This window comes from Arachis ipaensis, chromosome B9 (assembly GCF_059453495.1).
Source record: "Arachis ipaensis isolate K30076 ecotype BB chromosome B9, ASM5945349v1, whole genome shotgun sequence".
NCBI lineage: Eukaryota > Viridiplantae > Streptophyta > Magnoliopsida > Fabales > Fabaceae > Arachis > Arachis ipaensis.
Window position 1 is genome coordinate 11,727,300 of NC_142444.1, and position 60,948 is coordinate 11,788,247.

Below are 60,948 nucleotides of genomic sequence, written 5' to 3' on the forward strand. Positions count from 1 at the left end.
GTAATACTTAATAATATTTATAATTTAAATTAAATTTAATCTTTAGAAAATAAACTAGTTAATATATAATAAAAAAATAGTAATAGATTAGTTGAATGACAAGTGGAGCATTCCATAAATAGCACGTGATGTTTTGTAAGATTGACAAGTGTTAGTCCTTAAAGTTAGATACATGACCGTGCTCCTCCTTTATAAGTATCATAAAATAAATAAAAAATATTTAATTTGTTACCTAAAATATAACAATTTGTCTATTAATATATAATAAAAGAATAATAATAGACTAATAGGTTAGTTGAATGACAAGTGGAGCATTTCATAAGCAGCATGTGACATTCTGTAAGATTGACAAGTGTTAGTGCTCAAAGTTAGACACATAGTAGTGTTTCTCCTTTGTAAGTATCATAAAATAAATGAAAAATGTTTAATTTGTTACCTACTGTACAACAATTGAAATAAAAAAAGAGAGCCTGTATGCAAAAAGTTATTAGGAAACGCAAATGGATTCAAATATATAATAAGAGAGTAGTAATAAGTTAGTTGAATGACAAGTGGAGCATTCCATAAGCAACTCGTGACTTTCTGTAAGATTGACAAGTGTTAGTGCTCAAAGTTAGATACATGGCAGTACTCCTTCTTTATAAGTATCATAAAATAAATGAAAAAATGTTTAATTTGTTACTTGAAGTATAACATTCTATCTATTCATATATAATAAGAGAGCGAGTAAAGTATCATTTTTGTCCCCGACGTTTGGGGTAATTTCTATTTGTATCCCTAACGTTTAAATCGTCCTATTTGTATCTTTAATGTTTATAAAAGTGATTCAATGTTATCCTACTATCAATTATACTAATAAATCAGATTATATTTTTTAATTATTCTCATTTGGATGTATTCATTCTCAATTAGGTCTCACTTGGATGTGTTCGATTTTAATATTATACCCACTATTTGTGTTTAGATTCAATTATGTCCCTAGAAAAGTGAATTATGTAAATGTTGTAGGAATTAGTTTCAACATTTGACGAGCTATTGTTCGGAATAGATCATCGATTCTATCCCAGACATTTGTATTCTAACTTCAAGAAGGGATTTTTAAAACTCAAACTAAAGCGCTCATGATGTGTAATTGATAGCAGATAACATTGAATCACTTTTACAAACGTTAAGGATACAAATAGAACGATTTAAACGTTAGGGATACAAATAGAATTTACCCCAAACGTTGGGGACAAAAAAGATACTTTACTCTAAGAGAGAAGTAATAAGTTAGTTGAATGACAAGTAGAGCATTCTATAAGCAGCACGTGGCGTTCTGTAAGATTGACAAGTGTTAGTGCTCAAAGTTAGACACATGGTAGTGCTCCTCCTTTATAGTATCATAAAATAAATGAAAAATGTTTAATTTGCTACCTGAAGTATAACAATTAAAACAAAAAAGGGAGCTTGTACGCGAAAAATTGTTAGGAAACACAAATGGATTTAGTTATATCTAGCAGATACACACCAGATGGTAATTAATTTAATATTATTTCAAGGACACATTTTTTTGAAATGTATTATGGTGTTCTTCCATTTGCTTTTCATTCTGTGTTTAAATCATCCCGTGAGAAACCAAAAATCTTTCTTGAAAAGAATAGTTGAAACCAAACACATTATGGTTGAAATATATGATTTTGTTGAAGATGTTAATGCAAGAAAACTTGCATGGAGTTTTAAAGTTCATGTCATTAGGATTTGGGAGCTTCCAAACAGATTCAACCTAAAAGAGATAAATTCCATCGAAATAATTCTTCAGGATAGTAAGACAAGTAATTCCAACAAGTGAAGACAACCGATTATAAATATATTTTGGTTATGAATATTATCCTTACGTTGTGTATTCTTAACAATGTGAAGGGTGGTAGGATTCAAGCTTCGATTCCAAAAGCCATGGCAAAAAAGTGGAGGGGGGTCATTGTCGAGTTCCAGATGTACACCATGAGCAACTTTATTGTAATTAAGGAAACCAATCCTATGAAGAGAGTGACACTGAGGATACGGATCCTTACTTTCTCACATAGGACCTGGGTTGATTATGTTGCAAATTCAAATTTCCCACTTGAGCCTTTCCGCTTTAGGACGATACCACAACTCATCAATGCTAAATGGTTTCACGACAATGAGTTATTTGGTAAGTTAAAATAATATAGTTAATGACATTCATGCTAGATGCAAGCCATTTTGGGATCCGAATGCACTAATGTTTTAAAATGACTTTTTGGTTTAGACCTTATTGGTGAGGTTGTTGCAAAGGAGGATATAAAAGATTTAATCACAACTAAAGGAAAAGGAGACAAGATGTTCGGTGGTAGTATTGCAAGATCTCAAGTATGTTCGTTAATCAATATTCATTTTTGAATGCTGGTCCTAATTGACAGATATGAACAATTAAAAAAAATCTTTTATAATATATTTCAGGAACAATAGGATTAACTGTGTGCTGTTTCATGGCATGGTTGACCAAATACTTCCACATTTTGAGAAAGGAAGGGTGGAATCTCTTATTGTTGTACTGTAGTATTTTAGAGTAACCAGGTAGAATGGTATGTGTCTATTAATGGTCAAGATTCTATTGTTTGTTAAAAAAAAATTAGCATATAGAAGTTAATGAGCTAACTTGAGAACATCCTCATGATTTAACACAGAGAAGACATCTGTTCAGAGCCACTTTGATGTTTCCAAACTACACATAGATGACAACATATCAGATGTTAAAACACTGATACTGATACTGATACTAATACTAATCTGTGTATGGTAAGAGTTTATTAGTTATGAGTTATCATGTTTCCACTAACAGATTATGTTGAAACACGAGTATCTTTTACATTTATGCTAATACAGGATTTGGTGGAAGAGTGTGTTGATAGTATCAAATCCAAAACTTCGGCTACAAGAACTTCCAGTTGTCTAAAAGCTACCACCTGAAACTAAACGAAATTGACGAGGAAGGATAGTTTTCTACCAATAAATTTAGCAAAAAGGGGGACAAGAGGCAGAAATTTAGAGAGAATAAGGAAGAGAGGACAAAGAAGTGTTAGTTACCTTGCCTCTTTTGAGTTCTGAGTTCTTTTGTTGCAATGATATTGATAGTGTGGTTGTGAATTTGGGGAGAGAGAGAAAGAGAAATTTGAAGGAACGGGTTAAAGAAGGAATGGCAAAAATTTTCCAAGCTTGATTGAGCGAAGACTTGGACTGCAAGAACGTGAAGACCTGTGTGTGTGTGTTTTGTGTTGCTGACTCGCTTTTGCTGAAAATAAATAAAAAGTAATAACTGGTCTTTAATTGCTAAATTATTATATAACATTTTATTCTATTAAATAAATTAATTTAAAAATTACTATTTATACATCAAAAACTCTTTGGCCCATTTGAATAGGTTTATAAGTTATTTTTTGTTTAACTTTTAACTTATAAAAAGGTATAATATCAATGTCTGGTACAATTTTCAAAATCAATCTGCAGCTTTCTAAAATGTTATTAAGTTATGCTACACATACAAGCTTTTTTGGCTTACAAGTCTTACAAGTTGGGCCAAGCTCAACAAAAACTACTCTCACCCAACTCAAGCGTGTTAAACACGCGCGTTACCCAACCGTTTCCAAAGCGCGCTACTCACCATTATGAACGACTCTACTTCTTCTTCCTCGATCAAATCCACAACTGCCGAGATTCAAGGTACATTCAAAATCTCTTAAGAAACTTTCAAAATCCTCGCCAACAGTCGACAAAATTAACAAGCAAACATCAAAATCTCCATAAAAAAACACCGAAAAGAAAGAAGAAACATTATGGAAGTTACTGTTTTACTAATCTTCTAGAATTTTTAGATTTTTCTTTCTGATTTCGAAGGCGAACCATTATATCATCGTATTTCTCTTTTAATAAGTAGATTCATGATATATTCTTGGTTTAAGTTGATATTACTGTTCTGGTGAAACTGTTCAAGTCGTTTATACTGTTTTACGTACTTTTAGTGAATGGTTTAACGTATTTTTTCATTTGTTTTTTTGCATGTTTGCATATTTTGAAGTGAGTTTGAATACATATAAACTTTGTACTGTATTTCAAGTGAACTCATATTTGGGTGTATATGGCCGATTTTTTGGTGTATATCAATTGAATTCGAATGTGACTGGTGCTTCTAGTGATATTTTAAACTTAAATATCATTTGAACTCATATAATGTCATAATCCAAAAAAAATATAGGTGTATGTGATTGGTATATATATCAAGAATATTCAAGTGTAACTGGTGCTGTTGTACTTGTACTTGAACTTGTAGTGTCATTGTATGCATGTTTAGTTGACTTGAATATTATTTGAACTCATATAATGTCGTGTAATCGAAAAAATAATAAATATGTATGTGATTGGATTTGGGTGTATGTAGCTGGTATTTCGGGTGTATCTAGCAGTTATTTTGGTGTATGTTGCTGGTATTTGGGTGTATGTGGCTAGTATTTTGCTGTATATGACAGTTTATTTTTTTCTTGGAATGTATAACCTTTTTTTCTCTTTTGTATTTTAGATTAGTAATGCAATTCTTAATAAAAGTGTACTTAAAACAAAAAAGAAAAAAAAATTAAAATATCACTATTTAAAGAAAAAAGTAAATGTACGTGAAAGAAAATAAAACGAAAAATTAAAATTGCTCTATTAAAAAAATTATACACAGTTTGCATATGAATGGGGTTGGGATTGGAGGCTATATATGGATATCAAACATAATTGCACGCATTGTGAAATAAATATATATATATATATATATATAAAAGAAAATAATTATAATAAAAAATATTTAATATATGTGATTTAAATATTTTTATGTATAATTGATATATATGTATGTATAAATAAGGAAATATTTAAAATTATTTAACTAAATTAATATATACGTATACATAAATAAAGAAACTACATTAATTTATGAAGATTATACATGATTTTTTTCTTTTAAATGAATTTATTCTAATTATATTATAATTAGCTCATGAATAATGTATAATTATATTATTTTAAGAAAACATCTTTATTATAAGTATATCAAATCAATATTCAATGCATTATTAAACTAATTTTCAATCATCGATATTTTTATTCATTCTAATTATATTAATTAATATAGTTCTAATTATTATTCATGTGCAATAATTTTATTGGTAGATAGTTGTATCTACAATAATTAGTTGTATCCACAATTTTATTAGTAGATAGTTGTATCCACAATAATTCATGCTATAATTCTCACCCATCCTAATAATGGTTCGTTAATTATATGGTTCTGTATCTTTTGCTTTAATTAGTGAAGAAGAAGAAGAAGAAGAAGAAGAAGAAGAAGAACAACAACAACAACAACAACAACAATAATAATCTATGGACACAAGATTAATTAGTTAACAAATTAAATTTTAATTATTATGTTTTATTTTCTATTCCTATTATTATTCATTAGTTATTTTATTTTTTATATTTACAGTAAATATTGAATGTAAAAAAAATATTGATTGTTATCTATTTTATTTATTTAGATTTATAATTAGATTTGATATAATTGTAGCAAGTATCTATAATTAATAGTAACATGATACTATAACTTTAAGTTGTATAATATAATGAAAAAGAACGTAGCAATTTATATCTACTTCCTATAGAGCAATAATATTATATATATTTATATATATATTTTTTAGTTCTTTGTTAAAAATATTGGCACATAATTAATGTAGATAACATATATACTGAGCAAGTATTTCCATTGAATTAATAATAAAGGTTAATAAAAAAATAATGGCATAATTTTTACCTAATTGTAGTAAGTATTTCCATTAAAAAATATTGTAATGAAAAAGAACGTAGCAATTTATATCTACTTCCTATAGAGCAATAATATTATATATATTTATATATCTTTTTTTTAGTTCTTTGTTAAAAATATTGGCACATAATTAATGTAGATAACATATATATTGAGCAAGTATTTCCATTGAATTAATAATAAAGGTTAATAAAAAAATAATGGCATAATTTTTACCTAATTGTAGCAAGTATTTCCATTAAAAAATATTGGCTAATTATTACCGTGTACAATGAGTGTGTGTGTGTGTGTGTGAAGGAGTAATAATGAATTGTAACAAATATTTATTATCTAGAAAATTCGTACCTCAGACATAGTTCTTTTTCTGTTTATTATTTTTCATACTTAATGGCTACTAGCTACAATTCTATCAATAGTATTACCTATGGTAGATTATGTAATGAAAAAATTTGGAAAATAAAGGTAAGAGTTATACGGTTGTGGAAAGTCCCATCCAAATTTGACAAGAACAAGACGGTTTAATGGTTTATATAGAAATAGTTCTCATGGATGATAAGATAAGTTGATTATTTTCCATGATTTTTTCAAGTGATGCTATATCCAGTTTATAAATATTTTTTGTTCATATTTGAAGTTTATTTGATAAGTAAACCCTTGCACAAATCAAAGACAGTGCGATTTAATAGAGTTATAAGTGCTAATAGCCTTTGTATTTAATTTGTTTTACAGTTTGATAAATTCATTGTTCAATCAAGAATTATTTGACAAAGATGTTTGAGAATGATCTAATCGAGGGGAAGGTTTATGTCTTCTCAAATTTTTTGATTGAGGAATCAAGCGAAATTTATCTTCCAACTACACACGTGTAGCAAATACGGTCGATGATCATAAAATTTTTGACAATTATTTCAATTTTCTTGCTCGTGCTGATATATTGAGACAAACAAATGAAAATCTAAATTATTTGGTACGTAGTTAATTTGTATTATTATTATTATGTTAGTCATCTATTTGTCCTTATTTTAATTTATTTTTTTTCAATTAGATGTTATTGGACTATTGACCGAAAAAGGGGGGCTTATATCATGGTCAAAAGCAGAAAAAAATAGCCATTATATTGTGGTTGATCTTCATGATCTGCAGTATGCGAAGTTTTAAAATTTCGCAATAAAAAATTATTTTGTAACAATTATCTATTCATATGCAAAATCTTTTATTTTTTTTATTCTATATTACTACTTATTTCTCTAAACTTTTGCTTTTATTTAGAAATGAGGAAAAAATAAGATGCACACTGTGGGATCAGTTTGTAAAAATAATTTAACAAAGGCATTGATAAGCATGTTGATTTAACCTTTTATAATTAACATATTTATTTATGTTATATTTATAATCATATTATATTTATTTCACGAATATATCTTTTTAAAAAATACTCTTAATATTAATATAAATATATGATATATTAAATAAATATTTTAAAAATAACTGTAAACTATGAAAAGGAATAAAAATTAACCTAAATAGTTATTACAAAAAATAATACATCTATAGAGCTTCTTTTCTCTTTTTTTTGAGATGGGACACGGTCCAAGGAAACTCCATTTAACCAAAAAACTTCATAATCCACCGAAACCCAAACACAAATAGAGCAAAAACTCCATGACTTACCCAAATTAATCATATGGGATGAAACTCTAATGACAAGTAAGTATTGTTATGAAGTTTTAGACAAATGCCTCAGAGACATCTTGAGGTGCTCAGATTCCTATAATGCTCATTTGCTATTTGGAGGTAAAGTTATTGTCCTCGGAAGAGATTTTAGACAAATTTTACCTGTGATTTCCAGAGGCTCAAAGCAAGATATAATTCAGTCTTCTATTAATTCTTTATAATTGTGGCATAACTGTAAGGTTCTGAAGCTTACAAAAAATATAAGATTGTCACTAGGTGAAAACAACAACATACAAGAACTTAGAAATTTTGCAGAATGGCTACTCAAAATTGGTGATGGTTTGGCTGGTGATACAACAAATGGTGAATCGATTGTACATATACCATCTGACATTTTGGTTAAGAACTCTAAGACAACTTTGGATGACCTCATTGATTTTGTGTATCCAGATATGTTATCCAATTTATCCGTTGAAAATTATTTCAAGGATAGAGTAATTCTTGCATCAACTCTGGATTGTGTCACTGATATCAACAACAAGATGACTGCAGGGTTACCCGTACAAGAAAGAGTCTACTTAAGTTCTGACTCTGTGTGTGTTAAGGAAGGAAATATGGAATTTGAGTTAGATACTTTCTCACCAAAGATTCTAAATAGAATAAATTGTTCAGGTCTACCACCACACAAGTTGGTTGTGAAGATTGGCGCTCTTGTTATGTTGCTGCGGAATATAGACCAAACTAATGGTTTGTGCAATGGAACAAGAATGCAAGTTAGAAGAATGAGAAACCATGTGATAGAATGCAAGACTTTAACCGGTAACAAAGCTGGAAGTATTGTTCTTATCCGAAAACTGAATCTAATTCCAAATAACGAAACATTACCGGTCATGTTTCAAAGAAGACAATTCTCAATTATTATGTCATTTGCAATGACAATAAATAAGTCTCAGGAACAAACTCTATCAAAAGTTAGAATATACCTTCCATGGCCAGTTTTCACCCGTGGTCAATTGTATGTTGCGTTATCAAGAGTAACGAGTAAAGATGGTCTGCGAGTGCTGTTACAAGATCACGGACACTTAGAAGATAACTGCACGATGAATGTTGTAAGACCCAAAACTTTTGAAAAGCCTTATTCTAAATTGATTTCAATTTATTTATTCATTAAAGACTTTAGTTTTAGAAATTATTTAATTAAAGCTAATTAAATTAAGTTTTAATAATTAAATTAGAATCTTTGTATAATTTTATAATTGTTGGATAATTTTTTATATTTGAACTATAAAATTTAGTAATTGCAAAATAATAAGAATTTTGTATAAATTAATTTAAAGAATTGAGATTTTGGAATTTAATATTTTAATTTTTATGAATAAAGAAAATTAATTACATTACCTCTAATTATTGAGTTAGAGTATTTATTTGAAAATAATTTATAAATTGATAATTAAATAGTATTTTCACAAATATTATTAGTGGATTAAAAATTGGTTTTTGGTTTTTAATTACTCCTAATTTTAGTGAAATGATTGAATTACCCCTAATCCTAATTCCCAAATTAGGAACCTAATTCCAAATCCCTAACCTAATTTCCCTTACTCAGCTGCCATTACCCCCCTTTCTCCTTTCTAAAACCTCAACACACACACACATGCACAGAGATGGAGAAGAGAGAAAGAGAGGGCGCCGGCGGAGAAGAAGAGGGGAGGGAGCCGCGCCACCACCATCCAGCTCGTCGCACCGCTGTCACGGTGCCGTCGTGGTCGCCGAGAAGAGAAGAGAGGGAGAAGAGGAACGCAGCCAGTGGCCAGGGGTAGTCGCCGTCGCCGCCTTGGAGTCATCACCGTCGCCGAGCCGCACGTCATCACCGCTGCGAATCGCAAGTGGAGAAAGGGAAAGCGCGCTCGCGAGGGATGTCGCAGCTGCGCTCCGCCGCTGTGCTGCGCGAGGTCGCCGCCGTCGCCTCAAGCCTCGGCATCGTCATCCTCGGTGGGTGCCCTTGCTGCTGCTGGTGGAGTCGAATCCGCCGCTGGTCTGAGCTAAGAAGAAACGCATGGAGAGGTGGTGAACGGAGCCATCGCAGGAACCGCCGTCTAGAAAGGGTTCAGGTCGCCATTGATGGGGCTAGCCGGAACTGTTCCGAGGTTTTTGCTGTTGATTCTGATTTTGTTCTGTTTCGGTTGAAGCCGTTGCTGCCTCTAGTCACCGGAAAACCACCACTACTCCTTCTGCCCTGCCCCTGTTTCGTTAGGGTTTGCTGCTTTTCATGGTGAGACTGAACTTGTTTTGCCTCCTTCACCATGTCAGTTGGTTTTAGTTTCACCTAATATCCATTTCATGTTAATTTTAATTTGTCAGAATAAACTGTTGTTGTTCGGTGTTGATGTTGCTGCAGTTGCAGTTCCAAACCCCATTTGGTTCTAGTTTTGGTTCTGTTTCGAGCTGCGTTGCCATCTGGGTAGTCACCAACCACAGCTGCCATTGCTGGAGCTCACCGGAGCTGCTGCTATGCCGTTCCTTCTTTTATTCTTAACTTCAGTAAGTTGTTCTCGCCTCGAAACCCCTTTAGTTGCTATTCCGTCATCTTACACTGAGGTTTTGTCACGATAATTGCTATAAGTTTTGAGTTTCGGTTATTATATGCTATGATTAGAGTTGCTGGAGTTAAAGCTGCAATCGATTTTCGGGCTGAGGGAAAGGGTTTCTGGTGACGGATTTAACTTATGGATTCGACTTTTTGAGGTAGGGGCGTTTTCATTAAACTTATTTTTATTCTTAAGAGTTGTTATAAATTGATATTTAAGCAAATAATTATTTTTAGTGATTATGGAGTCTTACGAATTGAACTGAATTGCCTTGAATGAATGTGATTGCTTACTTGACTGTGGCTATTTCTGAATATTGAGTTGGAATTGAGATAGTGAGTGGAAGATTAATTTGAAAATTTGGTTTGAATGTTTATCAAGTATAATTTGCGAATTGGAAAATGATTTGATGTTAGAGTTAATTTGGGTTTGGAAAACGGCTTGAGATTTGTGAATGACTCGGATTTGAAACCTTTGGAAAGGGTTTGAGTAAATGTTGGTTGGCTTTGTTGGAAATGATTGAGATCTGGAAAGGATTATAATATTGGAAATAAGCTTGATTTGTTGAAAAATGAGTTTAAATTGAAAATGGTCTGAGATATTGAAATTGGTCTGATTTTTTTGAAATTGAATTGAAAGGAGTTTGAGAAATGGTTTTGTTGGGACCCGAAAAGGGTGGCAGAGTCCGAGTTTTAGAGGAAATGCTGCCGAAATTTTATAAAACTAGAAGTATCATTTGAAGTAATTATTTTAAAAAGATTTATGGTTTAAGATTACTTTATTTATCAAAGAAAGAATTATGTTTTGAATTGAGATTGTTAATGAACGGAATGGAAAGGAGGATGATGAGGATTTTCTTTGAAATATGATTTTTGAATGAATTTGAAAATGAGATATGGATTGATGAATGATGATGATGTTGAGAATGTTGAACTTATGAATTTGGAAATGAGATGTGGCTTATGAATTATCTGAGATACGAGGTTCCCTGGATTAAGTGCCGTGGCTTGCCACCACGTGTACCAGGTTGAAAACTCGATACTCTATTGACCCTACGACGTAAGTGTGACCGGGCACTATATAAATTCCCGGGAATGTTACCCCCATTGAGCAATATTGATTATTTGAGAAAAAACTATGCATAGACTCTTGGGGATGCACGTCGGGGGACAGTCTAAGGACAATTCAGACTTGTCGGGTTGGCTGGATAACCGACAGATGAGCCTCATCAGCCATAGGACAGGCATGCATCATATGCATTTGTATGTTTTGCTTGGGTTTGAACTTGTTTTGGTTTGCCTAATTGCTAAACTGTTCTTAACTGCTACTTGAACTATTTGCTGTAACTGTTTTCTACTTGTGCTTTCCTTGTCTGTCTTGCCTGTGTTTGTCCTGGTGTGTTACATTTGAGAATGGACTTTGGTGCTGAATTAATGATTGTGTTGTTTGATTGCGTGGTTGGTTTTTGATTGAGATTTGCTTATGAGGAAAGAAAGATTTTGGATTTCTGAAAATATTAAACATCGTTTCTTTGAAAATATTTTAAACGATTAGTTGTTGGATTTTAAAGAGGATTCATAAGGCGATGATAATCACTGAATTTGAAAACAGTTTTCTTATTGGATATCTTCTTATGACAACTTTGAAATTCCGTGGTGAGACCGTGTGGTTAGGTTCTCACCCCCCTACAGCTTTACCTTTTCAGGAACCAGATGAAGAAGCATTAACAAGAGTTATACTACGTTTGGTTTATATGTTACTGTATTAATTAGATTATTTTCTCCCCTCGTCTTTGTTGTTACAAGTTTGTAAGAGGGATAGGAATTGTATGTTTTATACGTATATTATATTGAGTTGTTATGTAAGGAGTCTTGTATATGAATCTATGTCTGCTTTTATTTTTTTTAAAAATAAAGTATTTATTTCCGATTTTTAAAGAAGTCAACGATACAGTATCAAGTCACAGGCTCTTATTCTAGTATTTAGTATGTAAAGTAGTCGTAATATTTCTTGCTATCAGAGTAGCGCAGCCGGAAGCGTGTCTTCTGATAGTGAGGGTGTTACAAATGTGGTATATAGAGAAGTTTTTGAGGGCTTATAATAAAAAGGTAATAACAAAATCTCTTAATTAAATATTAATTTATTAAAATTTATTATTATCAATTTAAAAAATTGACAAATTCTAGGTGCTAATAGATAATGCATTTTTATTGTACATTTATAGCTTGAGAATATTAGAATTATCATAAAAATCCGTATTATTTTATTCTCCTGATAAACAATTTTATAATTCCGTTAATCATATAATTTTGTTTACTAACATTGATATAGTATTGTTTTAGGTATATATTTTACAGGCATCAAAAGAAAGTGTTGAGTTGTTATTTAGTGGGTTTAAATTATTTATTGTTTATTGGAGAACTTTCTGCATTAGAATTCTCTAATAATTGTTCATTTTCAGCTGATTTTGATATGTTCTTACACATATAACAATTTGTTGGTGGATTTAGGTATTATTAGATTATTTATGGTCACATTCAGTATATATGTCTGATTTATTGAAGAAAGTAGATTACTAAAATCGGTTAACAACTATTTAGAATTAATACAATTAACACTAGATTAAGAAAAAATAAACAATATATAAATCATTACTTTTTTATTAGTCAAATTATTATAATTCAAATTAATTTTAACAAAACAACTTAAAATTATAATTTCAATTTTATAACTTGCATTGTACGGATAATTACACTTATTAATATATAATAAGAGAGTAGTAATAAATTAGTTGAATGACAAGTAGAGCATTCCATAAGTAGCACGCGGCGTTTTATAAAATTGACAAGTGTTAGTTCTCAAAGTTAGACACATGGCAGTGCTCCTCCTTTAAAGTATAATAAAATAAATAAAAAAATGTTTAATTTGTTACCTTAAGTATAACAATTGAAACAAAAAAAGGGAGCCTATACGCAGAAAGTTGTCAGGAAACACAAATGGATTCAGTCATATCTAGTGGGTAATGCACACCAGATGATAATTACTTTAATATTATTTCAAGGACACATTTATTTGAAAAGTATTATGGTGCTCCTCCATTTGCTTTTTATTTTGTGTTTAAATTGTCCCATGAGAAACAAAAAACCTTTCTTGAAAAAAATAGTTAAAACCAAACATATTATGGTTGAAACATATGATTTTGTTGAAGATGTTAATGCAAGAAACTTGCATGGAGTTTTAAAGTTCATGTCGTTAGGATTTGGGAGCTTCCAAACTAATTCAACCTGAAAGAGATAAATTCTATCGAAATAATTCTTCAGGATAGTAAGGCAAGTAATTCCAACAAATGGAGACAACCGCTTAAAAATATATTTTGGTTATGAATGTTAGCCTTACGTTGTGTATTCTGAACAATGTGAAGGGTGGTAGGATTCAAGCTTAAATTCCAAAAGCCGTGGCAAAAAGGTGGAGGGGAGTCATTGTCGAGTTCCAAATGTACACCATGAACAACTTTATTATAATTAAGGAAACCAATACTATGAAGAGAGTCACACCGGGGATATGGATCTTTACTTTCTCACATAAGACCCGAGTTGATCATGTTGCAAATCTAAGTTTCCCACTTGAGTCTTTCCGTTTTAGGACGATACCACAGCTCATAATGCTAAAAGGTTTCACGACAATGAGTTATTTGGTAAGTTAAAATAATATAGTTAATGATATTAATGCTAGATGCAAACCATTTTGGGATCCGAATGCACTAATGTTTTAAAATGACTTTTTAGTTTAGACCTTATGGTGAGGTTGTTGAAAACAAGGATCCAAGAGATTTAATCACAACTAAAGAAAAAGAGACAAGATGTTTGGCGATAGTGTTACAAGATCTCGAGTATGTTCACTAATCAATATTCATTTTTGAATGCTGGTCTTAGTTGATAGATATGAACAATTAAAAACATATTTTATAATATAGTTCAGGAACAATAGGATTAACTGTGTGCTGTTTGGTGGCATGGTTAAGTAAACACTTCCACATTTTGAGGAAGGAAGGGTGGAACCTCTTATTGTTGTATTGAAATATTTCAGAGCAACAAGGTGGAATGGTATGTGTCTATTAATGATCAAGGTTCCATTGTTAAAAAAAAGTTAGCATGTGGAAGTTAATTAGCTAACTTGAGAACATCGTCATGATTTAACACAGAGAAGACATCTGTTCAAAGTCACTTTGATGTTTCCAAACTACACATAGATGATAAGATATCAGATGTTGTAGGGTTCCAAAATAGGTTAGTAACAATATAATTTAATGTAATCAACCTTAACACTGATACTGATCCTAATCTGTGTATGGTAAGAGTTTATTAGTTATGAGTTATCATGTTTCCACTAAGAGGTTCTTTTACATTTATATATGTTAACACAGGATTTGGTGGAAGAGTGTGTTGATAGTATCAAATTCAAAACTCTGGTTACAAGAACTTTCGAGTGTCTAAAAACTACCCCCTGAAACTAAACAAAATTAATGAGGAAGGGCAATTCTCTACCAATAAATTTAGTAGAAAGGGGGACAAGAGGCAAAAATTCCAAATTAATGGTGCTGACAATTGTTATGATTCAAGAAGGCAGGTGGGCGGGATCAATCCTGATTAGTTATAGCTTGAAATTTGATATGTTATAATTAAATTATACAATTATGTAATGACGGTACTTGGCTAAGACTATTTATCGGATAGCTTATATGTATGACCTAGGAAACAGACATTATTATTATTATTGTCATTAAGGCTTAGGGTTGCATGTAGCACAATTGATAGACCTATCGGATAAATTCTTTACTACTTATACATTATATGGTTTAAGCATGCATGACAAATATTAAAAATTAGTGCATAATGTTTACCCGAGTATCGCTATATAGTTGCATGATGAAATGGAGTATGAATGAATTGGAGTATAGTTTTGTTTGAATAGCCAATGCAGAAGTTGGAATAGAAATCATACCTGCAAAAATAATAGGTTAAATAGGTTTTAATTACTGTAGTTGTGTGAAATTAATTAGAGGATAATACTTATCTTATAGCAGCTATGTATGAACATGAAATCTGATAGGGTAACATTTTACTAATATCACATGTCAATAGACCTATGGGATAAATTTTTACTCTAAAAAAATTTTAATGAGTAAGCATGTCAAATATGCAGGAGGTAGGGAGTGTACATGGACTAACCCGACTCGGATTTAAATATTTTAGGGACTAATTTAGTGTGATTTCATCGAGTGTATGGTCGGATACGGGTCTCAAAAATAGACCCAGTCACTATTTAGGGTCGAATTCGGGTCAAGCCAAACCCGGCTTCACTCGATCTATGTGCACCCTAAGAGAACTAAAAAAGATATATATGTTTTAAATTAATTTCAATATTATGTTATATTAATTATAAGTTTATTGTTTTATTTTTAATCACACTTATTGAATTAGAAAATAGATCAAAGAAGCATCAAATTAGAATTTATGGACAAATTCAAGTTCAAATATAGATATCAACTTATCGATAACAAGTTTCTTCTTTATAAATAAGTGCATCATAAATAAGTTTCTTTATAAATAAGTTTTTTTTATAAATTATTGTTAAACCTTTAAAAGACTGGTTTTCACCCGATTTGGACCCAGCATAAAATGTTTAGGTTTCATCAGATTTAGGGTCGGATTAGGATCTAAAAAATAGATTCGATGTATATTTAGGGTCGAATCTGGGTTAGGACAAACCCGATTTTACCCGACCCATGTACACCCCTAGCTGAAGCTATTCGAATAAGGGTCGCACTATGGTACAGATGCTATTTGGTATAGATTTACAGATATTCCATCTGCTTCAATAACATATCAACACATGGCATTGATAGATATAAGTCTTGGCAGGGCTTGGATAATGGCTGTGGCTAAGCCAAGCCTGATGAATGGAAATGGTAGCTACTAACTTGTAAAATGGACTTTAACAGCAATGGATCATCGAATTGGGTATCCAAAAAAACAAAAATGAACTTGAAGTGATTTTGATTTTGATAATATGAACAAAAAAAAGTGAAATCCATCTTTATAGAGGGCATTCCAGTTCAATTAAATAATTTATTTTTTAAATTAGTTCAATTAATTTTAAGCTTTTGCTAAAACATAGAAGATTGAGAAAAACTCAAATCAGTCCCTGACAATTACTTCGAAAGACAACGAGGCTCCTGACAAAAAAAAACCCTAATTCGGCCCCTGACAAAAAAAATAAACCCAACCCGACCCCTGACAATTACTTCGAAAGGACAACGAGGCCCCTGTGCCAAAAAAAAATAAATGTTATTTTTTTTGGCACAGGGGCTAATCTGTCCCAAAAAAAATTTATCAGGGGCCGGATTGGGTGTTTTTTTTTTTTGGGGCCTCGTTGTCCTTTCGAGATAATTGTTAGGGGCCGGATGGGGTATTCACTCAAGAAGATTTTAGTTTCTATTGTTATAGAAGAAATGCACACAATGATTTATTAAATTAAACGTATTAAAAATTATTTTTATTAATCAATACTTTAAGGTTCACTAATGGTACTAATTTATTAATAATTTATAAATATTTTTTTAATTAGTTTAATAATATTAAAAATTAAATATTTAACTACCTTCCGAGTAAATTCAAAAACTAAATTCTTGTTAATATCTATTAATCTAATCAAATAATTTATTAATTTATAAATAAAGTTTAAAAAATTATAATAATGAAACCTAAGTAAATAATTCCCAAACTCAATATATGAGCGTCATGTTAGCATTTTAAATTAATTCAATAATATTAAAAATAAAAATTAAATTTTTAACAAGTTTGCTAATAAATTCAAAAACTAAATCTTTATTAATATCTAACAACCTAACTAAATAATTTATTGTTTATTAATTTGTAAATAAAGTTTTAAAAATTTCTAACGACAATACCTAAGAAAATAATCCCCAAACTCAACATATGAGCGCTATGTCACCAAAAGAACTTTTTATTTGTATTACTACTAGTGTTAAACCCGTGCGATGCACATACTTATATTTTAATTTGTCGTCTTCGTCCAGAATTAGAACCTTGAGACCACTACGACTCTTAACTCTTGACAAAACAACACTGATTTTGGCAAATAAAGCCCTACATGTGATAATGATTGAAATAATAATCACCTAAGCAAAATAACTTAAAATTTAAAAAATAACAACCTAAGCAAATAACTTAAATTTAAAAAGTAACAATCTAAGCAAATAATAATTTATAATTTATAAATAAAATTTTAAAAATTCAAAAGAGTAATATGCAAATAAATTAAAATTAAAAAGTAACAACCTAAGCAAATAACTTCAAAATTTTGAAAATAGCAACTTAAGCAAATAAAATTTATAATTTTTAAAAATTTCTAGTGACGACACCTAAGCAAATAATTAGTTCAACAATATTAAAAACTAAATACCTAACAACCTAAAAAAATATAATTTAAAATTAAAAAAAAATCACCTAAGCAAATAATAATTTATAATTTATAAATAAAATCTTAAAAATTTATAATGACAACACCTAAGCAAATAAAGTCCCAAACTCAATGTATGAGCACCACCTCAGTATAAGAGCTCCCCATTTGTATTATTATAAAGATAAATGTAAAACAAAAAATACTCATAGTAGAAGAAATTAAATTTACTCTTTCATTACATTTATAGGAGCGTAGATGATTCACATAAGAGTTATGATATTTTTAATTTATTTTTAAAGTAGTATTCATTTTTTAGTGTAATAATTATAAACTAATACATGGTGGTAATTAGTTGGGATCGAAAAAGAGAAGGTGGAAAAAGAATAAGAAAAGGAAAAAGGAAGAAAGAAGAAGTCAATATAACAATGGTCGTGAGACAATGATAAATATGTATATAGAGAATAGTAAGAAAAAAGAATAATAAAAATAAAAATTAAAAAGTCTAAAAGAATAATAATAGTATGGTGATAATTAATTGCGGTTAAGGTGAATAGATAAAAAAAAATAAGAAAATGGAATAAAATAAGACAACATAATAATGACGGACTGATTGTGAGATAATAATAGTTATACATGTATAAAGAATGATAAAAAAAAAAGGTAGTGTATGATATGATTGTTGAGTAGGTGTGGTCGCTTGTGGTGTGATGTACTGTAATCTGGTGTGTCATCGTTGATGCTGTGATCTGAATTTTGGAATCGTCGTGCCTGCAGTTGAGTTCATTTAGTAGTGTATCATATTGATTTGCTTTCTTTGTACCGTAGCAGGTGAATGAGCTGCTGTATTATTGAATATGGACTTTAGTTTTGATTAGTGGTAGAAAGGAGGAGTCTGGTTCAAAGAGTTTAGAAAAGATCTGTAGTTACACTTTCTCCGATACAGAAGAAGACGACGATGATAATTTATACCTCAAACTATAATTAGAGAAAGCATAATAATAATAAATTTGAACCAAAAAACTCATTCATATAAACTTCAACTAAATAAGTTTATTATTTTATAATAATGTTTCAAAATTTTTTTTTTATTAAATTTAGTTTAATATGTATTTTATCTTATATTTTAAGATACAAATTATAGTTTAATTTCAATGTACTAACAGTATAAAATATTTTCATCCAGTTATTCGATTACATTTGTTCCTTTGAATGAGACGACATAAGAGTTTAATTGTATTATTTTTTCTAAAATAATTTATTACTCTTTCATTTATGCTCTTCCAAAAATATAATTTTACTATCTTATTATTTTTTGTTTCTTAACACTATTACTATCTGTTTTTTATATTGATATTATTATTATCATTATTAAATCAAAATAAAATATACATGAATAACTAGTCAATTAGTCAATATTTTAAGATATTTTACTTCAGTAAAAATTATTTATTCAACATAAAATTAATTGTCATTGGTTTATTTTTTATAAAAATACTTATTTTGTATTGAATATCTAATATAAAATATATATATAAATTCGTTAAAGCCTCTTTAATTTCTTAAGCTTAGCATTCTTAATTTAAAATAAAATAATTTGTTATCATTTCATTTTAAATATTTATATGCATTCTTAGAATTTCATAAAAAATAACAAAAAATTAAATACATATTTAATATAATATTTTTTTTTTTTAAATAAAGTTCAATCTAACCAAATAAAAAAAATCAAGAAAAAAGTCTATCTAATTAAGCATCCACTCTATGACCAAAAAAACAAAATAAAAAATAAATAAAACAAAAAGAAGAAATTCTATAACCACAAAAGACGGTTTATGACGAAATATTAAAATAATGGGTTACCTCCTTTGCAAGCAGCTGGTTATTTTTCTCTAAGTCGTGGCTCTCCTTGCAAGTGCTGCCAAACCTATTTCTTTTCAAACATCATAGTGTCACTTGACACTTGTCACATAATCCATTAATCTGTATAAACAAATCTGTACGCTATAATTTCCCTTCGAATAATCATTGAGATATGCAGTATAGTGTAATTTTTGTCAAATATGCAGGACAGTGTAATTTTAAATAGTTGTCAAATATGCAGGATAAAGATTTTTATATCAGATTCATATTGGAATCACTTTTTGGACAAATTATGTCATTTTATTAATACAGATGATCTGAAAAAACTTTGTATCCTAAACAAATAAAAGTGCACATTGACTACAGCTATATAAATGGATAATCTCTACTTATAAATAAAATTGTACCATCAAAGTGCATAACAAAACGGTGAAATTTCAGGAAATAATTCATTAGTAGCATTGGTATTGTTAACCTACATCCTTATAAGCATTTTCATTTTAGTAAGTGATATAATTTATCAAGCAAGATACATTTTTGGACAGCTCACTATACTAGCAGTGCATTGGTTAATACTTAATACACAATGCTCGATAACAAATCACAGATTTTAGGCCATAGACAAAGCAATCCTCCCCTATCAAGTGAAAAGACATTTATTTTTTAAAAATTATTGGAATATGTGCTGCTACTATACTATAAATTTTTTGGTTATTATCTATGAAGTACGGATACTTAGTTAAGTTGTCGTGTATGCATATTAGACACATTTTAAACATGACACTCACCGACACTCGTTCGATACATTTGTCTATTGTGTCCAACCGTGTCTTAATAAAAAATAAAAAAAATTTTGTCGGACACGTTTGGACACACTTAAATACCATCACGTGTCAATGTGTCCAGTCTTATTGTTATATATTCTTGAAATAAATTTAGATATAGTATATATTATTATTTATTAAAATAAAAAGATATTTTAAATACTTGATATAATTAAAATAAGATATTAAAAATAATTAAAAAATTAATTTATATTTTAATATTAATAAAATATTAAAATATCATTACGATTTATCTAAAAAAAATAATTTATATTTTATATGTATGTATGTTCCTGTATCTTATAAGATTTTAAAATTCGCGTGTCGACATGTTCCGTGTGCGTGTCAGTATCCGTGATAGGTTATCATAAAATACTCAATCGAGTAATACTCCAAACAAGTATATGAAACTTGAGAAGATAGAGCAGATCTCTCATATAAAAATGGTACGATTGTCTTTTTCTCACCTATAGATTGCCCAAATTTTGGAATTAGTTGTGAGGCAATAGTACATAAAAAAGAATGTGAGTTTGTATCAATTTTAAAATATTTTTTGCACTACATATAATAATAAAAAAAAGCATTCAGAGAGAATTTAATATTATTTAAAATTTGATAATACAATCATTACAAAATTTTATATTTTTTTCTAAAATAGAGCATTAGAGCATGATTGAATCAAAACAGTTTATTGACCCATTCAATAAGTAATTCCCTTTCGCAATATTTAGTTTTCATCATTTAACTTTTGCAACTTACAAAGTTACACAAACAAGTAAACTGAAAAAATACTTTATTAGAACATGATTAATCCCAAATAGGCTAAACGTAAAAGACTACTATAAAAAAATTATAAATAGCCTGCTAGAGTCAAATGGGTTTGCACAACATAGGATCACGATTCTATTGTTTAGAGGAGCATAAATTCATGTAATAAAATTTGCAGGCTTTAGCATTTATCTTGCTAGTATGTATAATACCAACACAAGACCAATTTAAATCTGGTAGATTATAAGCTACAAGCTAAAAGTCATAGAAACATGAAATAAAATAAATATTGGAATAAATAATAAGGATAATTTTAAGGTATTAGATCAAATATAAATTAAGGTTGTGACATTAACATTCACCTTTAAAAGTAGTTAAAAGACTCTATAATAGGAAAGTCCATAAAAAAGGATGTGAGTAAATGTCAAATTTAAAAATTCTTTTTTTTTTACCATAAATAAGAATAAATTACTATTTGTACCCATAAAAGATACAGACACTGACAAATGTACCTATATAAGAATAAAACGACAATTGTAACCATGGAAGACGGCTTCGTGTACCAAAAGTATCTGGATGTTGGTTACACAATTGGTCTGTTAGGGTACCTTTGGCACACATAAGCCATCTTCTGTGGTTATAATTGTCGTTTTATTTTTATATGGGTACATTTGTCAGTGTCTGTATCTTTTATGGATACAAATGGTAATTTATTCCCATAAATAATACAAAAAAAGGATCATTTAGAGAGAATTTAATATTATTTAAAATTTGATATCACAATTGAATTATTCTCCAAATACAAGCGTTTTTTCCATACAAGTCTTTACAAGTCATTTATATTCACGCACTTTGTACCGTTACTGCACGTTCTTCTTCTTCTTGTTACTGCACTCTTCTTCTTCTTCGTTATTTTTCTTCTTCGTTATCGTCGTCATCAACACCACCACCTCTTCCTCCTCCTCCTCTTCTTCCTTCTTTTTTCATTGGAATTTCTTCTCCTCCTTTCTTTTTCTCTTTCTCTTCCATCATCAGTTATCTCATTGTTAAAGATAATGAATAATTCAGGTTCAGATTGTCAATTGAACCAGAACGAAATTTATTATTGTTTTGAATCCAATCAAGTGGCTGCAGTGTGGTTCAATTCAAAAGAAAAAAATGTAGCATTAGAGGAAATATTTTTCTGTATTTGCAGCAAATTTTGGTATAACACGGAGATATTTGGGTGTATTTTTATTCTAATAAGTTCTACTTATATTCAAAACTCTTCCTCTTCCTCCTCCTCATCTTCTGCTGCTTTTTTTTTTTTCTCATCATCATCATCGTCTTCTTCTTTTTTTTTTCTTATTCATATTTTTCTTTTTGTTTTACCTTCTCAAGTTTCTTCTTGTTTTACTCTCTTAAAAAGAATAAAAATAAAAAAAATTAAACAAAGAAGAAAAAACACATAGTGCTACAAAATTACTTGGAAGAGGATAAACTTATATTCATTTAACTAAAAGAAAGAAAGAAATAAGAAAACAAGAAGAAGAAAATGCAGCATTAGAGGAAATATTTTTCTGTATTTGCAGCAAATTTGGGTGTAATATAAAGATATTCGGGTGTAACATGAAGATATTTGGGTGTATTTTACTATTTTTATTCTAATAAGTTCTGTATAATTCAAAACTCTTCCTCTTCCTCATTCTTATCTTCTGTTGTCTCTTTTTCTTCATCTTCTTATTTCATATTCTCATATAATTCTTCTTGAGAGAAAAAAATCAAACAAAAAAGAAAAAATACATAATGTTGCAAAATCAATAGAAAGAGAAGGGGAAAAAAATGCAGCAACAACAACAATAGTAAAAAAATGACAATGAAGATGAAACACGTGAAGAAAAATGAGGAGAAACGCAAAGAAGAAGGAGAAGAAGAAGGAAGAGAGGGAGGAGGAGGAGGAGAAGGAACGCGAAGTGCGCTATGGAAACTATTGAGTAGCGCGCGTGTTGACACGCTTGTATGGGTGAGCGTCCTTTTTGTTGGGTTTGACCCAACTTGTATGACTTGTAAACCAAAATGACTTGTATGTGTAGCACTTCTCATCACAATTATTACAAAATTTAATATTTTTTTCAAGATAAAGCATGATTGAAGCAAGTAATTTACTGACCCATTTAATAAGTAATTTCCTTTTGCAATATTTAGTTTTCATCATTTAAAATTTTCAAGTTACACAAACAAATAAACTAAAAAAAATACTTTGTTGGAACATGATTAATCCCAAATAGGCTAATCATGATAGACTACTATTTTAAAAAAATTAGAGTAAAGTGACAATTAGGTCCCTGAGGATTTGCCGTTCGGATAAGTTAGACCCTAAGAAAAAAAAAGTAACAATTACGTCCACCAGGAAATAAAATGTGGACATGTTACATCCTTTTGTTAGTAAGATTAACGGCGCCTCTGACGTGGACTGTTAATGTAAGTGAGGTGTCTATTAAATGCCACATTGGAATTACTTTAAATGATGAGGACAAATTGGTCCTTGAATGTTATTTGATTTTAACATGTCCCAAACCTTAATTGTCCAGAATCCCCAATTATTCACCCTAAAACAAAACAAAACCCTAGAACAACGCAGAATGAATAGCACCGGAAGCTCCCAAGTGTAACTGCCAATTGTATGCAACAATATACAAGTCTAGAACAATAGAGAATCCTGATCGATTTTTCTGGGATGCCAAAATTTTAGGGTAATTGCTATCTCCTTCTTACAGTTGCTTTGATTTGTTCTGCGCAAAAAGAAAATGTTTCATTTCTTGAATTTTTTTACAGGAGAATTTGCCATACTGCAAATTCTTTAAATGGCTACATGAAGATGTTAGGGATGAGGAAGTTATAGAAAGTGGAAAGCATGATTGGGAGCAGAGATTGATTGATTTGGAGGAAAGAATTTTGGCATTGGAAAAGTAGGAGTCTCCTAAAATTGTTGTTAGTCAATTTAGGAATGTTTGCTTTTTCTTTTTATTTGGTTCATGTTTGGAGTAGTTGTGTCTATCTTATGTAGTGGTACTAGGTGAACTAGAATTGTTACTATAAATGTAATGTAGTTTGTTTACCATGAATGAAGTTAACTGTGAAGTGTGAACTATTATTGTAAGCATGTAGTTTGTTTACAATGAATGATATTATTCGGTTGTTTTAAATGTTTGCAACATCTGATAAACAACCACATCAATGATAAAAGCACAATATTCAATCCAAAGTGAACCATAATTAACAGATAATAAACATTACCTAAAGTGAGTTAAGTACATCAGTAGACTTATGAAATTGCATCACTTGAATCCAAAATATGACCAAATTCACCCTAAAAACATAAAGCACAACACTACTGTGCTAAATCTAAAAGAAAACATCACCCTCAAAATAACATCATATCTACCAAAAAGAAATATCATCCCCAAAATAACATTATATCCACCAAAATAGCATGTCCAAATCAAAGTTTTTAAACCCAAAAAAGTTAAGTCATGATCCATTCAACCTAAGGAGATCAATATTCTAATGCCAAGGCCTAGGCCTAAAAATTTCAACATTCTTTAGGCTGGTCCAGTGTTTGTTGTTGCCCTTGTTTTTACAGAGAGATTATTAGTTGGCCCTTGAGCTATTTGTGATTGTGAGGCAAGCTATGAGTGAGGAGCTTATTCAGGCCTAACAATAGCTTCTTTTTTCTTAAAGAGAGCTGGATTTAGTGGCTTGTTTCATGAAGGCCTTGATTGGACTTTTTCTTTCTTTGATTACCTCTGATGATTGCTTTTACACAATGCCAGACCAACATCAGTGGCTGATATATTCCATAAATAGTAGATATAATAACATGGTTGACATTGTTAGCAATAGCAGCAGCAGTAACTATAGTTGTGCTTGTAGATTGTGGGATATTCATTGCTGGGACTTGATTTGGCTAAAATATAGAATAATAGTTGGATGAAACATGCACAATTTCACCTTTTAATGTACAATTAAACCCTTATATAAGTTATGAAAGATACAATTAAATCCTCATAAAATATATTGCATGGACAACTAAATCTCCAAATCCTCACGTTTAAAAGAGTTAAATGCTAACCTCAAGATTGACAGTAGTCTAGCTCTCTTGTTGTCAATGCTGGGTGCACTCTGAGATGGTGCACACTTCTCTTGACGGGCAGACTCACGCTGAGCTTTGGTCCTTTTTTTGTGCCTTTCTTTATTGTTGCAACTCTCTTGCAAGTCTTGTAGTTGTGGCTAGGATTGCCACGCTTGTTGCAAGTGACCATAAGACTCCTCCTAACCTTATTTTCATTCATTAGTGGCTCTATGGAATCTTTCTTCTTTATAGACAATATTAACTCACTACCAAGCCAAGCAACCAAAAATTCACAGTTTTTTTAATGGTTTATGCACGATTTTCAGCAAGCAACAAAAAGTTCTAAACCCAAAAAGAGTAGACATTCACATTATTTTAATGGTTCATGTAAGATTTTTACCAATAAAAAATCATAACCACTTGCTTTACACACTTTCACACATAAACCACAAATTCTTTATATCATTGGAACCACACAAAAAGAAACCACAATCTTCGAACACAAAAATGACTAAAAAATTTCTTACTTGGAGGATGAATGTCACGATAACACACTTTTCCTTCTACAATGTCACAAGATCGTCACGGAAATCACCAATTTTGGATGGAAATTTTGAGTTCTGTAAGTATCTGTGGATAAATAAAGAGACATGGGGAGAGTTAAGGGGAATTTCTAAACTTAAATAGGGAGGGGGATTTTTCGAAACAACGATGTTTTTATTCCCACTTGGCACCAACGGACATATCACTATTAAAAATGGTACACGCAGCCAACTCCATTACGTTTTGTGTTAACACTTAACAGAAGGATCTTACGTGTCTAACTTTGTAATCTTTGAGGGTCTATTTGTTACGTTTTTTTCTTAAAGGTCTATTCTATCCGAAGTGCAAATCTTCAAGGACTTAATTGTCACTTTACTCAAAAAATTATAAACAGCCTGCCTATGCCAAATAGATTTGCATATCATAGGATCACGATTTTAAAGATGTAGGGAAACATAAATTCATGTAATAAAATACAAATAGCAGGATGTATATACAAATAAGGTTCTCTGTGATGGGAAACAAATAGTCTTCAGACGTTATAGATAGTTTTAGTGATCCACTTTGATAAAGTTGACAAGAGATAATTTATATTCAAACGTGTAACAAAAAATATTACAGTTCTCGTGAAAAGAGTAAAGCACCTTTTATTCTTTACAAGATTGTTGAGCTAATGATTCATAAGCCCATTAAATTCTTAGCTGATTAAACACAGAAACACATGTCCTTCCAAACTAAATCTCTAAACCCATGCATATAAATAGAATATTACAAAGAAGATGCATAATACCAACCAAAATACCAATTCAAATACCACAAAGAAACTCTTGGATAAATTAGCCAAGTTTTTTTTTAGAACGAGTAACGTATCTCCTAAGAAAATCGACCTCCCATAACTTAGTGATGAACTGTTGTGGAAGATATTTGTGAAGTTAGATCCGAAGAACGTTGGCAGATGCAAGTCTTTGAACCGAATTTGGAATTATCGATTACAACACCTTTGCTTGTCAAGAAAAATTTCAGAGAAAACAAGAACACGGATAGGAGTGTTATCATTGGTATTGGGTATCCTCCTACAGACGATAACTCACAGTGGTTTGTGAGAGCTGATATTGAAACCAGTCGCCAGTTTCAATTTAACGTACCAATGCAGATTAATCACTTCGGCTACTATTCATTGGTAGGAGATGACCATGGTAACCTTTGCATAATGTTGTTCGAGAGTGGCCTTAACTCAAGGATCATGGTCTAGAATCCCAGGGATATTAGATATGTATCCGACGAAGCAAGCAAACACTGCTGCCATGCCGCATCACTATATTCCTTCGGATACTTGCAGGAGCAGACTAAGTATCGTATAGTGCATGTGTATAAGCGGTACTATGAGAAAAAGAATGTGAAGTGAATACTATTTAATTCTATCCAAAGAGACTGGGTTCACTCTGGAACTTTCCAAAGTAACATAGGAAAGTTGGGCCCAAAGACAATTGTGCAAGAAAGTGTTGTTTATTGGATAGGATGGAAAGGTCCAAACAGTTTCGATCTTGCAGAAATGATCACATTTTCGATGCAAAGTAGGATGTTCCATGAGGATCCAGTCCTTAAAGAGGCAAAAGCTATGTTCTATTCCCTGAATCAAATTAACGACAATGTTAGGTTCATGTCTTATAAGAACCTATGTTTCACAAGACAAGTTTTCGTGTGGGAACTTAAACGTGTTGGTGATGACACATTTATATGGCAAAAGAATGTCAACATAATGGGTCTTGAAATTTCATATAGCCCCACTTTATTTGTGGACAACAATGTAATTACTTTGATGGAGTCAAGGACTAGCTTTGGAATCTCAAACGATGGGGAGAGACTTATATCCTTGTATCTAGGTTAAAGTACAAGCAACAGGAAAGGAAACACTTGGTCCATCGCACATGAAATGAAGGCGGGAGTGTAAAGTCAGTCAGTTTGCATTCGAATGGACTCTACATGGTTTAGATTTTGATCTAAACTATAAACACTGAATCAAGCCAAATCATGCACTACTATATATATATATATATATAGCATCTGTGTCAACTAGGATTTTCTATATTTTCATATTTGTTATGTTCTAAGTATGTGTCTTTATAGTTTAGCTAATGGATGGTTTTACTTAATGTTTAAGTGGGACCTTTTATGGTATATAGTTGTATTCTCAATTACTAATGTCCTGAAAGAGTGGAAGTATCTTAATTTTGTTGTCTTTGTAGTTGAGGTCTGGATTAGTAACTGGCCAGTTAATATCACTATTATGGATATAGGTATGTGAATTATTTTGATATCCTTATTTTATATTTTAATAGGTCAAAATAAGAGTCTTGATAGATAAAAAATATGAATTAAAATAATTTTTTAATAGGACTGTCAAACGGGTCAGTTTGGCCCGTTTAAGCGCGCATGTTAAATGGGTTGGTCCATTTAATCTGTTTTATTTACGGAACATAATTTTTCAACTCGAATCATTTATGGCCAGTCCAATGGGTTAAACGGGTTGACCCGTTTACTTTTTTATTTTATTTTTTGAAAAATATTTTGACAAAAATATCATTTTTAGGTCAAAAACCTTAAATAAACAGTACTTTTTTTAGTTGATTGGTCGGATTTTCGGGTCAAATCAGTTGGGCTATTGGTCAACAATTGTACTTTTTTTAAATATTAAACGGGTTGGCCATTTAGCCCGTAGACTAGTCCGTTTAAATTTTTTTTTTCGGGTTAATCAGACTCAATCTATTTATCCCGAAACTTTATTGGATTTAATTTTAGAGGCAAAATCCGTCTATTTAAATGATTAAATAGGTCGATCCGATAAATTTAGTCCATTTAGATACTCCTATTTTTTATTTTGTTTCCAAGAGTTTTTTAGGGAGGGAGATACTTAAATGATTAAATATTATTCACAAGTTTTATTATCTAAAAAGTGAAAATTTTGGACTCTTCTTAATATTTTAATAAGGATGAAGTTATGAAAATGTATAATAAGTCCTTTAAACTTTTTTCTTGACTTATTATAAACTCATAAACAATAGTGAGTTTAATCATCTTAGATTTTTTGGTTACTTCTCCTCTCCCCATTCCTTTTTCTTTTCTAAAGTATTCATTTTTCTTTTGCTCTTTTTGTTTTGAAAGTATTCATGTTTAGTTGGAAGAAAAGAAATAGAAAAAAATAATAGAAAAAAAAATTGAGTGGATTTTTATTTTTTTAAATGTATTTTGATGAAAGGAAAATAAAAAAGAAAGAAATGTTATAAAAAAACAATTTTATCCTTGTATTATAAAATATATTGAAAAAAATGAAAGAGTAATATTAGAAGTATAGAAAAAAAATAATTTTTTTCCCTTTTTTTAACATTAGAGAAAAAAAATTTGTGGATCCTACCAATTTTTTTCATTCCTTTTCTTTTTTTTCTAATTTCTCTCTTCAACTAAATAATGAAAAATAATCATTTTTTTATTTTCTTTTTTTCTATTTCCCTCCAAACAAACATAAATACGAACACACTCTAAATGTCACCTTAATATACTAATATAGTAATATATGGATGTTATTATGGTTTATTTAAATAAGTTAACTAAATTGATACTCAAAAAATGAAATTTTTTTTAATATTGGGCCAAAGGTGGTGTTACCCACCAAAATGACTGAACACGAGAGTTTAACAACGCTATGGGAGCCGTCAGATGCCGCAAAGAAGACGTTGACGCTGCTATGCGGAAAATGTCACTGACGTGTTGATCAAAACGTCACCGACGTTTTGTTGTGTATGATCGACACGTGGCAGGTTTCTCTCTCTTTCCACACGTTGATCAAAATGCCAACTCCCTTTTTCCTTCATTCTTTTTTCTTCGGTTCATAGTCTCCATTCCTATTATTCATTTTGTTTGAAGAAATTGAAAGTTGCCATTTTACTTACCCCACCACAAAAAAAATGGCAGCCAGTCAAAAATAGAGAAAAATTAATATTTTAAATGTTTTATTAGTAGTTAGTTAGAGTTAATCCTATTTTTTGAACTAAAAGTTCTAAAAATAAATAGTATATAATTTTTTTAAATTAATTTTTTGGTTAAATAGATAAATAAATTAATTATTAGTTGATTAAGAGATGTTAAAAAATATATTTTCTTTGTTATAGTTATAATAATAGTATTAATTGTTAGTGTTGATAAATTATCGTTAGTGGATTGTATTAATTGAATGTTAGTATATATTTTTTTAATTTTAGTTTTGTTTAATTAATTTTTTAAAAAACAGAATTCTTATTACTTTTAGTTTGATTTTATATAATTTATGTGAAAAACAGGCCGCTTTAGAATTTTAGTTTTGTTTTAGTTTTTTCTTTTTTAAAAAACAGACGTTTTTAGTAATTTTAGTTATATTTTAAATAATTTATTAAAAAAATATTAAAGATTTTTGTTTTATTTAAAATAATTGATTTCAAAACAGAATTATTTATTTAATTTGTATATAATTTTTTAGTGATTTAGGTTTTCAGGTTAAAAGTTAACTAAAATATATTAGTCTTAATTATTATTTAATGAGTATGGGGTATTTTTAATTTTTTTTTATATAAAATGTTAGATGTTTCAGTTTTTATTAGTTTAAATTTCTAGTTAATTTATATGTGTAGTGCGTGAAGTTGTTAATAATAAAATAAAATTATATATATATATATATATATATATGAATGAGTGATATGGGAAAAAGGGAAAATTTCTTGTACGTATGATATGGGGTCGAGATCCGTTATTAATGAATCTCTCCTCTGGCCACACGCTCCTAGTAGTCAATTTTTAGCCAAAAGAATTTCTCTTATTCTTCGTGGTTTGAATAAGGGGATCTAGAACTTGGGACCTTTAAGCCCTCGGCGTTTGAGAGCTAGCTAGTGTTCAGAAGTCACTTAAGAAATTGAATATGGGTCCTATTAGAATAGGCTAGATTAGGCTGTAGCCGCAAAGAGATAGAGATTCGCATTCGGGAAGGGAACCATAGCAGCTGATAATATATATATATATATATATATATATATATAGCAGATTTTATAAGTTGTAGCCATCAATTAGTCAATAGTATATTTAATGGTGTGAGATTTCATCTAATGGTAGAGAATCATTCATTTTTCTTTTGCTGGCTAAGTGCTGGCCAAATTTTAATAAATCTGCTGGCCCCTAGATTTTTCCGTTAATTATTTATTGGAAAACAAAATCATTGTTATTAAATTTTAGTATGTTTAGTAATTTTAGGTATTTTTACAATATATATTGAAAAATAATGAAAACATATTTAAATCGGATAATTACTAATTTTTAGGATATGTGTTTAGTAAATAGATTAAGAGTTATTATTATTATTGTTTTGAGTAAAAAAAAAATAAGTAATTTCTTTCTATATTATTTTACTATAGTATTAAAGACAAAAATGAGAAAGTGTGACATCACATGTGCTGACGAGCATATATCAGAATATCTTCAACATCCTGTATATGTAAGTAGATGTATATGCAATTTCGTATTCAACAGTTGCTGATGGTTCTTTTGCAACCATTGCTTCAAACTATATCGGCAAAGCTTCATAAGAAGCTTCCCACCCACCAAATATTTTTTCAACTGTTTTTTCCTTGGCCAACCATACTTTGCGATAACTTATTGTATAGTTGAACTTCGACTGCACTTCAGCAATTACAGATTTCACCTTTAGAGATAGGTCGGCTTCAACCAATGGTTTTATCGCTTCTGCAATTGTACCAGAGTCCAATTTGACATGATCTTGATCATGAGAGATAGTAGATCTGATGCACGTGTGACTACCGTTATAGCTCATTATCACCCAATAATACTGTCTTTTTATAAGATTAACTCTGATAAGCCAATCACAATTTGTTCCGTAATGTACACACTTAGCATAAAATGTCGTCGGTTCAGATTCACACACCCTATAATCGACGTCCCTCTGAATGGTATACTCTTTAACTACTGCAATCACAGTTTCTCTAGAGTTAAACTCCATTCCAACGACAAATTCACCATCTACGACAATAACAAAAACTGCACAAATAATAATAATAATAATAATAATAATAATAATAATAATAATAATTTCTATAACCTCCGTTACATAATAATACTAATAATAATATATATAATAATTAGTGTTAATTACAATAACAATAACGTAAGAATACTAATAATAATTCAAATAATTCTCCTAACACATAATATTATAATAATAATAATAATAATAATAATAATAATAATAATAATTTCTAACCTCCGTTGCACTAATAATAATGTATATAATAATTAGTAATAATAATAATAATAACGTAACAAATACTAATAATAATTCAAACAACAACAACAATAATAATAATAATAATAATAATAATAATAATAATAATAAAATTATCTGTATTGACATATTCAAGAAATTCTGAAATATACATGGCATCAAAATTCAAAATATGCATAAACAATGGCTCTCCTGATGAATGTTGATCTACTAGTGCATTAGCAACATCTGTCACATCTTCCTCAATTAATATATCATCTTCTTCCACATCTTCAGTTGGACCAACAATTTCATAATTACCTTCAAACTTTTCATCACTTTCGGTATTATAACTCATTCAGTCTATATTGGGCTCTGGAAAATCAATATCTTCAATTTCTTCGAACTCAACGTATAACTCGATAAGTGAGACTCATGCTCTAGTTTGATGGTAGGTCGAAAACATTCCTTGTATACTAGCTTCATCAGCCACGTGCATTATTTGAACTTGAACGAAACCACCAAATACTAACACAGGTTGCCTGTATAAAATATTGGTCACTCTCTTCAGGCCTTATTGACCTACACTCTGACAAAGTACACTCTTAAGTCCTTCATATGTTATTGAAAGAGGAACAACAATAACACATGAATTCTCACACAAAAAACTTACACCCTCATATGTATCATACAAAATCTGACTATTGAAATATATTCTTAAACTAACATAACTCTCCATTTTATACACTTGTTACATTTACCTACAACTTATTTCACTCAACAAATGCAGAACAACTTCAACTGCTAAAGAATTAAGAACAACTTCAGAAGCTAAAGAACTAAGAACAACTTCAATTGCTAAAGAAGAAAAAGCTTTAAGCTCTATAAAAATTTGAAGGCAAATAGCTTTGTATTATTCACTTTTTACTCTACTCAATGTGTTTCCCACATAATACTAGCGTACCTTATATAGCTAATTTTATATTTTTTTTATTCACACTTGTACTAAACATCACCACCGTTTTATCCATTCTCAACGGTAAAATTGATTTCAGCACAAAACGGCACCGTCATTTTCTATTTTTAAATTAAAAAAATTTTGCCCCTAAACAAAACGACAGCATCATTTTCAACTTTGCTCACTTTTTAAATTATTCATTTTTACACAAAACGGTAGTGCCATTTTGGTTTTATCTATTCAAAAAATTTAAACCACATACAAAACGTCCAACGTTTTGTGTGTTCTGACAAAAAAAATTTTTTCTCCCATAACAGTGATAAATTCACCTAAATAAAAATATTAAAAAAATCACACATCTTTTCACAATATTTAAAAAACTCAGCCAAAAAATGACTCTGATCCTTCTCCTTATTGACCATATTTGGGATATAAATTTGATTACTTTTTCTGATAAAAGAAATGAATATATAGTAACGTGTTCAACACAATGTATCATTTTCTTATACGAAAAAAATAAACATATACTAAATTAGATATTAGTCATATTACTAACAATATCAACACAAAATCATATGAGATACTAATTTAGATCTACGTTCGTTAGTTTTTTTAAAATAATTATTTTGATTATTAATAAAAACTCAAGAAAATTAAAATGACTCATAATTATTTCCTTTTGTCAAATAAATTAGCCATGGCGCTCATCACTTGTCATTATCAATTATTATATTTTGTTCGGAAATAGACGACTCAATTTTTGCATTTTCTATTCTTACTATTTTACTATGAAACACGGACATTTTGCTGAGTTATTATATCTGTGTGTCGGATATATTTTGGACACAATATTTACTGATATTCGTCCAACACGCGTGTCTGATTGTGACCAATTGTGTTTTAATAAAAAAATAAAAATTCTTTTCCAAACATGTCTAGACATACCTAAATACCATCATGTGTAAGCGTGTCTAGTCTTATTTTTAAAATATATTCTTAAAATAAATTTAGGTATAATATATATATTATTATTTATTAAAATAAAAAATATTTTAAATACTTGATATAATTAAAATAAAATATTAAATATAATTAAAATTTTAATTTATATTTTAATATTAATAAAATATTAAGTCAATAAATTATAATTCAAATGATATTTATCATAGTAGTGTTTTAAATATCAACTAAAGGTCGAGTTTAAAGTCAAATGCTTATTGTCTTCAAAGAAAATTGGCAAATAAATAAATAATTAATTGTTTAAGTAAATAAATATATATTAACCTATTAGAAAATATAATATATATTTTTCACAACAAAATTGAGTAAAAATATTTAATAGGTATATTTTTCCATTTATTATTTTATTATTTAAGTGTTATTATCAATTTATAATACATATCGCATTTGGTTTGGTATACTTGTACATATTGTTAAAACGCACGTGTGTGACATATCTATTAATCCGTTCTTTTATATTTTTTTGATAAGGTAAATAGATAGCTTTCATTCATGAATAGGACCTATAATATTTAAATAGGCTAAATTATATATACAAAAAAGTGCATTTTCTATCCACACTGTATTTAGATTAATAAGAACTATTTGAGCCAATTCATGAGCTATCCTATTACCATTCCTCTTTACATGAGAATACTCTACTGATCTAAGACTATTAGCTAAACTTAAACAATCACTAATAAATGAACCAAAACAATTTTTATGGATTTCTTTTTCTTTAAGACTTTGAATGACTTCAACATTGTCATTCTCAATTATTGCATCAAAAAAGCAACATTCACAAGCCTTTTCTAATCCCATGAGACATGCAAGTGCTTCAGCTTCATGAAATTGAATGGATAAGAAAGCTTTGCATGTGGATGCCATCAAAATATCTCCATTAGTGTCTCTAACTACCACACCAACACCCACTACTCCATCATCAATACTAGCGGCATCAACATTAATTTTAACCTTTGTGATGGGTGGTCTCTTCCAATTTTTAGTGCTTGTAGCTCCTGGGGGTGATTCTACGGTTCCATTCAAATTGACCGTTTGAGCTTTGATGTAATTTTCATGATTTTTTCTTGTTAATTCCGCTGCTTCAATTGGGGATTGATTCTCCTCGTTAAACATGTGCTTGTTTCGAGCTTGCCAAAAAATAAGGATGCTTGTGCAAAGAAGACCTTGCGAGACCGAATTTAAATTTTTCATCAATTCCTCAATCCACTCACAAGCTTGGGCTCCAGGTGGCTCTGATGATCGTATGGCTAGGGGACTATGGTACTAGAAAATTCAAGCAAACTCACAATCCTTGATGAGGTGAGTCTCGGTTTCTTCTTTCTTCCAACATCTTGGACACAGAGCTGTGCAATTGACTCCCCTTTTTTGCAGGTTCAATCGAGTTGGTAGTGAATTGTTCATCAGCCTCCATACGCAGTTAATTGCTCTGGGGTGTGCCTTAGCTTTACAAAGCCTTTTCTATTTGGGTTCTTTTGGGTCTAATGAGATTTCGCTCCTGTATCGAGTGCTCTGCTCTTTCATAATTCTGTGGTACGCATCTCTAACCTTAAACTCTCCATTTCTTGTAAATCTCCAATAAAATTTATCTGATTGTGTTGTGATTGGTAGGGAAATCTGTAGAATTTGTTGAGTTTCAAATTCCATGAATGTGTCTTTAATCTTTCTTGCATCCGAACTGCTCCCTTCATCATTCATCAATTCTCTCACTATAGCCTCTTTGCCTAAAAATTTTACTGGACTCCAAATTTTGAATCTGTGTTGATTTGGTAGCCATGGTGATCCCCAAATTTTAACAGATCAGCCATCTCCAATTTCCAAATTCCTCCTATTTGTAGCACTTCCTTTGCATTCCAAATACTTCTCCAAGTATAGCTTGGTGTGTATCCTATTGATGACTCCAGAAAGTTGGTTCTTGGGTAATATCTGGCTTTGATTAGTCTTGCTGCCAGGGAGGTTGGTTTTCTCATGAGCCTCCACCCTTGTTTGGCTAGAAGAGCTGAATTGAATGCTTCAAAATTTCTGAATCCTAGGCCTCCCTCCATTTTACTAGTGCACAGTTTGTCCCATTTGATCCAATGAATTTTTCTCTCTCCTTCTTTGCTTCCCCAATAGAATTTTTTGATCATACTATCTATGTGTTGACATAGGCTCTTGGGTAATTGAAAATAACCCATTATATATGTTGGAATGGATTGTGCCACCGCTTTAATAAGAGTTTCTTTTCCGACTCTTGAAAGGTATCTTTCTTTCCAGCCCTTAAGTTTCTTCTAAATCCTCTCTTGAATAAAATCAAAAACCTCCTTTTTGGATCTTTCTACAAACGTAGGGAGGCCCAAATATTTAGAGTGTTGTTCTACCGCCTTTATCCCTAGCCACTCTTGAATGAGATTTTGTCTGGTAGTTGGTACGTTTCAGCTGAAGGAGATTTTTGATTTATCAAGGTTGATTCTTTGGCCTGAAGCTGTCTGGTACTAGATAAGAACTTCTTTTATTCCTTGAATATCCTGGTCCAAAGCTCTTGAAAATAGGATGCTATCGTCTACAAAGAACAAGTGGTTTATTTGTGGTGCCTGTCTTGCTACTTTGATCCCTCGTATTATCTTGCTGTTTTGAGCCTTAATTAGCAGTCCTGAGAGAACTTCAGCACATAAAACAAATAAGTATGGGGAGAGTGGGTCTCCCTGCCTTAGTCCTCTAGAAGGTTTGAAATTCTTGCTTGGTATGCCATTGATTAGGATTGAGAATGACATTGATGAGATACAGTTCCATATGAGATTAACCCATCTTGATGAGAAACCCATAGAAACCATAACTTCCTTTAAGAAAGGCCATTCAATCCTGTCGTAAGCCTTTGCCATGTCTAATTTCAGCCCAATGTATCATTTTTGACCTGTTGTTTTCTTCTTCATGTAGTGAAAAATCTCAAATGCTACCAATCCATTATCTGTGATTAGCCTATCCTACATGAAAGCACTTTGGAATTCTCCAACAATATCCGGAAGAATTTGTTTGAGTCTATTCGCAATTGTTTTGGTAACAAGTTTAAAAATTACATTACATAAAGAGATAGGTCTAAAATCTTTAGTATGACTAGGATTTCTAATTTTGGGAATCATACAGATATATGTTGCATTTATGGGGGCGGGATCATCATTATGGTTTAGAATTCTAAAAACTTGATAAGTAACATCGTTACCAACCGTTTTCCACATTTTCTGGTAGAAGAGAGCCGGCATTCCATCTGGTCCTGGGGATTTGGTAGGGTGCATCTGTTTAAGTGCTTGTAGGACTTCCTCAGCTGTGAATTCTTGGTCCAAGAGTTCTCTCTTGCCTGAATCTATTTTTCCTTTTACTATATCAGCTGCTTCATGAATTCCTTCTCCTCCCTCCGACATGAAGAGCTTGTCAAAATACTCCACCATCACCTCCTCCATCTTCTCATCCTCAAAGCTTACTCCCATATCATCTTTGATTGATTTCACCCAATTTCTTTTCTTTCTTTGTGATGCTTTCTGGTGGAAGAATTTGGAGTTTTTATCCCCATGTTTAAGCCAATTGATTCTTGATCATTGAGCCCACCAAATTTCTTCTTCTTTAAGTGCTTCATCAAGCTCTGCTTCTATCACTTTGATTTGCAAGAGTATTCCTTCCTCCTGTTTCAATGTGTTTAGATGTTGGAGCTTATTTTGTAGAGTCCTAATTCTTTTTGGAATGTCTCCGAAATTAGTCTCTCCCCATTTGTCCAGTCTACTGCCACAATTTTTTATCTTAGTCTCAATTGTTCCCTCGCTGCTGTCCCATGCTTCTTTGACCACTTTTTCACATTCTTCATTGCCTAGCCAACATTCTTCAAATCTGAACCTGTGGGGGGCCTTCCTTCTTCTTCTTTGTTCACCCATCATATCCACCAAAATAGGGCTATGGTAAGATTTATAACGGTTCAAATGTTGTACCATGGTCTTCGGATATGCTTCTTTCCACTCCATAGTTTCCATTGCTCGGTCCAGTCTCTCTTGGATATTGTCCTCTCTCACTTGTCCGTTTGTCCAAGCGAAAGAGTGTCCCACAAAGCCAAGATCCAATAGTTCGTTTGTTTGAATCACCTCTCTGAATTCTTAGACTTGTGAGAAAGTCACCGAGTTTCTCCCTTGCTTCTCATGTTGTCCCATTACTTGGTTGAAGTCTCCAAATATCATCCCAGGCATGTTTGATTCTCTTCCTAACAACCTGAGGAGTTCCCAACTAAGTTGCTTATTCTCCTACTTTGGCCAGCCATAAAATCCTGTTGCTCTCCATCTTTGTTCTGTTTCCATCATCTCTACTTCCATATCGATGTGGTTAATTGACATTGACCGTATAAGCACTCTAATGGAGTTATCCCAAAGAACTGCTAGACCACCCGCTCTTTGTCGACCTTCTCCTTCACAGTCCACTGCTACAACATTGGCTAAGCCTCCCTTGTACCTCATTCTCATCATTTCTGTCTCCTTTCTCCTTGTTTCCATTAAGAAGACAAGGTTGGGTCCTTTTTGTCTTATGAGCTTTGACAAAGCTCGAACTGTCCATGGGTTCCCAAGCCCACGGCAGTTCCAACTGATAATTCTCATGACTCCTAGCAGGGCTGTCCTGCAGCTTCTGCCATAGTATAAATTATCTCTGAAGTTCCCTTCTTTAGTTTTGGCCCTGTCCATTCTACTTCCATTTCATCCTACTGCTGCATCTTCCTCTTCTGGTTTCCTTCCTCCAGATTCTCCTCTTCCCTTGTTGCTGTTGCAGGTCTTTGTCTGGCTTGTCTCTTCCAGGTTTTGGTTCCTGTTTTTAGCAGCTCCTTGTTTGTGTTTGTTGAGTCAATTAGGCTAACTTTTTCCTTTTGTGTTGCTTCTTCATTTTTCTTTTCTTTGTTTTTGGCTGTTGTTTCTTCATCTATTTTGTTTCCTTTGCTGTTTTGTTGTGTCCTTTCTGCATCATCATCTCTCAATATTATGGTATTTGTTGCTATGTGTCTAATCAACTGGTTGTTTGTTAACTCCTCTGCCTCTTTTGTTGTTTTCTTGTTTGGTGCTGTTTTGGCTCTCAGTTCTTCTAAGTTCTTTCCCACAGTATTGTCGTCATCCTTTCTCATTATCAAGCTTGCCAATTTCTCCATCATTCTCTCAGTGAGTTTTTGTTGGTTGAGGTTCCTTCTTGCTTCAGTGTTTTCATCTTCCTCCTTGTTCTGTTTTTTATCTTGGTTCACCTTTGTTCCCAGATTTTCTGCTTTGAGCCATGGCCCTAGGTCTTTTGACTTGTTGACACCTTCTTCTGCGTTATCTGTAGCTTTTGCACAACTGCTCTCTTCGTGTCCTATCAATCCACAATAGTAGCATAGATTTGGCATTCTTTCATACTTAAAGTCAACCCAGATTAATCAATCTTCTTTGCTTCCTATATTGACTCCTTTGAGGAGTGGTTTGTTGATGTTCAATGTCACTGTGGCTTTGAGGAATCTATTTTGTTCTCTATTTGTCTCATAGACTTTACATTCCTTTACTTCTCCTAAGGCAGCTGCTATTTTCCTTCCCAACTTGGTGGTCTTGCAGTGTTCAGGAAGATTCCAGATTTGAACGTTGATATCTGCCTTGTCTAAGCCGGTCTCTTTTATTTCTTCTGATCTGTCCCATTTCTTCAGCAACAGCCATGAGTTTCTAAACATCCAAGGGTTGCCTTTGAGATTTCTTTCCAGATATATTTCATGTTGGAAGAAGAACTAGTAGATCTTGGATTTTAGCTCCACTACCCTCATTCCTTTCGGCCTTTTCCAGATGTTGTGCATTGCTGATTGGACCCATGAGCTATTGATGCTTTTATCTGTAAGTAGTTTTTTCACTAAGCTGTTATTGCAGTCGTGTATGCCTTCCTTCTCATCTTTATTATCATACACTATCAATAGCTCTTCTTCTTCTTGTTCTGAGTGTGTGTTTTGTGTTTCAGGTTCTACATTTGTGGTTGACATATTGTTGAAGTACTCAATGAAGCAAGATGTAATCCAAGTTATGCAGCACAATGGCGATCTTTTCACGATTTTGTACGGACTTTTTACACTACACTCCTTTGTGCCCTAGAAGAGCCTTCGGGATAAGGAGAGAGGATTCATTCTTTTATATTGAGCGTAGACTAATAGTAATAGAGAAAGTATGGGACTAATTGAGATGATATGTATGTATGATGTTATTTAATATATTTCTTTTGTTTTAACGATTTTTATGAATAAATTTAATTGTAAATTCTAAATTTTGTGGAGATGTTTTCGACTTTTCTCTCCTTTTGTCTTTTTGGTTAACAAAGGAGCCAAAGACCCTGTTTTCTTTCCTTTGTTTTTGATCTTTTACTGTATTTTTTAATTTAATAAGTTAATAATTAATTTACTGTAAATTTAAATTTTATTTAAATATTTATCATTCTATGCACAATTTGTTTAAATAAATTAATGAATTAATTATTATATTAATTCAATTTATTATTTTATTTTTTATTTTTTGTCATGAGTTGTTTTCTTTCCTTTTAGATAGTGATTCGATTATACTGGGCTTTCTTCCCATGCATATATCGAATATTTAGTGTTTGACTTTTCTATTCTTTGACTCTAATTTTATTTTCTATCTGTTTATGTTTATATTGGGTTGGTTTTTTATGCTAATCCGTGCTAAATAAAAATATTATATATATTAGATTGGTTTTTAATTATTAATTAAAAATATAATTATTTAAATTAGATTAGTTTAATATAATATTTTAGTTAAAAATTAAAAATAATATTTTTTTATTTTTAATTTTTTAATTAAAAATAATAAAAATATTTTTAGTTTAAAATAAAATATTTATCGTGTTCAATCCTTTCACTTTTTTTTTCATTCTCTTATAGTTTTTTTACTTTCAAGCTTTCTTTTGTCGGTGATTTTTTTATATTTTTTCTTTGATTCAAAGTCCCTGTAATAGAAGTGAATTCGACAATAATTGATAAAAACATAAAGATTCATTTATTTCTGTATTTAATAAAAAGTAAAAAATTTATTTATATTCTATTCAATATAATTTTTTTAATCGTACTCCCAATCCGATCCCTGTCCATTTCAAATTAGGACAAGGCGACCCCTCACCAAAAAGTAACCCACGCTGGTCTTTGTCTGTGCATGAAATAACTCATCGCGCCCCCTCCCTTGTATCCTACGTCCATAGTTGACGGAAAAGTCTGATGTGGCACTTACTGGCGCTGATCTGGTAGTTTGTGCAGAGTTAAGTTCCAACGTGGATTAGGGTTAATGGACAGGGGTCGATTTGTCCCCCTGTCACATTCAAAAATGACACTATTTCTAGGTTAAGAAGGAGGAAACGTCATTCTCACCCTCATAACCCCCAAGCCTTAACTCATATTTATAGAATAACCAAAACCCCTGCAACCTTCTTCGCGCGAAAGGGCAGAGAGTGGTGGAAGTAGCTAGTGTTGGTGCTAACAAGGGTACTGACAAGGCCGCCAGGAAGGACTCGGAGGACTCTTCTAACTCTGCACTTGACAGAGTCACTGATATCGTGCAGTGGAGGCAGCTTGTGTCGTCATTCATGTTAGTAACAAATTTGGGCATCTAAAACATTAGCACTATCCAATCTCTGTTCCTAAATTGTATGTTGGTGTTGCAGTGTTCAGTAGGTTGAAATGGGTTGCCTGGTTGTGGGTTTTTAAAAATGTTGTGGACGTGAATGGAGTTTGAAGTTTTTTAATTAATTTGTTAAATAATTAATGTTGCTTGTCAGTAGTTTAGATCATTGCATAGTGAGATAAAATGTCATGAATTGGATTTTGATTAGTAATAATAATTTTCAAATGGATGAGTTTGAAGTAGTTCCTGTTTTTCATCATGGAGAAAATTTTAAGAGGAATGCACAGGACAAATTAGAATATGTTGATGAAAAAGTGAAGAAGTGGCCACCTTTAGACATTAATTTGGTGAACTTTTTTTATTTTGAAACGTTACTGAAGGAGTTGGGTTACACAGAGTACAAGACTATATTTTAGTTTGATAGCATGGCACCTAACTTAGAATCTGGCTTACATGTAATGAGGGATGATACTGAGATAAATGACATGAGGAATAAAAAGAGTAAAAATAAGGGGACAAACGAGATTTATATCTACTTTGATCATCCGGTTAGTGTGCCAGAAGTTGTGGATGAGGAGATGCAAGCTGAGGAGGTTATTCTGAGTGACTCATCTTCCTCAAGTGATGGGTATGAAACAATTTAGGACGAGCCATATAAGATACCTCCTCCAGAATATGAAGATACTCATAGCAGTGATGATAGTGAAGAACAGAAAAGGAAGGAGAGATTGAAGAAAAAGAAGAAGAAAATGGTGTCACCAAGGAAGAGAGCTAGTCAAGGTCCAGATGGGGAGGTGAAGTGTGGTCCAGTTGGAGAGGTGAAGGATGGACCAGATGGTAAGGTGAAGTCTGGCCCAAATAGGGAATTAAGCGAGGGTGGCCTAAATAATAGGGATAAGGCTGGACCAAGTAAAGGTGGTCCATGTTATTCTCCAAAGACAGCCAAGAAATGGGCTTCCAAGAGGTATTCAGGTAGGAGGAGGACACATATTCTGAGGGATGGAAAAATTGGGGCAGAAGGTGCAGTAGTTGATGGGCCTAAAGCAGGGGGTGGTGTGGAGGCTAGACATGGACTGGCTGGGAATACAATGACATCAAATTCTGATATTGTTGGAGAAGAGTTAGACTCAGATTATGACAAGCCTTATGAATATGAGAGTGAAGCATTTAACAGTCCAGTGTCTGATGATGATGAAAACAGGACTGCATTTGATGTTTTCAATGAGGAGACAGAATATGGAAAAGTTGAATTTAAGGTGGGACAAACATTCATCACAATAGAAAGTTTTAAGAATGCACTAAAGGACTACTTTGTGTATGAAGGGAAGGATGTGATGTATCTAAAGAATGAAAAGAAGAGGGTGAGGGCTACATGTGCAGGAGAGAACTGTCCTTGGTTGATTCTGACTTCTTGGAACATTGCTAGGGGGTGTTATCAGGTGAAGACATTGGTTAATGAGCATAACTGTGCTAGAGATTTTGGTAGTAATCTAGCTAACAGAGAATGAGTGACATCAAAGTTAGTGAAGAGGCTACTGACTCAGCCTGAGTTAAAGCCTAAACAGACCAGGGAGTATATGATCGAGGAGTACAATGTACATCTTAGTGAGAAAATGATAAGCAGGGGACTGAAGGTTGCCAGAGAGATAGTTATAAGCAACGAACAAGCTCAGTATGGAAAGCTCCGCAACTATCTGATGGAACTACACAGGAGTAATCCAGAGAGCACAGCTATGATTGATGTCATACCTCAGCCAGAGTCACTGCCACTGTTCGAAAAGTTGTATATAATTGATGGTTTTCAGTGGCTAAGAGAAGGGGGGTTGAATCTTAGCCCCTTTTTCGCTTATTAAGTCTTGCTGGTCTTTGAAACAACTTCTGGAGACTTTTTTATTTTTGTCTCGTACCCAGTCACGAGAATTTTTCTTTTTATCTCGTAACCCGGCACAAGATATTTTTCGGTTTTATCTCCTATGCAGCAAAAACAGAAATGAAGTAGAAGAAAGATAGAGAATCACACCACGATATATCCTGGTTCAGCTGCCAAGTGCAATGCAGCCTACATCCAGTCTCTATCATAACGATGATGGAATTTCACTATAATCTTCATGATTACATACACCAATTATCCCTAGGAACTACCCTTCCTATCTGGGACAAGTCCAGAATCTAAACCCCAATCCTGAACTTGACTTGGTCACACCCAAGCTTTCAACTGCTAAGTGCTAACCCAACTTGCAAGGGGATTCCTACAGAATCATGAAACACAACACAGATGTACAAAGGACCTCTAAGGACATCTATGGCTTTTTCTTTTAATTTTGCACTCTCTGTCTTTTTCCGCTCTATGAATTTTTCTTACAAACCTCACTATTTACCTTTTTCCATGAGACTCAAGACAGACAAAATTAAACAGAAAATTACAAAATAGAAAACATTGAAGGAGAAGAACTTCTGTTAGCTTGGGGAGCTATAGGAACTTTGTGCTCTCTCTTTTCCTTGCTTCAAGCCCTGGCTGTTCTCCGTTATTTATAGAAGGGGAAGCCTCCAAGGTTGAAGCTCTTGAACTGAGCCAACTTCTTCTTCTTCTTCTTTATGCAAAATCGGTTCGGCCAGAGAGAGAGGAGAGGAAACCGAATGCTATATCCAACATGCAATTACCTCTGTGTCTTTCTTTTGCACCAATCTTCACCAATCCGAGCCATCCATCTTGACTTGCACTCCAAGAAGGACCCCTAGTCCTTGATGAGTTCTTGATGATGACAGCTTCTTCTGCTCTAACTTCTGCATCCTCCATCACGTAGCTACTGTAGCTACCTCCTGTGGTGGTTGATCAAAAGCAGAGACAAGCCATACCTCCAAGGATCTTCTTCCTCTGACCGAAATCATCTTCTACCATTTTTGGGTATGGAGAGCTTGAGGTTACTTCACCATATCTTACTCTTTTTGATGAAGATCTCAGCCACAATATACTTTTTGTTTTCTTTTTCTTGGTGCCATCATTACAATGGTCTTGTTACTAGCTTCTTCCACCTTCTTTTGATAGCTCAAAATTTCTTCCATAGTTGCTGTGAGGTGATCAAAGCTAGAGGAGAGAAGAGAGAGAAGAAAGAAAAAATAAAACATTGTCAATGTACCCAAGAGAGAGAGAGAATGAAATGAATTAACTTTCCCAAATCCCTTTGGCTTGGTATCGGTGATAGTAATGATGGCTATCAATCACTTCAACTTTCTCTTTCATCTTTACAATGCTTGTATTAAATCAAAGTAAATTAAAATTTGAATTCCATAACCCAATTGAATGGGTAACCAAACCAAACAAGCAAAACTTCTTCCCTCTTCTCTTTTCAATTCGGACCAAATTCTTTGGTCTTGTAACAAAGATTTCAATTGGGCTTATATCACAATTTCTGGCCCAAATAACATACCCATGATTTCAGCCACCATAATCACAATAATTTAATACCAAGGCTGAAAAAAAATATTCCAATGGGCTTGCTATATTTCGACCCAATAGCAAACTCTGCATAACAAAATTATTAATTAGTAAATATAACATGAAGATCAAATTAATAATTTTTGTAATTAATTGTATTAATAATGTTTGGTCATCACAAATTTAAATTCGAGTTTTCCAAACTCATCAATCTCCCTCTTGATGACAAACATTATTAAAAAATTGAAATGGAAAGAAATCAAAGATTAGAGTACTCCCTTTGAGGATTAGGATTCCTTCCCCTTTTCAATTGTTACATGGCTCCCCCTTAATATATGCCATTTTACCAAGGGAAGCTTTACCTGTAACAATTTTTATCAAGCCTAAGGCAACTGTTATTCAATATATTAAATTTGAGATGTTGAATGGCTTGATTTATGAGCAGAGGTAAAATGATAAACAAAACTAATTTGTTATCATATAAATGACTTTCTGCTCAATCAAAACAACAAAAATAAAGCATGCTTGAGTACCCTCAGAGTACCTTTCAACATATAATCAAGACTCAACATACTTTAAATCAATTAACCTAATTCTTGTAAAAACAGTTTCTTGCAAAAAGGATTTGCCAAACAATAATTTACAATTTATGAAGCTGTTTCTAAGATAGGTCAACATCCAAACTTCATAAAATTGGCAGATTATTAAATCAAAATTATCAGAGCTTAATCAAACTTATCACAGCCAAGAACAGATCATGATAAAACATAAACCTGCAAAATCAAATCATGATAAAAACATAAACCAGAACAACACATGTACAGGGGTAATCATGAATGAAATTGATTTCAGCCCCTGTTTCTTTCTTTCAATTTTTTAATTTTTCAATTTTTTCATCTTTCCTCCCCTTTTGTCATCAAAGGGGAACCTGCAAAAATAAATGACAATAGAATATACACAAATATATCAGAAACCAAAATGTCCAGGAGTTTAATCAAAATAACAGAGGTCTAAAGTATCCAAACAGCCTACAAAGTACCAACATAAACCAGAATTCAACAAGAAACAAATAATTCAATCATCAGAGAGGTTGTACTCAGATCCAGATTCATCATCCTTATCGGCAGCCCCCATCTTCTCTTCGAAATTCTGAAGCATCATACCAACTCTTTCTTGGCACTTTGTCCAAGCTTTTTCAATTTCGTATGCTTGCTTACGAGCGGCCTTGTAAGACTCCACCATCAGTTTGGACATGTTAGAAAACTCAGTGAGGACCACCTTGATTGATTCTGCCATTTTGGATGGTTCGGCTGGGCGGCTCTCAAGATCACTGTTAGTGGGCATTGACTGTTTTTCTTTGGTGCTTTTACCTGAAACTCCTCCTCCCTTAATTGATGAGACTTTGTTCTCTACATCTTCATTGGTTAGATCAACATTGAAGTATTCAAAGATGCAGGTAAGAAATATGCCATAGGGAAGGTTAGCCTTTTTGGTGCTTTTAACACATTCGCACATATGTCTAACCATGATATATGCAAAGGAAATAGGAGATGAAGTAATAACAGCAAAAAGCACAAGGGAATCAAAAACTGTTACTCTATTGTGTGAGCCACTTTGTGGAGTCAGAATGTGAGTAATGATTTTGTGCAACAAAGCTCTTTCTGGACCAAGGACAAAAACCGTGCCATCCAGTCCAGATAGATTCTCACAGATTTGTTGCAGAGCAATCTGAAGGGTGACTCCAACTTGGGAATCCCATTTTTCTGACATATAAGCTGCTGGACCTTCATCAACATAACCCAGGGCAGCGCTTATTGTTTCTCTGCTTAGAGTCATATAAACCCGCTTCACATAAGAATGAATTGCACCATCAATCAGCCTCATGTTTGCATAAAATTCTCAAACCAAGGCAGGGTATACAGGTTTCTAAATTTTGAACAAGGGAGACCACTTCATATCTTCAAAAAGAGTGATAAAGTCGATTCCTTTAGTAGCAAGAGAGTCAAGGTTCACTATATACGAAGCACACAAATGACGTTTCTTCAACACCTCTTTGTGAAACTCATAAGATACACAAGAATTGAACCTTCCAGGATCAAAATGTGAATGACTTTTGTTGTATTTATTCTTGAAATCCAAGGATTCCAGGTTCGGTGGTTCCTTTGTGTCACGTAGCACGTAATTTTTGGTCTTCTGAGAGCTTCGAGCAGACGCATGTGGTGTTGCCTTCTTCGGTGGTGAGTGAGGAATGGAGGTTTGAGACTCATCTTCTTCTTCTTCTATGATTGGTTCCTTGTTCTTTCCAAGCTTTCTCCTTGATAAAGTTTTCTGCGCTATCACTTTCCTTCTCATTATTTCGGTTTGTTTGGATGATGGTGAGTGCGATGAAGAGGATGTGGAGTGTATATGAATGTGTGTATGGGTTTGAGAAGTTGAGAATGGGGAACTTTTTGGTAAGGGGGTTCGGCTACTCTTCCTTGGGGCAACCTTCTTTTTCATGTTAAGAAAAAATGGAGAAGGGAGAGGGAAGATGAAGAGAGGGGCCAAAGTGAGTGGAGAAATGTGGGAGGTTAAGAAAGCATTAAATGCTGATTAGAGAGAAAAGTGGGGTAGTTATTACCCATTAAGGCGCGGTTATTAACCAATGAGGGATTTTAAAATTAAAACTGAATGGTTAGCTCCTAGAATCAAGGGATGAGGGATGGATAAAGATTTGATTTGACAACAACACTTTCCTACAAGATTTGATATGACACCTTCCAAAAACAATGTGATTAAAAATGAGGAACTCAAAAACGGGTCAGAGTAAGGTCAAAGAGATTTGGTGGGGCCCAAGATAATTAACATCAGTTCAGTCTTCCCCTGAATCATGGCCCATTCATCACAGCCTGAAATTTGTCTCCTGCTTTCCTACGAGACAAAACCAAATAGAATAAAAAAATTCACAAATTATCAACAGAGCTTAATTCTATCCTTCCCAAACTTTTTCTCAAAGAGCAGAATTTGTCTTCACATAGGGGTTTTGTAAAAATGTTAGCAAGTTGGTCTTCAGATTTTACAAATTGAATATCACTAGTACCCTTTTGCACATGCTCTCTAATAAAATGATATTTGATTTCAATGTGCTTGGTTCTTGAGTGCAGAACAGGGTTCTTAGAAATGTTTATAGCACTCATATTGTCACAAAATAAGGGTATACTATTGATTTTTAATTTGTAATCTTCCAACTGAGTTTTCAACCAGATTAATTGTGAACAACATGCAGATGCAGAAATATATTCAGCTTCGGCTGTGGATAGAGCCACTGTGGCTTGTTTTTTGCTTGACCACATGTTGAGTGAGCTTCCAAGGAAGCAACACATGCCGGATGTGCTCCTTCTATCCACCCTATCTTTCGCATATAATCTGCATCACAAAACCCCACTGCACAAAAATCATTAGATTTTGGATACCATAAGCCATAATCACTAGTTCCCTTAATGTATCTAATGATGCGTTTAACGGCCGAAAGATGGGATTCTTTTGGGTGAGATTGAAATCTTGAACATACACCCACACTTTGAACAATATCCGGTCTAGAGGAGGTAAGATACATAAGTGAACCTATCATTCCTCTATGCCGTGTTTCATCCACATCTTTGCCATCATCATCCTTTTCAAGTTTAGTGTTTGGATGCTTTGGGGTTCCCATTGGTTTGGAATTTTCTAGGCCAAATTTCTTGATTAATTCTTTAGCATATTTTTCTTGGTGAATAAAAGTGCCACTAGGAGTTTGTTTAATTTGGAGACCAAGAAAGAATGTTAGCTCTCCTATTAAACTCATTTCAAACTCACTAGTCATGAGTTTTTCAAACTCTTCACACAAGGATTCATTGGCCGAGCCAAACACTATATCATCCACATAGACTTGAACTAGGAGAATATCATCATTAGATGCTTTAATAAATAAAGTAGTATCGGTGGTGCCCCTTTGAAATTTATTTTCCAACAAGAAGGCGCTAAGCCTTTCATACCAAGCTCTTGGAGCTTGCCTAAGGCCATAAAGAGCCTTTGAGAGTTTGAAAACATGATTTGAAAATTTTTTATCTTCAAAACTGGGGAGTTGAGCCACAAATACTTCTCTATCAATAAAGCCATTAAGGAAAGCACATTTGACATCCATTTGAAACATTTTAAAACCCTTTTGGGCAGCATAGGCAAGAAGCAACCTAATTGCTTCCATTCTTGCTACCGGAGCAAAAGACTCATCAAAATCTATACCCTCTTCTTGATCGTAACCTTGGACCACTAATCTAGCCTTGTTACGAACAACCTTTCCATCCTCACCTAATTTATTTTTGAAAACCCACGTAGTACCCGTTACCTTCTTACCATCCAGATGAGGTATAGTGTCCAAACATCATTCTTGTCAAATTGAGCTAGCTCTTCTTGCATGGCTTTGACCCAAGAAGGATCTTCAAGAGCTTGCGTCACATTATTGGGCTCCATTTGTGACAAGAAAGCAAGATTGCTTGGTTCAGTTTGCCTTCTGGTTGAGGATCTTATTGTTACACCTTGAGAGGGATCTCCAATGATAAAGTCATGAGGATAACCCCTTATGGACTTCTATTCTCTTGGTTTCTGGAGTGATGTTGAGCTTTGATGAGCTTCAACAGGCGGTTCTATTCCAGATTCTCTTATTGGCTCAGGAGACAAAACCGAAATGTCTCCTCCATCCTGACGAGACAAAACTGGGTGGACAGATTCTTCATTTGGGACAGCATTGGGACTTTCTTTGCTTGGCTGATGGCTTGTTTCTGCTTCACTACCTATATCATCATCTAAAGAAACACTGAGAATTGCATTAGTATCACAAAAAGAAACGTGTATGGATTCCTCTATGGTCCTATGATCTTTGAGGTAAATTCTATAGGCCTTGCTAGTGGTGGAGTATCCAACAAACATCCCCTCATAGGATTTTGGATCAAATTTATCAAGATTTTCTTTATTGTTAAGTACAAAGCATTTGAATCCAAAAACATGGAAATACTTAAGATTAGGAGGGGTTCCTTTCCATAGCTCATAAGGAGTTTTCTTTAACCCTTTCCCTTTGCCGTTGTGCATCGTGATACCCGTCGGTACTCCTCGAAGCTGATTGCACAGTTGAGCAAGTTGATAGCCTTGGCATTGAGCTCCACCTTCTTTCTGTCTTCTTCGGTCCAACTGGCTTCAGGTTTAAGTGAGACTACTCCTTCAGCACTTATGGTGGTTGGATATTGAGGACCCTCAAGGATGATCTTCCATAATCTGTAATCTACTGCTTGCATAAAAATCTTCATCCTCTCCTTCCAATAGGTATAATTTTTCCCATTGAAAAGAGGAGGTCTGTTGCTTGCCTGTCTTTCTGTCAGATTGTAGGACACCAAGTTTGAGCCACTGTTCTCGGCCATCTGGATCTTTTCTCCAAGCTGCAAAGCTTGATCTCTTTGAGACCAAGCTCTGATACCAATTGATGGTTTTCAGTGGCTAAGAGAAGGGGGGTTGAATCTTAGCCCACTTTCGCTTATTAAGTCTTGCTGGTCTTTGAAACAACTTCTGGAGACTTTTTAATTTTTGTCTCGTACCCAGCCACGAGACTTTTTCTTTTTATCTCGTAACCCGGCACGAGATATTTTTCGGTTTTATCTCCTATGCAGCAGAAACAGAAATAGAGTAGAAGAAAGAGAGAGAATCACACCACGATATATCCTGGTTCAGCTGCCAAGTGCAACGCAGCCTACATCCAGTCTCCATCATAACAATGATGGAATTTCACTATAATCGTCATGATTACATATACCAATTCTCCCTAGGAACTACCCTTCCTATCTGGGACAAGCCCAGAATCTAAACCCCAATCCTAAACTTGACTTGGTCATAGCCAAGCTTTCAACTACAAAGTGCTAACCCAACTTGCAAGGGGATTCCCACAGAATCATGAAACACAAGACAGATGTACAAAGGACCTCTAAGGACATCTATGGCTTTTTCTTTTAATTTTGCACTCTCTGCCTTTTTCCGCTCTATGGTTTTTTCTTACAAACCTCACTGTTTGCCTTTTTCCATGAGACTCAAGACAGACAAAATTAAGCAAAAAATTACAAAATAGAAAACATTGAAGGAGAAGAACTTCTATTAGCTTGGGGAGCTATAGGAACTCTGTGCTCTCTCTTTTCCTTGCTTCAAGCCCTGGCTGTTCTCCATTATTTATAGAAGGGGAAGCCTCCAAGGTTGAAGCTCTTGAACCGAGCCAACTTCTTCTTCTTCTTCTTCATGCAAAATCGGTTCGGCCAAAGAGAGAGGAGAGGAAACCGAATGCTATATCCAACATGTAATTACCTCTGTGTCTTTCTTTTGCACCAATCTTCACCAATCCGAGCCATCCATCTTGACTTGCACTCCAAGAAGGACCCCTAGTCCTTGATGAGTTCTTAATGATGACAGCTTCTTCTGCTCTAACTTCTGCATCCTCCATCACGTAGCTACTGTAGCTACCTCCTGTGGTAGTTGATTAAAAGCAGAGACAAGCCATACCTCCAAGGATCTTCTTCCTCTGACCGAAATCATCTTCTACCATTTTTGGGTATGGAGAGCTTGAGGTTACTTCACCATATCTTACTCTTTTTGATGAAGATCTCAGCCACAATATACTTTTTGTTTTCTTTTTCTTGGTGCCATCATTACAATGGTCTTGTTACTAGCTTCTTCCACCTTCTTTTGATAGCTCAAAATTTCTTCCATAGTTGCTGTGAGGTGATCGAAGCTAGAGGAGAGAAGAGAGAGAAGAAAGAAAAAATAAAACATTTTCAATGTAACTAAGAGAGAGAGAGTGAGTGAAATGAATTAACTTTCGCAAATCCCTTTAGCTTGGTATCGGTGATAGTAATGATAGCTATCAATCACTTTCACTTTCTCTTTTATCTTTCCAATGCTTGTATTAAATCAAAGTAAATTAAAATTTGAATTCCATAACCCAATTGAATGGGTAACCGAACTAAACAAGCAAAACTTCTTCCCTCTTCTCTTTTCAATTCAGACCAAATTCTTTGGTCTTGTAACAAAGATTTCAATTGGGCTTATATCACAATTTCTGACCCAAATAACATAACTATGATTTTAGCCACCATAATCACAACAATTTAATACCAAGGCTGAAAAAAAATATTCCAATGGGCTTGCTATATTTCGGCCTAATAGCAAACTCTGCATAACAAAATTATTAATTAGTAAATATTACATGAAGATCAAATTAATAATTTTTATAATTAATTGTATTAATAATGTTTGGTCATCACAAATTTAAATTGGAGTTTTCTAAACTCATCAAGTTTGGATGTATGTAAAAAGGGTTTTAAAGATGGGTACATGCCTCTAATCGGGTTGGACGGGTGTTTCCTCAAAGGTTACTATGGTGGACAGCTGTTATCTGCGGTGGGACAAGATGCCAACAACCACTTTTTGGTCATTGCGTATGCTATGGTTTCGAACGAATGTAAAGACACCTGGGGCTGGTTTTTGTCAATACTGAAGCAGGATCTAGAGGATTGCACTGAGTTGGGACTGAATTTTATCTCCGATCAACAAAAGGTCAACTCTAAACCCTGCTAAGTTAACTTGTTTGATGTCATTTACTGTAACTTGTTTTTGGGTCCATATCAATTTAATCAGCTACTTGTATTGAAGACTTATGTATGATGTACTCTATTTTATTATACTCTGCGATGTTAGTATTTGGGTTAGTTAACTATTTGATTTATTTTGTGTCATAGACTTCTACTACTGTGCTATGAATTTGATCATAATTATATATAAGTGTGTACTCTGCTTTGGCTGGTTAATATGTTCCATTGAAATAAAACTTTTTTTATTTTACAGCAAGCTATATTATATCAGATTGTTAGTTGATGAATTAATTCTTATATTAGCTAAGATTCTGTTTCATTCATCATCAATGAGATTAAATATGTTGTATTGAAGCTCCCTGATTAGATCTTGTATTTAACAAATTTGATTTTCTAGTAAAAATTAGTTGATTATTTTGGAATATATATATATATACAAAATTATTGCCAACAGTTACTTTAATTTGAGTTTTAGCATTCTAAGTGTGGATCATTGCAACAATGGTGTCTCGTATTATTATAAGATGCAACCATTTGTTAATTATAATTTTCTAATGATATCATGTCCTTGGACTGATACAGGGGTTGGCATTGGCCTTGAAAGAGATATTTACGAGAGCTCATCACAAGAATTGTGTACTACATATTTGGAAGAACTTCATCAAGCACTTCAAAGATGAAGAGACTAAGCAGCTGGTTTGGGAATGTGCCAGGTGCACCACACACACTGAATTAGGTGCTGCGATGGAGAAGTTAAAGCGAGTAAGTATACCAGCATGGGAGTATATGCAAAAATTTGAGCTAGCTGTATGGTGTAAAGCGTACTTTAGTCATGGGTCGAAAGTGGACAACATAACTAATAATATGTGCGAAGTATGGAATGCAAAGATTGTGGAGCATAGGGAAAAGCCTATTCTAACGATGTGTGAAGGGTTGTGGTGCTACATAATGAGAAAGATGGCAATGCACAAGAAGAAGTTGGAGGCTCACGTTGGACCGCTTGCACTAGTACAACATAAGAAGTTGGATCAATTTATCAAGCCTAAGAGTCATAAATGGAAAGCTATATGGGCTGGTGATTCAGAAAGAGTCCTCTTTGAGGTTCATTCCCAAAACCATAAAGTGGGTGTTAATCTTCACAAGAGGACATGCACCTGCAATGTCTAGCAGTTGACTGGTAATTCTGGTTATATAGTTATTGGATCCATATTAAGGCTTGTTTGAAAAAATTATTTAGTTGTTATTATTTTTGGTTTATCACTGTCTGTCCATTGTCTTTTTCTAATTCTGCATCGCTTGGCTATTGTCCATAGGAATGCCTTGTAGACATGCAGTTGCAGCACTAGCTAAAATGGGTCTTAAGGCTGAGGATTTTGTACATAAGTGGCTAACTATGGAAGCCATCAGAGCAACCTATTCACATTGCATTAAATCAGTCAACAGTGATGAGTACTGGACACTACCAATGCACCAAGGCCACTGCCTCCCACTATCAAGAGAGCTGCTCATAGACCTAAGTTGAAGAGAAGAGCTAATCCAGTTGAGAGAGAGATGAGCACCACCAAGACAAAGAAGACATTTGTTGTTACTTGCTCTAAGTGTGGCAAAAAAGGCCATTACTACAAGACATGCCCGAATGCAGCACAAGATCCCAACTGGAAGCCTATGACTAAAAAGGAGAGACGAGCACAAAAGAAGAAAACAACCCAGAATTCATCAACTGATCCAGCAACAAACACTGATCCAATAACAAGCACTGATCAGGTATAATGTGCTAGTTTTGAGAATTGAGTTGTTCTAAACAATAGCTTCTTTACTTTGTGTTTGAGAATTGAGGTACAATGGCTGTGTTATGTACTGATTAGATTTAGATGAGGTCTGAGCTGTGGCTTTTTATTCATGTCAATGATTAGGTTCAAGAATGTCATGAAAAGACCTCTGACCTCAATGCAAATGCCACAACAGTAGGGCCAACCTCAGATTCTGTGGTGAGTCTATGGTTTAGGTTTCTATGTTACACTAATTTTGTTACTTGCTTTCTATAATATATTGATTTTTGTCATAGAGCAAAACGAGAAAAGCTAAGAAGAAACTACCCAAAAAGCCAATCAGAACTGGCGCATCGACCCAAAATCAGAGAGAAGAAATTTCAGTATCACAATCTGCACCACCAGCTGAGAAGGTCATTTTTTCCTTTTTTTTAAAAAAAATAAAACCTGTTTCATACAAGAAATTATTACATCTCAATCCCTTAAAGTTTTCATTCATATAACTGTTAAACCTACCTTGTTACAGGCTGTAGGAGAAAACTCCAATGACAATCCTATACCATTTAGGGAGAAGCACCAGATTATAAGGCCACCAGCTCCATGTTTCGTGCCTCCACCCATACCAGCACTGGGGCCAACCTTATGGTTCAAATTTCAACCATCCCAAGCACCAAACCTGATACCTCACACCTCACAGTAGGGGTGTTCAAATCCAAACCGATCCAAATTAAACCGCTCATCCAATCTAATCCAAACCGAAAATCGATTAAAACCGCACTAATTCGGATTTGATTGGATTCTATTTTTTGCAAACCGCTGGATTGGATCGGATTTCGGATCTACTTTTCATAACCGATCCAATTCAATCCAAACCGCACAATGTGCTATAATATTATTATTTTATTATTATATTTACAATTATATTTATAACATGTTCAATTTGTTATACATTTTTTTATTATTCATGTATTATTATTATTTAATAAATATTTTATGTTTAAAATAGTATTTATTTATTTATTTTAATTAACCTATAATTTTATTTCTATTGTTATGTTATTGTTGGCTTTTTAAGATATGTTAAGACTTGTTATGTCATTGTTGATTATTTAAAATTTGATGTTAAGACTTGTTATATTATTTATTTTTTTATTTAAAAAATCGCAAATCCAAACCGATCCAAACCACTTGTAATCGGATCGGATCGGATCGGATTTTCAAAAAAAGTTCATCCAATCCAAACCGCACTGCACATGAATTAAGCGTTCGGATTGGATGACTTTTTCCCTTAAAACCGAACCAAACCGTACCACGAACACCCCTACCTCACATCTCCAATCAATTGACTCAATAGCTGGGAAGACTACTCTAGGAACCAGTCATGATGCAATTTCTGAAGAGACGATAGCAGCTGCAAATTCAACTACTGCATTAAAACTTTTGAAATTTGTGCCAACACCCGGCTTCAGAACTCCAGGACTCAGGTCTCCTAAGCAGGGGTGACAGTGCTAATAGGGATTTAAAAATGTGTTACTGTTATTTTGATATGTTGACACTTTAGCTTGAAGTGATACAATTATTCCAAGAGATGTCTTACTGTTCTTTTGGTTTTTTGGTATTTATAAATGTGTAACTTTTATTTAGGGCCATGTTGCCTCTGCAATGATATTATAACTGTGAACATATGAATTACATGTTTCTTGACAATATTAATATAATGGTATGAATTGTTATGCTTTATAAGGTTTACTTCAATCCATGTTACATGCACAAATATTTGCTGCACTAATTTAATTTAAGTTCAGGTAACAAACTTTAAACAGTCATAATAATAATTCATCTTCATATAATTTCCACAATGTTTACATATACAATTTCATCTTGCCACACAATTCTTAAATACCCTAAAATGATTTATTAAGTTGCATACATAGTTGTCCTAAATAAACAGGCAACCATAACCCCACTCAAAAATGCAAAATATTACAACCTAACCCCAAGCATCTACTTTCACCCATTTTTTCCTGCTCTTTTCCAATTGATTTTCTAATCCAATCAATCTAATTTCTAGCTCTTCCACTTTGTCATCCACTACATCACTTAGGCCTTCAAATCGATGCTGGTTCTGCGACAATACCCCTTTTGATATTGTCTTCGAAACATGCTCATTAAAGGAAGAAACATAATCATCTAGCCATATAAAAAATGAGGAATAAGCTTCTGCAGTCTACATTTAGACAAATTCAAAAAGGTTAAAACCATGAACATACCTTGAAGTAAGTATAGAATCGAACACAATCAACACAAAAATTTTCATGAACATACCTTGAACTTAGGGCAACGTAAGAATAACCTATCCGGATTATTTTTGGACCCAGACATGAGCAGAATAGCATCAGGCCCACAATAGCATTTTGGGAAGACCCATCTCTTCTTCCTTCTACCTACAATACTCTCATTAGAGTTCATGCTATAACTCCAACTATCGCCTCCAGCTCGCAGGTTGGAGGATGAGCAACATTCTCCACTTCCAACCATAGTCCTCTAAAGTTTCGTTATTGTTTAGAAAATGAATAGTTTGTGGAGAGGTTGGGAAACCAGAAGATGAAGTAAATATTTCCTCCTTTTTAACCTAGAAACGGTGTCATTTTTTAATGTGACATGAGGACAAATCGACCCCTGTCCATTAACCCTAATCCATGTTGGAATTTAACTCTGTACTAACTACCAGATCAGCACTGGTAAGTGCCACGGACTTTTCCGTCAACTATGGATGGGGATACAAGGGAGGGGGCGTGATGAGTTATTTTATGCACGGATAGGGACCAGCGTGGGTTACCTTTTTGGTGAGGGGTTGCCTTGTCCTAATTTGAAATGGATAGGGACCGGATTGGGTGTTTACTCTTTGGTGAATTCTATCATGTAGAAGAGAGATTATTTCTATATGTGTAGAAATTTTTTGTCCTTCTCCTAGTGGAACAAGTGTCTAAAAAGGGAGTGCACTTAAAGTCATAGTGAAAGACAAAAGCTGATCTTGGTGCAGGGTGTGGACCCCATTACAGTAAATGAATTAAAATATTTAATGATGTAAAGTTGATTAGTTATTAATTATGAATTATAATGATGGGCTGATTTTTTTTTTTAATGGATTTAAGTTTCTGGGCCAGGAAATTTTTTGTCTGGATTTGGGTCTTAATTGATTTTTTTTTATGAAAAACAAAAATAATAAACATAATATCTTATGGATTTGGAAGTTATTTGAATTTTTTTGTTTGGGTCTTAATTGATTTTTTCTGTGTAGATGTAAGTGTCGATTGATTTTTTTTATGAAAAGTGGACAATTTTTTTTGTCATGAAAGATGTATTTTTGTGTTTTTGAAAATATTAGTTTAGTCTTATTTTCACATGTTATTTTTATTCTAATACTCTCAATAATCTTATTCTTAATCATGTTTTAGACTATAATCATTCATTAGTTATGATTTTATTATTAGTTATATGGTAAATTTTTGTAGCAGGATAAATAATTTACGTTATAAAAAAATTATAATAGTGCACAAGAATAAAATGCTTTAGCATTTATAATAGTGCACAATAATAAAATGCTTTTGTCAAAACCATTAAATCGAAACCTATGAATTTGATTTACCTTGAGTGTGATTTGATTTTAATAGTTTCGATTTATCTCCATGGAAGTTGCTCCTATTAAATCGAAGCTATTGGATTTTTATAGGTTTTAAATTAAATTCAATAGATTCGATTTACATGAAATAGTCTTCACTAAAATATTTTTTTATAGTAAACTGATTCCAATGAATTCGATTGACTAGTACACCTATTAATTCGAATCATATGTAATTAAAACATTCATATAATCAGTTTGCATTTAGGACATTCATGTAAATTTAAAACTCATTCCGTTTATTTATGTGATTTATCCTTAAGATGAGTGTTATCACTCTTGTACATTCAATTAGTTAATATAGAGATTAACTAGAGTATTATCTATTATCGAATATGATATGATATCATTCTTTCATGATTTATTTAGGTGAATTTTATTGCTACTTGCCTATTTTTTTATTACTCTTTCTTTTTATATTTAATTTGTTCTAAAATTATGAAATGATAAGTATTGTGATAAAACTGAATCCTTTTAAAAATGAGCCTTATAAAAAAAATTTTTAAAAAATAATTATTTACTTTGCATTCATAATATTTAAATAAAGTCTAACATATTAAAATTGGATTAAAAGCCATTTAAATTATTTTTGTTGTTTCATTATTTTTAAACTTGTGAATAAAATGGTTTAGTTATTCAAATTTATTGTTACTTGATTTAGGGTTTAGTGTTAGATGCTTTAGAGTTTAGGTTTTAGTGTAAAAAACTTTATTAGAATTTAGAATTTAGAAATATATTGTTTAGAATTTAGGGTTAGATGGTTTAGAGCTCATGATTAGATAGTTTAAGTTTAATGATTAAGAAATCAGAGTTTGTGGTTTATTGTTTAGAGATTAAAATTAGATGCTTTAAGTTTTTCATTTTAAAGTTGAATTGCTAAGTATTTTACTATTTAATGATAAGGGATTTATTACTGTTTAGATTCACATTTTCGATAAAATTTAAAAATTAGATACAGTGTTGATGACTAGATTTTTTATACTTAACAATGTTAATTTAGTTGTTAATTCATTTATGTGTAGGTTAATTTAATAATAACGTAAATTATGTGTAGGTTAATGGTTAATGTGAACAAAAATATTTAAGTAATTGTTATTTAAATTTTTACTTGCTAGTAAATTATTTTTAAAATAAAGATACGGTGAATAACTGAATTTGTAAAAAATTATTGTTTTATTGGTTAGAATGGTTATTTGAATTTAGAATTTAATTTTTTGTGTGTTAGTTAAATTTAAAGTAATTAATCTTTGATGATAGGTATGCTTATTACTTGTCAAAATTTTATTTTTGCGTTGATAGAAGATTGTTGTTGGAACGTGACAAATTATAATGATAGTAATATGTTGAGTGTTGTTGACGAAAAAATACTGAAAGTGATTCTCGTTAGGCAGGAGGCGCTTGAATTAATAAAAAAATATATGTTTTAATTAATAATTTATATTCGATACATTTAAGGTTAATTTAATAATGTATAAATATTTGAGTATTTTACTATATATAATTATGTAGATATTTGTTGTGGTGTCTAAAATTTTTGGTCAAATTGTCAAAAAAAATTAAATGGTTTATTTTAGATTTAAAAAGATAAAAGTAAAATAATTATAATAATTTAAAAATTATTAGCAAAAATAAATCAAACAAAATTAGGCATCAATTAAAAAGTATCGTATAGGTGGCTAAATTATGTATATATTAATATGTAAGTGATCACTTAATAATATGTAAATAGACATATTTATACTAATAATTAAAAATATAAAATATTTATACATATGTAAAAGGTAATATAAATTAAATTAAATGACTTTGGTAGATATTTTTGTTTAAAAAAATGTTACAATACAAAAATTTTATCACGTACAAAAAATATTATCATTAAAATAAACTCTAAACGAACCAAAATTAAATTCTAAATGCTAAAACATTTTATTCTTGTGCACTATTATAATTTTTTTATAACGTAAATTATTTATCCTGCTACAAAAATTAACCATATAACTAATAATTAAACCATAATTAATGAATTATTATAGTCTAAAATATTATTAAGAATAAGATTGTTGAGAGTATTAGAATAAAAATAACATGTGAAAATAAGATTAAATTAATATTTTCAAGAACACAAAAATACATCTTTCATGATAAAAAAAATTGTCCACTTTTCATAAAAAAAATAATCAACACCTACGTTTACACAAAAAAAATCAACTAAGACCCAAACAAAAAAAATTCAAATAACTCCAAATCCATAAGATATTATGTTTATCATTTTCGTTTTTTAATAAAAAAAAATTTAATTAAGACCCAAATCCAAAAGAAAATGGCTTGGCCCATAAACTTAAATCTATTAAAAAAAAAAACCAGCCCATCATTATCTTCATAATTAATAACTAGTCAATATTTTAATTTATTTACTGCAGTGGGATCCACATTCTACATCAAAATTAATTTTTATTTTTTACTATAATTTTAATTGTACTCTCTTTTTAGACATTTGTCTTATTAAAAAAAAGACAACAAATTTCTACACATATAAAAAAAATCTCTCTTCTATATGATAGAATTCACCTTACTCTTTTCTATCTGTTTATGTTCATATTGGGTTGGTTTTGGGTGCTAGCCCGTGGTAATTAAAAATATTATATATATTGGATTGGTTTTTAATTATTTAATTAAAAATATATTTATTCAAGTTAGATTAGTTTAATATAATATTTTAGTTAAAAATAAAAAAAAATTTGGTTTTTTAATTAAAAATAATAAAAATGTTTTTAATTTAAAATAAAATATTT

General features: G+C 32.2%; 2 protein-coding genes and 1 long non-coding RNA gene across 3 annotated transcripts; all 3 read left to right on the forward strand.

Annotated features, from left to right (window-relative positions):
- Positions 1-1,935: 1,935 nt before the first annotated feature.
- LOC107614994 (uncharacterized) lies at positions 1,936-9,583 on the forward strand. The gene is made up of 4 exons (XM_088498692.1): positions 1,936-2,176; positions 2,273-2,373; positions 7,777-8,552; positions 9,202-9,583. Exons 1-4 carry the CDS (start codon positions 1,936-1,938, stop codon positions 9,581-9,583), a joined length of 1,500 nt encoding a protein of 499 aa, XP_088354818.1.
- A 25,048-nt stretch (positions 9,584-34,631) lies between these two features.
- Positions 34,632-40,289, forward strand: LOC148543741 (uncharacterized). The gene is made up of 4 exons (XR_015899043.1): positions 34,632-35,294; positions 35,367-35,525; positions 39,575-39,844; positions 39,966-40,289. It is a non-coding gene; the product is annotated as an uncharacterized LOC148543741 (long non-coding RNA).
- Positions 40,290-52,448: 12,159 nt separating this feature from the next.
- Positions 52,449-53,872, forward strand: LOC148543742 (uncharacterized). Its single transcript, XM_088498693.1, has 2 exons — positions 52,449-52,670; positions 53,288-53,872. Exons 1-2 carry the CDS (start codon positions 52,449-52,451, stop codon positions 53,870-53,872), a joined length of 807 nt encoding a protein of 268 aa, XP_088354819.1.
- The last annotated feature ends 7,076 nt before the right edge of the window (positions 53,873-60,948 follow it).

What these genes read in the sequence shown, in the direction of transcription:
- LOC148543742 (XM_088498693.1), top strand. Translation starts at nt 52,449, where the DNA reads ATGCCTCTAATCGGGTTGGACGGGTGTTTCCTCAAAGGTTACTATGGT. An exon ending in TTATCTCCGATCAACAAAAG is followed by an intron (nt 52,671 to 53,287) that starts GTCAACTCTAAA and finishes GGACTGATACAG; the next exon opens with GGGTTGGCATTGGCCTTGAA.
- LOC107614994 (XM_088498692.1), top strand. Translation starts at nt 1,936, where the DNA reads ATGGCAAAAAAGTGGAGGGGGGTCATTGTCGAGTTCCAGATGTACACC. An exon ending in TCACGACAATGAGTTATTTG is followed by an intron (nt 2,177 to 2,272) that starts GTAAGTTAAAAT and finishes TTTTTGGTTTAG; the next exon opens with ACCTTATTGGTGAGGTTGTT. An exon ending in GTTTTCACCCGTGGTCAATT is followed by an intron (nt 8,553 to 9,201) that starts GTATGTTGCGTT and finishes ACATGCACAGAG; the next exon opens with ATGGAGAAGAGAGAAAGAGA.